The sequence below is a fragment of the Rhinatrema bivittatum genome, chromosome 4, assembly GCF_901001135.1.
Source record: "Rhinatrema bivittatum chromosome 4, aRhiBiv1.1, whole genome shotgun sequence".
Lineage (NCBI taxonomy): Eukaryota > Metazoa > Chordata > Amphibia > Gymnophiona > Rhinatrematidae > Rhinatrema > Rhinatrema bivittatum.
In genome coordinates this window covers 48,215,302-48,287,390 of record NC_042618.1, presented here as the reverse complement: position 1 = coordinate 48,287,390, position 72,089 = coordinate 48,215,302, and positions in this window count along the sequence as shown.

The following is a 72,089-nucleotide window of genomic DNA, read 5'->3' as shown; positions in this document are numbered from 1 at the left end:
CATGCCTCCTGCAAGTTTTTAAGTTTGTGGGTTGCTTCTTTCAGTTTTTGTCATGCAAATTTTCTCATTTTATCATAGTCTCCCCTTTTACAGTACAGTTAAATATTACTGCAGCAATTTTCCCTAGTATTTGCCCTCCCATGATTAAGTCAAATTTATGTGATATAGAAAGACAAATAACCTCTATTTCCCAACAAGAATGTATATGGACTGAATTTTTGTTATTTAAATGGCCTCATATATAGGCTGTTAGTAATGTAATTGCTGTACAATCACTTTAGCCATTATATGCGAGGTTTAAGTATAATCATTGGTCATTCAAAATATTTTTTTGTGTGCATACACCTTTAGTGAATATAAAATGTCTCTTATTTCAATGTTATAATGCATCTATTGCAATATTCCAGCTACTTAGCTTATCGTGAAGAAACACTTGTCATGGTGCCTTGAGGTATTAGTCAGACAGAAACACATCACTGGAGGACGGGGAGAAATACGCTGAATATAGATTAACTGTTAGTATTCCGTTGGTGCAGATTGGTGAGAATTTGAAGATTTGATATTGCTCATATGAATGGCTTGTGTGACTATTTTTTATAGATGGCCCCATGAAGAGATGTTACATCGAAACACGGACCGTGTCAAAGGGCAGTCTGACTAATACCACAAAGCACCATGACAAGTGTTTCTTCACGATAAGCTAAGTAGCTGGAATATTGCAATAGATGCATTAAAACATTGAAATAAGAGACATTTTATATTCACTAAAGGTGTATGCACGCAAAAAAATATTTTGAATGACCAATGATTATATTTAAACCTCACACATAATGGCTAAAGTGATTGTGCAGCAATTGCATTACTAACAGCCTATATATGAGGTCATTTAAAAAACAAAAATTCAGTCCGCATACATTCTTGTTGGGAAATAGAGGTTGTTTGTCTTTCTATATCACATATACTTTTCTGACAAGTACCTCGCCAAAAAACAGAGAGAAGTTTGGCTATTTGGAGTAAGTCAAATTTATTACATTATGATGACTGTTGCCAAGTGGATTCACCACCTTTATCTCTTGCACCAGGTCCAGTGTTTCACTGAAGACTAGATCTAATATAGTTTCTCCTATCTTTGATTCCAAGGTCAACTGCTGCATGAAGCAGTTATTTTTGGCATCTCGGTACTTTACCCCCCTGGCATGTCCTGATGTAATATTTACCCAATCAATATATGGAAATTGAAATCTCCCATTATTATTGTGTTGCCCATTTTGCTAGTCAGTCTAATCTCTGTTAGCATTTTGCAGTCTGTTTCCTCATCCGGGCTGGACAGGTGGTAAAATATCCCCACTACTATACTTTTCTGTTTTATCCTTGGAATTTCTATCCATATGGATTCCAGAGTACAGTTTGTTTCCTGCAAAACTTTTAGCCTGCTTGACTCTATGCCATCCTTAACATATAGTGCCACCCTTCCACCAATTTTATCTTCCCTGTCATGTTGATATAATTTGCACCCTGGTATCACTGTGTCCCATTGGTTATCTTCCTTCCATCAAGTCTCCAAGATGCCTATTATGTCTATGTCTTCCTTTAGCACCATATATTCTAATTCTCCAGTCTTATTTTTCAGACTTTTTATTTTTTTTTTAGGCATTAGCATACATACATATTAATTTGTATTTCTATTTTTATATGTACCCTCAACCTGCATATTATCAAATAATACAGGCCATTTGGAGTCATTTTTATCTGCATTCTTTGTATTTAAATACATGTGGGTTTTTTCAGCTTTTACAACCACCTCTCTTTTGGGACATTCTAACTTACTTGTTTTGCCAGTATCCTTTGAAAATATCTCCCTCTGAATTATGCGCTGCATAGTGACTGTTGGCTTTCCCCCAGGTTCTAGTTTAAAAGCTGCACATTAATCTCACAAGTTTCTCCTTCAATTTCTCATAATTTGAATATGTTTTAATTACTTTGACTAATTTTATGTCATCTGAAAATGTTTTTTACCTTACCCATAGCTGCCTTTTCCAAATCATTTATGAATAGGTTAAAAAAAAATACTGGTCCCAGTATAGAACTCTGGGGCACACTATTAAGCACTTCTCTCCATGGAAAAAACTACTATTTAGACCATACTCTGTTTGCTATCTTTTAAATTCACAATAGGACATTGTCTCCTATCCCAAGACTGAAAATCCAGATAAATTTTATTGAGCAGTTAATCCTATTCCTGGGCGAATTCTGCACAAACTGCGCAGTGCAGAGTTTGTGCAGAATTCCTCCCCTGCAGAGAATTTTAATATTTTGCACAGAATTTTGAAATAGGCCTTGCAGTTTCCAGCAGAGCCCACTGCGCTTGCAGCCGAAGACTGGCGAGAACAAGCAGGCCGCGATTGGAGCCTATCCTGCTCATGGCTGAGTATTTGTGACGCCCAGCTGGCCATGAGCAGAGCCTATCCTGCTTATGGCTGATGGTACAGAATAGTGGTCTGAGATAGCTGCAAACCAAGCTCATCCCATTTGCAGTAGAGTAACAGATCCTGTGAGCCAATGTGAGAGAGAAGGATGTGGGTGTGTATGAGTGAGAGAGAGAGGTAGCCTTATGAGGGCATGTGTATGTAAGTAAGAGAATGGGAGCCTGTGTGTATGAATAAGGGTATGTGTGAGAGAGAAATTGTGTGTGTGTGTGTGTGTGCATGGGAATGAGGGTGCATGTTTGTATGTGAGAGGGGAGCCTATGTTAAGAGATATGTGTGTGTATGTGAGAGAGAGGAGGGGAGCCTGTGTGTAGGGGTGTGTGAGTGTATGTGCCAGACAGAAACGATGTATGTGTGTGTATATGTATGAGAGAGAGGAAGCCTGTGTGCAGGAATATGTAAGAGTGTGTGCAAGAGGGAGAGAGAGCCAGTATGAGGGTTGATGTGTGTGTGGTCCGAGAAGGATCCTGTGTGAGAGGATGTGTATGTAAGTAAGAGATTGAGAGCCTGTGTGCATGAGTGAGGATGTGTGGGTGTGTGTATGCATGGGATATAGGGAGCCTGTGTGTTCATATGTGTGTGCAAGAGAGAGGGAGCCTATGTGCAGTGGTTGTGAGAGTATGTGCCAGAGAGAGAAGGAGTGTGTGTGACAGAAAGAGAGAGGGAGCCTGTGTGCAGGGTTGTGTGAGAGTGTGTGTGAGAGAGGGAGCTTGTGCGAGTGTGTGTGTGTGTGTGTGTGTGTGTGCGTGCGTGAGAGAGAGAGGGAGCCAGTGTGAGGGTATGTGTGTGCATGTGTGTGTGAGAGAAAGAAGGCGATTTTGTGAAGGTGTGTCGATATGCAAGAGAGATAGAGGGAGCCTGTGTAAGGGGTTTGTATGTGTGAGAGAAAAAGGAAGACTCTGTGAAGGAGTTTGAGTGTGAGAGAAACAGAGGGAGCCTGTGTGAGGGGCTAAATGAGAGAGAAATTAAACTCGGGGAGTGGAAGGCTGGGGTTGGAGATAAAGTGGAAGGGATTGGCCCTGGAGGAGAGGGGAGAAATGGAGAACAGAGAAGTTGGGGCCTGAGAGTGCAAAGTGAAAAAGGTCCGGCCAGGGGAGTAGAGAGAGAGTGTATTTCTAAGGGAATTCTGCTCAAAATAATTAAATCTCTGCATCTTTAAGTAATCACTTTTCTGTATTAAATTATATATTATTTATTCAAAGATTATGATGCATATTGTGTTATTTTGATTAATATAAAGTATGCAGAATTTTACATTTATATGCACAGAAGTTTAAAATTTTGTGAGCAGAATTCGCCCAGGAGTAGGTTAACCCTTATCCATACCTTGATTTAAACTTTCAACAAATTCTAATTGATTGGTAAGGCAAAACTTCCTTTTGCTAAAACCATGTTGGCTCCTTCCCATGAAGCCATGTCTATCATTTGCCCAATAATTCTGTTCTTAACAATAGCTTGTACCATGTTTTTTAATTTGTCCATACCACACAAACTGGTTCTACACTGAATCTGGAGTACCTCAAGGTTCGGCCCTATCTGCCATCCTATTTAACACATACTTGCTACCTCTCTGTCATCTCCTATCTGGTCTCAATATAAATTTTAAAATATATGCTGATGACATTCAATTTACCCTACCATACAACACATCTTGGAGCCATACTCTATCTTTAGCTACTCTTTTCTTAAAAACAATAAACACCTGGTTATCACACAACCATCTCACACACAATGCCGCAAAAACTGAAATACTTTACCTATCAACTATTACAGATTCAATTTTTGCTCTATCAGATCTTAATTTGGAAAACGGCTCCATTCCTATATCTAGGCTAGCCCGCAATCCAGGTGTCATTCTAGACTCCAAACTAACCATGACAAACAATATTTCAGCCATTACCAAAACTTCTTTCTACAAAATTCACCTATTAAAAAACCTAAAACCACTTCTTTTCCCACATGATTTCCATTCTGTGCTTCAGGCTCTAATATTATCCAGTCTAGATTATTGTAACTCACTTTACTCAGGCCTCTCAGGCTATACCTTACATCCCCTTCAATTAATTCAAAACTGTGCGGCTCAACTATTCACCAACATGCACCACAAAGAACATATTATCTCCGTTCTGAAACAATTACACTGGTTCCCAATTCATCAATGCATTCAATAAAAAATTGTGACTATTATTCACAATTTAATACATAGTGCATCATCCATTTGGTTGTGCTCTTCTTTGTGTCTCTGTCAACCTCCTCGTCACTTACGCTCAACTGACAAAACTATCTACAAGTGTCAAATACCAAAATTGCCAGAATAGACCTGACATGGAAACATGACTTTTCTGTAGCAGGTCCCACTATGTGGAACTCACTACCAAACTTCATCCTACAACTTACCATAAAAAATGACTTTAAAAAAGCTATCAAAACCTACCTATACTCAATAGTCTTTCCTGACTGCCAGACTTAAACTTCTCCTATTTCCCCATGCAGTGTAAACAACTTTCTTGTCTCAATTTACTTAAGTTAATATGTTTTATTATTATGTTTTAATGTTTTTATTGACTGTGTATGTTTTATTTGTAAACCGTTTAGACCTGCTCTAGCTTGTATAGGCAGTATAGAAAAACGTTTAAATAAATAAATAAATGTTTTTAAATTTACATTTTCTATTAATATTTTACAAGTATAGGGCCAGATTCATTATGGGCTATTTTTCCAATTTTGTGTCTATGGGGAAATCCCTTAGTGAATCAGGTACATAGTGCTGAGAAAAAGTATAATAATGAGAATTACACATACTTAAGATATTACCCTTGTTTAATTGAAACCAGTCTTTTCTTGTGTAATAAAAGAGGTATAAATTAAACAATTCTGTGTTTCATGAGGCACAATAATATACAAAATAAGGACAATAAGACTAATTCAGAATCAGTGGGGCGGATTTTAAGAGCCCTGCTCTCCTAAATCCGCCCAAATCCGGGCGGATTTAGGCGAGCATGGCCCTGCGCGCCGGTGAGCCTATTTTACATAGGCCTACCGGCGCGCGCAGAGCCCCGGGACTCGCGTAAGTCCCGGGGTTTTCTGAGGGGGGGCGTGTCGGGGGCGGGCCCGAACCGCGCGGCGTTTTCGGGGCGTGTCGGGAGCGTTCCGGGGGCAGGCCCGGGGGAGTGGCTACGGCCCGGGGCGGTCCGGGGGCGTGGCCACGGCCTCCGGACCCGCCCCCAGGTCACGTCCCGGCGCGCTAGCGGCCCGCTGGCGCGCGGGGATTTACGTCTCGTAAATCCCCCGACAAAGGTAAGGGGGGATTTAGACAGGGCCGGCGGATGGGTTAGGTAGGGGAAGGGAGGGGAAGGTGAGGGGAGGGCAAAAGAAAGTTCCCTCCGAGGCCGCTCCGGAGCGGCCTCGGAGGGAACGGGGGAAGGCTGCGCGGCTCGGCGCGCGCCGGCTATACGGAATTGATAGCCTTGCGCGTGCTGATCCAGGATTTTAGCGGATACGCGCGGCTACGCGCGTATCTACTAAAATCCCGCATACTTTTGCTTGCGCCTGATGCGCCAGCAAAAGTACGCCTATTCGCGCGGTCTGAAAATCTACCCCAGTGTGTATGAAATAGTCAGTGAACCTCTAGTTTCCTTAGCTCAATTAATTGGCTAATTAGAATCAGGAGCTTAAATAATTGAATAACAAAGAAACCACCTTGCAGAGTAAATCTGCAAGACTGAGTTTGGGCATCCTGTCTAATATAAAGGTCCAAAAGGTTTTAAGTTTGATCTTCACCATAAACGTTAATGGGAATTCATCATGCCAGGATCAAATACAATTTCCAAAGCTCTACAAAAAAAGAGTAGTTGATGCTCATCTGTATGTACAGAGTTACAAGAACATTTCTGAACATATGAAGCTTCATCCATCAGACAGATAGACTGCAAATGAAAAAAGCTGAAGACTACAGTGATTCTACCCAAAATCACCCAAGAACAACCAGAAAATCATCCACGAAATCACAAAAAACACCAGACTAACATCTAAAGATCTGCAGGTGTCTCTCATTATGGCTGATGTTGTAAGTAAGTTTAGGAGTGCAGGACCTGACTGTTACAGGACACTTTCAGTTGCCTTCCCACCTTACTTTACTATCTTAAGTCAGGAAAAAGACAACGTGTTCTCCTCAGAAATAAACTTTTATTTATTAGATTTGACAGGATATAGCATTTAGAAAATAACAACTATTCCTGTCTCTAACATCCTGGCCACTAAGCATCAGTTTTCTCTAAAGAAAGTGCTGTATCATGGGTGGTAACAAACATGCCATAAACCTTAGCTGCTTAATATAGCTAAGTTAGGCCTGCATTTATCAAAATGTGGTAAGTACCGCATGTGATAGCAAAAGGGGTGTGTTTTTATGCTAATATAGCATTTATCACAATTTGCATGATACCCTTTCAGATTCTGTGATAAGTGCTGACCTGTTGTATGAAAGAGAGAGATTGAGAGAGAGAGAGCACCTGGCCATGATGTCATTCCCATAGGTAGGTATTTGTATCCCTATAGTAGGCCCACCTAGTAACTCGAGGTGGGGATTAGGTAAGAGTGTAGGGGGTTAGGGACCACTTTGACATTGTACATGACACCTACGAACAGAACAGTGGTCTCTTGTGAAGATTTGATGGCCTTCGGAGTGAGGAAACTCACTCCAAGGTGAGATTTGGGCAATGTTCTCTCATCCTAGCTTGATGTTACCCAGGTAGAGAGTCCATCAAGCTAGGTTGAGAGAACCTTGCCCAAATCTCACCTTGGAGTGAGTTTCCTCATTCTGAAGGCCATCAAATCTTCACAAGAGACCACTGTTCTGTTCGTAGGTGTCATGTACAATGTCAAAGTGGCCTAACCCCCTACACTCTTACCTAATCCCCACCTCGAGTTACTAGGTGGGCCTACCATAGGGATACAAATACCTACCTATGGGAATGACATCACGGCCAGGTGCTCTCTCTCTCTCTCTCTCTCTCTTTTTCTCTTCTTCACCTGAAATAGGCCTTACGGGAGACATCACAAAGGGTGATGAAACCTTACAGTCACAGCAGCTAACACAATTCAAAGAGGTGTAGTTAAAATTGGCATTATGGCTGTGCGATAGCTCTTCACAGACAGCCTAACTCCTCCTATTTTTGGAATTTTCATCGCACCATACAATATGGTGCGATCGCATGTGGTAAGGGCTTTTCGCATGCAATAAGCCCTTAACGCATGCAAAAACGCCTTATCGCATTTTGATAAATGACCCCCTTACTTATTCCTGGTCCCAGCTTCAAGTGATACCCCTCTGTTCACCTCTGAAGCAGACACTGGCCTGAGGTCTGGAGAATGTATGCAGGGAAGGACTTGCTTCCTGGGTCTGGTACTGGCATAGCTGGCAGTGATCCAGGAAGGAGAATGGCTTCTAGCTCTGGTACTTGCTGGGCTGTCTGGGGCTTGCTCTCGCCTCTCACGTCTCAGACACCATGTCACTCTTTGCACCTGAGCAGGATGTCTCCTCTCTCTGCTCTCCTACCCCAGTCTCTTGGCCACACCTAGTCTTTTTCCTTCTCGATAGCAAGGGGTGCTGGTCTGCTTAGGACTCCCCCTTTCACTCTTCCTTTCTGGGTCACTCTCAGGGTTTGCTCCCCAGCTTCCAGGGGTTCCTTCACTTCCTTCTTATTTGCCCCCTGTCATACTTTCCAGCTGATAAATATGCATAAGCTCATGCATAATCACATGGAGGGTGGGGGTCCTGCCACGTTGCAGGTCTTTCCTCTCTCCTCATTTCTTCGGGGGGGGGGGGGGGGGGGGGGGGTTCTGCCACATCCATATGCCAAGATGTTGTGCCAGAGTGTTTTTCTCTGTCTCAGACTGCCCCCTCTCTTCCAAGGGTGGGGGTCTTTCTGACCTCTGGACTTGCTTTGGCTGATCCTTGATTCTTCCTTAGGGTCTTAGCTGTTGTTTTGTCCTTCTGTCTTCTTTTTTTTTTATTTATCAGGGAAAAGTTTCTTCTTTTTCCACTGAGTCAGTGTCTGGGGCCTGTCAATATACTTGCCTGCATACTTCTTTGGCTATTATGATTCATATTTGATGCTTTCGGTGGTAAAACATAAGATATCTCCCTATAATTTGAGGTTTCATGTGTCAACCATCAGGAGAAAAAAAACTGAATAGGAATGACCACCAATGGCCATCTCTAAGCTATCTATATACTATGCAGCCTCTCGGCATACCTGTGGCATCTCCCAGCTCCCAAATAAACAAGATTAACTTCCACATTATGCAATGAAACACCGTGAACACACACACTAACACACACACACACATACATAAACAAATTAACTCAGATGTCCCCCTGCCCACTGAATATTCCACAAACAACATATCAAGAAAATGAAAAGGGAAGGAGGGAGGTTTGCCTTGTACCTAGAAAACAGGAAACAGAGGGGGTGGCCTATGACCACCTCCCTTTATATCAAGAAGACTCCTCCTCAATTGCTCTGACTCTTTAAGGCTATCAGTCAGTTACCAGTCTCCACCTGCCTATGGCTGTAACCCAATCCTCAAAGAGTAAATGGAAGCCATATTCTCTAAAACCCCCTCCTACCTAATCTTGAGCTGCGAAGAGTAAAGGATGGGCCTAGCTTGGCACCATGTTAACTAGGGGGCATTCCATGAAGTTAGCAAGTAGCACATTTAAGACTAATCTGAGAAAATTCTTTTTCACTCAATGCACAATAAAGCTCTGGAATTTGTTGCCAGAGGATGTGGTTAGTGCAGTTAGTGTAGCTGGGTTCAAAAAAGGTTTGGATGAGTTCTTGGAGGAGAAGTCCATTAACGGCTATTAATCAAATTTACTTAGGGAATAGCCACTGCTATTAATTGCATCAGTGGAATGGGATCTTCTTAGTGTTTGGGTACTTGCCAGGTTCTTGTTGCCTGGTTTGGCCTCTGTTGGAAACAGGATGCTGGACTTGATGGACCCTTGGTCTGACCCAGCATGGCAATTTCTTGTGTTCTTATGCCTCTCGCTTTTGCATTTCTCTGTTGCAATACAGGTCATTGCATCAAAGAAGCAAGGAAAGTAAAATAAAATATGGGATGGTAGAAAAAAAGGAATGTAACAGAAAAGTGAGATTGGGAAAGAGACAAAGAACACCTTAAAAGTTTAGAAATACACATACATTCTGCTTCCCACCTTTAAAAATGAAGAAGTATCCAAGGATATCGGAGAGAGAAGACTTAACCACAAGAAATCAGAAGGCCAATATTTTTCACTTATTGTTTCACTGAATAACATTAAATAACTAGACTATGATAAAAATGTGCAGAAACGGTAATAAAGTTGTCATCAACTTTCCTTCTTAGAGACTGGGTACGGGTATACTTATGAGTGTCAAAGCGGTGACTTAAACAACATGAGCCAGCTTATGTAATGTTCTAAGATACTTAATCATCCCTTTATTTTGGTCTTACATTTTTCTCGCTTCAGGTCTGTTCTAAATCCCCCCCCTTATCTATCTTCTTGATTAATTGCGCTCCAGGCATGCACCTGCAGGTACCAGTAACAGTACTACCAGTCTGTGCACACTCTCTCCTTAGAGAATGAGAGCTTTTTTTTTGAATAATGTCTTTATTTATTTTGAATATTGTGAACACTTCTACAATGATTCCCAGCACTTTTTCAATTTTGAAATAAGAGTTCCAAGATTATCATCCCCTGCACTTGTATCTCCTAGGTGTCGTTCCTCAAGATTGGCTATAGTCAAAATAGGGTTTGTGATAAACACACACACACTTCTAAAATCTGTGCTGCCAATCATGTTTAATATTATTAGCAAGTAATTGAAGAAAATGCTTTTTACAATTTTCATTTCATTTTCATTTAATTTATTAAAATTTATTAATCGCCTAACACAAACAGGCCTAGGCGATGTACAGTAAAAACATACATAATAAAAGTATCATACATGTAATCAACCATACACTTGACACACAAAAACCATTAGTTTCACAGAAACTATGATAACCAATACCTTATATAAGGTAAATTAATTAACCATTAGGACTATGTCCCTTATAATATACCTCACACATAAAATTAAGGATCAATCTCGCTAACATTGCTCTAAAATACATTAAAGGCACGATGGAGCAAATACTCTTTCAATAGCTGTTTACATTTTTTTACATTATCTAAGGACCGGAGTTCAAAAGGAATAAGATTCCACTGAGCTGGTGCAGAAATAGAAAGTGAGGTCTCTCTAGTGAAAAACAAATGTGCTTGCCGCACTGATGGGGATCTTAAACTGAGAGGATCTTAAACTTCTCACAGGTTTATAAATACGCAACAATGCATTTAACCAATACAAAGAATCTGAAGCTAAAAGCTTGAAAACAATCATGACAAGTTTGAAAATAATACACTCTGTAACTGATAACCAGTTAAGTTTACACAAGAGGGGAGAAATATGCTCAGAGCGTTTTGTGTGAGAGACAAGCCGTGCGGCCGAATTAAGCAGTAATTGAATCGGGTGTAGTGTTGCCTTGGGAAGTCCAATATAGAGACTATTACAATAGTCTACATGAGGGAAAATAATCCCTCTTACAACTGTGAGAAGATCATGATCGAACAGTAAATGCCGTAGACCTGCAATAAGCCGAAGTTTAAAGAAACCAGTTTTAATGAGCGATCTAATATGTGATTTGAAAGAAAATGTCGCATCAAGTAACACACCCAAACTCATGATAGGTTTATCAAGAGAAAATGGAAAATTATCAATACGGATCGAATCATAAAGAGGTGTAGAATGCGGACGATGAATAAGAAGAATTTTAGTCTTATTAGTATTTAGTGAAAGTTTGTTTTGTTTTAACTTACGTTTGATAGTATCCATGCACAAATGAAGAGTATCAACTGTTTTCTGCCAAGAATTTTGAACCTTAATATAAAACTGAATGTCATCAGCGTAAATTTTAAATCCATCAGTAATGATGGCCAACAATTTTGCAATGGGGGCAAGATATAGATTAAATAACATTGCCGACAAGGCAGACCCTTGCGGCACCCCAGCTTTCAACAATTGGAGCGAAGAAGATTGTTGATTAAATCTGAAAGATTGATAACAACCAGAAAGATAACTGTACCAGATATACCACATTCACAAACTGTACCAGATATACCACATTCACAAAGACGAAATAAAAGAATCTGAAGATCAACAGAATCGAACGCAGATGTAATATCAAGAGAAACCAAAATAAATTGTTGTCCACCGTCAAGACTACGTTTGATAGAGTCAATAAATGAAATGAGAAGTAATTCAGTACTTAGACCCCAACAAAATCCAAACTGATGAGGACTTAAGACTTCCTTATTCTCAAAATAGTCTGTCAATTGCTTTAAAACAATGCCTTCAATAACCTTCGCAATGAGAGGGAGTAAAGAAATAGGCCTATAATTCGCTAAATTGTTAGCGTCAAGATTTTGCTTTTTTAATAATGGCTTGACTAAAGCAGTTTTCAAAGCAGTAGGCATTACTCTGGTAGATAGAGAAGTATTTACTATGTGTGTAATAGAAGCTTTCAGTAGATCAAATATAGCTCTAAAGGTCACCGTAGAAACATTTAATATAGGACACATCGTATTATTGAGATGTGAAATTATATTTGAAATTTCCAGCGAAGAAACTAACTCAAAATCAGACCAAACAGCTGAAATACACAAAGTATTCTCAGTGAAACAAGGGGTTACATCTTTAAAGAGCAAAAAAAGATTCTCTAACTTCACAGAGAAGTATTTAACAAACATATCTACTGAGAGTGTAGTACAGCTAGTACTTTTTGCCTTCTGAACTTCAGTTAACTTGTGCACTAAATTGAACAGGGCTTTAGGACTATTTCCTAACTCATTTATTTTTTTGGAATAATACTCCTTTTTGGCATTTAATGTATCTGTTTGATATTTTGCTAACGATGTTCTATAAAGAGATGCATTCTCACCAGAAGGATGCTTTAACCATTTGCGCTCATTTTTTCTCAACAATTGTTGGAACATGTTTTGGAAAGCTTACTTAATATGGCTAGGAATAGGTAAAGGTTATTATTTCAAATAACCTTTTACCAGTTCAGTATAAACAGTGGCTGGGAAAGATTTACTCAAACATAAGTACAATACACAAGATATATCTGTTTATTGCTGTAGAGTGGTCACTCCCTTTGTTCTGTGAATTTCTTTTTTTTTTTTTTTATAATTCATACTTTATTAATTTTTCATGATATTTACAAAAGTAAAATCATATTTCTTTTACATAATAGAAGGAAAATAATTATAGCAGCCTTAAGTTCCAAATACAAATAACAAGTTATTCAGCTCTCCATAAACTAACACGCTGCTATAATTTAAACTAATAATATGGAAGCCCTTTAATCATATAATTCTACTATACAATATTTAAATGGAGGGAGTAGATAGTCTAGTATCATTCTTGGGCTAACATTGATGAAACTTCGTTTTCCAATTGAACCTGACTCTTATCTCTAAGGAAATTTTCCAAATGAAACGGTTGGGAAAAAATAATTTTTTTCCCTTGATAATTAATAAAGCATTTACTGGGGTACTTTAAAAAGAAAGTAGCCCCAAGTTCTAATACTCTATTTTTTAGGGCAAGAAATTGTTTCCTCCTGACCTGAGTTGGTCTGGATACGTCAGGAAAGATATAAACCTTATGCCCACAAAACAATATATCTTTAGATTTGAAAAACTTTTCCATAACTATCTCTTTATCTCTCTCTGAAATAAAAGAGACAAACAAAGTTACTCTTTTATTTATCAGATCCACAGATTCCTCGAGAAAAGTGGAAATTCCAGGTGAATTTTCCCCCTCCCTCCCAGGATTATCTCCTGTTTGGGATGGAAAATAATAAATTTTTGACACTGCTGGAACCTCATTCCAAACCAAAATTTCTTTTACATATTTAGAAAACATCTCAAATGGTGACAAAAGCCTCGTCACTGGGAAATTTACAATGCGCAAATTTTTTTTACGCATTAAATTTTCCAGATTTTCCATATTAGAATGTAATACAATATTATCAGATGTATGCATACTTTCCAGCTTTTTTACATTTTCCATTTCCATCTTTACATTTTGAACAGATATTTCTAAATTATTCAAACTTTTCCCTTGTTCCTGTATAAGAATCTTATTTTTATTAACCACTGCTCCTAATGAGATGTTCATCTGTGTTACATTGGAATCCAGTTTTACCATCATCCTCCACAAATCCCCCATTGTCACATTGGCTGCGTCCACAGCCGAAAGCCTGACGCTATCAATGTTAGTTATCAGGGATCCCTCACCTGTTCCTTGCTGTATTGGCTCTGAACAGGGAGCACATGCAATGCTCAGCTGTTGTGAAAGAATTTCACCGTCACTTACTATTGCTGATCTTCTACTGGTTTCACCTGATAATTCCAATGGGGGTTGAGGAGGTGTTGGCCCGATGCCAGGGCTCAGGGAGACTTCCAAGGTGTCCCTCTCTCCGCCCCTTAATGGCGATACTTTATAGACGTGTGCGTCCATAGGCCCTGAAGCAAGGGAAGCTGGAGAGGATGACACAATCTTTGCCTTTCTTTTCCGCCCCATATATTTCAAAATAAATCAATCTCAATCATCCAAGCGATCCAAGTCGATCTAAGTCAATCGCACGCGCCTTTGACGTGCGCGGCTTAGACGATGCGCCGGCGGCTCGATGCACCGCAGTCCCGCGTTCTTTTCAGGACCCGGGCGCAGGAGTGATGTCACCGGCAAGAGGATTCACAGCTGTGCAGGTCTTACTCGTCTCCGCCTCCTTCTCGGGCTGCCTGCGTCGGCTTCTCTCCCACTTCCTACTCGAATCAGGCTCCGGACTCTACTGCAAACCCGCGCTCTTTTCAGGACCCGGGCGCAGGAGTGATGTCACCGGCAAGAGGATTCACAGCTGTGCAGGTCTTACTCGTCTCCGCCTCCTTCTCGGGCTGCCTGCGTCGGCTTCTCTCCCACTTCCTACTCGAATCAGGCTCCGGACTCTACTGCAAACCCGCGCTCTTTTCAGGACCCGGGCGCAGGAGTGATGTCACCGGCAGGAGGATTCACAGCTGTGCAGGTCTTACTCGTCTCCGCCTCCTTCTCGGGCTGCCTGCGTCGGCTTCTCTCCCACTTCCTACTCGAATCAGGCTCCCTGTTCTGTGAATTTCTGTGAATCACTGATTGCATAAATCTGTTTTCCTTTGCCCAGTTAGCAATGAAATGGACTTACATTTATTTCAGTTTCTCTCAGAGATAATCAAGTTAATATTAACATGAGTGTGCTTCCATACATGCTAAATTCATGCATAAGTATTATTTAAAATATGCCAGTCATGCATGCTCCTAATTTTAAGAGATTACTCGAGCAAACCTACTTCGTATATCTTCCATAGGACTTTGCCATCTTTAACGCACATATGTAAGCAGATTTTAAAACATGTTCACATGAGGGATATTCCCAGTTTTTCCAATTAGCCTATCAGTTTGCCCAGTCAATATCGAGGTCTTCCAGACTTGCTTCTCATTAGGAGCAGCAGATAAGTTACGTGACTAATACGCCGCCATGCGCACTGGCCTCCGAGGTTGATTTTAAAACTGTTACTTGCGTAAAAACACCCACACAGGCACATATGTGGTCTGTGCGCGAGCAACACGGATTATAAAAAGCCGCAATTTATGTGTGTATGCCAAAAATAAAGGGGAAAAAGGGGTGGGGCATGGGGGTTCCAAAGGCGGGGTCAACACTTACACTCGGAACTCTGTATTTTAATTACTGCTGCCCCTGATGAGCAGCAAGCCCATAGATCTCATGTTTTAGGGCTTACATGACAGGGTGAGGGGTCCAGGTCAACTGGGAGGCCTGCAGGATGAAGAATAAGAGGGGTCTGGAAGATCTTGATATTGACTGGGCAAACTGGTGGACAAGTTCAAAAAACTCGGAATGTCCCTCAAGTAAGCAATGTATAAAAGCTGCTTACCTAGGCATGTTAAAACCGACAAAGTCCTTTGGAAGATAAACGAAATAAGCTTGCTTCAGTAACATCGTAAAATTAGAAACATACTTGCATGTGGTAGGCATATTTTAAATCAAAGGCACACATGATTTAAAATTCCAGCATATCTTCTATGTTACCGAATCTTATGGCACCTGTGTAAACTGACAAATTTTAGTATCATTAATTTTATGTGCCTTATTGTAAACCGTTGTGACAGTCCCCACGGTATAGAAAAGATTTAAAATAAAATTAAAATAAAATAAAATTTAAAATATATAAATAAATAAATATGGGGTGGGTGGATCTGTGCTCATTTTAAAATTAACCTGACTGACCTTAAAATTCAGAGTTATGCTTGTGAATGTTGACCTCACCCTGGAACGCTCATGCCCTGCCCCTTATTTTTGGCGCACGCCTGGGTATGTATGCATGTAAATTGTGGCTTTTTAAAATCCACGTTTCTCGTGTATGGCCCACAGATGCACATATGTGGGCATTTTTGTGCAAGCAACACTTTTCAAATCGGCCTCAGTGTCTCCAAATGAGTTAGTTTTGCTCAGACCATGACATGAATGACCCTCGCTTGTAAACCAAGGCATGTTGGATACAATCTCAGTCTCTCAAATTTCTCTTATGTAGCACATCAACTGTTTTATCATTGGGATACAGTTATAGAATTATAAACTACAATAGTTTTTGATAAGTAATCATGCTTTCGGGTTTTAGTTATGCATTAAAATCATCTCAATATTTAATTATTAGAAAGGTCTGAACAGATAATATATTATTTGCTTTCATCACCAGTTGATTTAACTAAACATCTATAGTATATTAATCAATGGCCGATAGGATAAGCGAGATCAAAGATTTCCTAGGCAACCTTTGGGCCTTGCTTGTTTCGGTTTCCTTCTGGAGGATGTATACAGTGAAATGGATAGCTTTTATAATCTTCAACCTGTATCCATTAATAAAATTCTTCTATGCTTTTATCTCTGTAAGACAAAGTGTAAAGATAAAAAGCCTTTGTGTGCTTAAACTGTAGTTACCAAGTCAGTACTGTCAAGCAGGGATTATATAAGTCATTCTGACTGTATAGAAATGTGAACACCTTACTGTGCCACTGGTTGAATTCTAGAGAGATTTAAACGTCTTATTGAAAACAGAATAGTCAAATGATACAATTCTTTACATGTTGTGATGGTCTTTTCATGGGGCCAGCTTGAGAATTATCCAGAGTATTCATGACTGCAGAGTTTTCTTAAGGTTGCATGAAAGTTATTTGTTGGAGATACAAAATCTATAGGAATAGGAGCTTGCAGACCTCATTTCATTTAATTAACAGGTCTGATAGTTAGTTCATGGCAGACTAGGTCTTGCTCTTCAATCTCACAACCGTGTCTCCTGATAAAATACAGACCTACCTTGAACATCCTGTCACTGCAACCTTTTAACAAAGTGCACATTTTCTTTCATCTCCAAAATGTCCAGGTTAAAGCATATACCATAGCAAGCAGCTACTGCAGACTTCTAAAAGAAAAACAAAATGCAAAATAACTGAAGCAGAAATTAACCAGTGCCACTGTTCTTCCATATGCCCTTATTATACCTGAGTGGCCCATAATCTTCTCTGTAAAATTATAGAAATCAAATGCTGCTGCTCTTTTTAGAGGCAATACACAGTTTTATGCACTATATTTTTCTTCTCAAGAACTGCTCTTTTCAAGTGTAGAATATACTATTTGGTTTTAAGAGATTATAGGAAGCAAACACGTTGACCTGTTTTCAACTGCATGTGTTTCACACGACTGGAAGTGTTTCTGAGTCAGAAGAAATATTCCTGGAGTTTTTCGTTGGCTTGGTTAAAAGGACTTTAATATACTCTGTTGACCATTATGAATTTTACTTTTGTAGGCTAGCTGCCAACTTTTTGAGGTAAGCATATAAAGTATAACCTGGATCCCATCAAACTCATTCAAGATATTTCTTGATTCTATTGTGTGCCATGGGATGGCCTGCCCAGAGAACCACCTGTCAGTGCGCTCCCGTTATACCCAAATGAACACTACAAGTGGATTTCAATGGGATTCTGAGGTATCAGCTGCAACGCTGGCTCTTTGGCAACCATGCATGCTCATGAACTGGATCCTTCCTCCACAGTGTAAGTATTCTTTATATTGGCAAGGAAAAGCAAATAAATGTGACACAGAGTAAGGACTGAAGAACGTTATGAATAATATCCACAGGCGGGCATGACTTTAGGCAGATAGGAGCTACTGTACAGTCTTTGCAAAATCTGCAACAAATAGGATTGATGAAGGCAAGGTACATATGATAACAGTCTTAACTAAACAGTGCTGTGTTAAACCGGCACGCGGATGTACATTTGCGTGCGTGCGTGCGTCAGCCCGCGCCCAGTGATGTGGCTGTGTTTTATAACTTGTGCGCATATGTGCATGCTTGTTCTAAAATATCCTGGCCATGCGCACGTGTATGCCAAATTTTAGTGGGTGCCTGCATGGACACGCAAATCCCGCATCTACCGTGTAAGTCAAGGGATTTTTAAAAAGGGCGCATGCCAAAGCTATTCGCAGTTTTACCAGTTCCTCCCCAGTCCATCCAGATAAGAGACAGGTACTCCACACCCTCTTAAAACCTGCAGATCTGCCTAGTTTTCTTTATTTTTGAACTTACATGTCATCCATAGCAGAAGTAAAGTTACGTGACATGGGACCTCAGCGTGCGCTGGGTTGTGTAATTATTTACATGCACATCTCGGCTTCACGCCCTAAAACGCCCATGCCCTGCCCACGTTTTTGAAAACTTTTGAGATGTGAGGGCAGTGGGAGATATGCATGTATCCCAGCGGCTTTTAAAATCCGGTCAACACGTGCAAGCCTTACATATAAGCGCATCCCCTAATTAATGCGCACACTGGGCTTTTAAAATTCACCTTTAAATACATAAGAACTGAATTCTCATTACACTGCACAGGTTTTGTGCCATTTTAAATCATTTCCACATAGGTGGGGGAGATCTCATTATAAGGACACCTCTCTCATTTGCGTCTCCTCATTAGGGCCTAGAAAACAGGCCCCATAGTTTCCTTGACTGCTCTAGAATTTCTGTGAATATGTCAGCATTCAGCATCGTGTAGCTGGAAAGATATTTCCTAAGCTAGTATATCTGGAATGGTACCTATTATTTAGGATTTATTTCGGTTTGTAAAACACAGAGACGTGATCAGGCAAAGCAATTATTTGCAGCCCTGATACTTGAATCAGGAGATTGTGATAATATTCAGTCATTGGCCAGATTGCAAAGTTAGCAGGATAAACTTATCTGGCTAACTTTGGAGGGCTATTCAGTAGTGCAGCTGCACTCTTAAAGATTTACAGATAAGTTGCGACAGTTATTGTTCTATGTAAACCGACCTGATTCGATACTTGTATTGAGAATGTCGGTATATAAAAATCCGAAATAAATAAATAAATAAATAAATAAGTTTATCCAGATCTTTAGGACAACTGTACGGCATGACCAGATAAGTTATCTGCCTAACTCTGAATATCTGAGTTAGCTGGATAACTTAGCTGGCTAACTTAACTCCGCCCAGGAACACTTCTGGAATGACCCTATGTAATCTGGCTAAACTTTAGCTGGATAGGTGGGGGAAATATTGAAAAGTTGGCATTTAGCTGGATAACTATATCAGTTCAGGATAAGAATGATCGTATATGATGCCTGATCTAAAACCTTAGGGGAAGATTTTCTAAATCTATGCGTGCGCGAACAAAAGTATGCCGTATTTTATAAGATACGCACGTAGCTGCGCGTATCTTATAAAATCCGGGGTCGGCACGTGCAAGGGGGTGCACATTTGTGCAACTTGCGCGCGCCGAGCCCTGCGCGCGCTGCCCGTTCCCTCCACCTTCCCCCACCTTCCCCTCCCTTCCCCTCCCTAACCCATTCCCCCCATTCCCCCCGGCCCTATCTAAACCCCCCCACCTCTGTTTCACAAGTTATGCCTGCTCGAAGCAGGCGTAACTTTGCGCGCACCGGACCGGCTGCCGCGCGCCATGTTCCAGTCCTGGGGCTGGTCCGGAGGCCGCGGCCATGCCCATGGAATGCCACCGGGCTAAAACCACGCCCATGGCACCGCCCTCGGATGACGCGCCAACCGCGTCAAGTCCCCTGACATGCCCACCCCAAGAAAGCCCCGGGACTTATACGCGTCCCGGGGCTTTGCGTGCGAGCAGGGGTGTTTTAAAAGGGTTACGTGCGTACCTTATGCACGTAACCCTTTTAAAATCTGGCCGTTAGGGTCTGTTTAGAAAAATATAATTTGAAAGCATGCAAATGTTTTACAGGCCAAAAGTCTACCTAAGGGATCTCTACTAAAAAGAATGTTCATTATCCTAGAAAAGGGATGGGGGGAGGGGATAGAAGTAGTAGTATTGTGGGTTTGGTTCCTTCATGTTGGAGACAACTGGACAAAGGTTTGAGAAATCGGACTTTGATGGAAAATATTTAAATTTGATTATTATTCTATATTCTACAATTTTGGAGAAAGTGCTAAACTATTCTATTAATATGCAAAGAAATGGAATACAAGAATCATTTGACTTTAATAAAAGAGCTCATTGATTGGAATTTCAAAGTCATAAATTTATTCAAAATCATTACTGTATATGAAGTGTAGACAATAATAACTTGTAACTGGAATTTTCACCAGCTTTTTCCATATTTAATCAGTAAACATCAAGTTGGAAGCCACTTTAATGTCCAGTGCTGACATCTACTGGCTAAATTCTGGGGGTGCACATGCCGGGTTCCAGAGGGAGCAGAGGTCTTTGCCTCCGAGCCAAGGACTGTCACTGTAATGGCTGGACTAGGTAGGAAGGCAATAAAAAGAAATAGGGTAAAACCCTGGCTAATTACAAAGGAAGACCAATACATGCTTGTTCCAACTAAGGCCTGGATTCTTCCATTCTTATCGCATGCGATAAGCATTACAAAATAACCCACTAAGTTAGAAGCCCAAAAGAGCAGGAGGAAACTGCTAAGCTGAAAAAACAAATTGTAAAAATTGGCTATTTGTATATATATCAAGAGTTCATTTCTGAAAGCTTAGTTGGAAATTACACATGTTAAAATATAAGGTATTACATGTGTAAGTTAGCTACATACATGTACAGTATGTTGATTTTGAAAATACATACATAACATATAAAGAATGGACTATATAACAAGATATGTTGGGGGGTGGGTTACAATGCAGGGGTACGTTATAGTGCATAAGCTGAATTTACATAAGTTATGCACATAAGCATCATGCCATTTACATGCATGACTTTATCCTAGTTTTGTAGCGGGCCACATTCTAGGCTTACATTTAAGCACATGCCAACTCAATATTCTAATTCAATTAACTAATAATGTATCATTATTCAATGTATTTATTGACTTTTTAAGTTAATGTTCTGATTCATTCTCTGTCACACTGTTATGAATTTAAATGTAACTGGTTTGTTATAATGTAAACCGGAGTGAAGGCTATGTCAGCTGTACCTCGGTATATAAACAAATGCTAAATAAATAAATAAATAAATAAATAAATCAATCAATCTGGACTTTTGCCATGTGGGATGCTGGAGCTTTGTTCTTCTGTTCTTTCAGTGCACTTTTACTTCATGTAATTTTATCATGTATGTGCATGTATAACCCATCAAAGAGGTCGTAGCGTGTGGAATATAAATCTTTCAAAATAAATTAATATCTTTATTGAGCTTTAGTCAGAATTACAACAGATTCCTTATAAATACAACAATTTTTCCCCATTTTCACCCCACACATAAGCATTTTGTATAACTTTTTATCCATCTAGGAAGGAAGTAGCATTGCTTGCTGAACTGTAACACCATCCAAAATTATTCTTCCACAAGCTACCCAAATCAAGCATCAACCTATAAACAATACAAATGCTGCAATCATTTTCCTTAAATTGAAACTTTAGTTGAATATCCACTGACAGCGTTTTCCTAGAGGGGCCTCAGATCTCCTTGGAAAGCTCTGTTGATTCAGACTTCTTTTAAAGATATTGTTCTAAATTCCATATATAGTATTATCAATGTTGAGTTTCCACATCATTATATCAGGTGGGTCTCTGTCCAGCCATTTTAGTAAGATACATCTTTTAACAATCACACAGGACTCTATCAACAAATGTTTACGAATCTTCATGTCATTGGTATTTTTTTCTTTGTCACAACTGCAAGTTCCAAAGTCACCTTTATAGCAAACATCATGCCATGCAAAAGTCTCATTCTCATTGGGGGTTTACCAAAACAACTTATAGCTCTAAAAACCTCAGTAATTCCAATCTGCTGTTAGTGTAATAGCGGTATTGACAAAATGCAATGAATTGAACAGTGTACGTTGGTTATTATTTTTTTTTATTATTGAATCAAGTATCTATCATGCCCAAAATATTTTTAGACTCAGCCCAGGATGTATGATGCAGCTTGTCTGTGACTCTCAAGCTCTTCCCAGTCTCAGGAAATAAGCTGACACGCAGTGAGTGCAAGCCAAGATTGAAGCTCATTCACCTCAGTGAGCATTTTGATCATCTTTTTTCTTGTTAAGGTGATAAAGTTTTAAATGTTTATAAATGTGAGTTATGTCGACTTTGAGATGGCTGCATATTTAATTGTTTCTACCTCAGCATTTAAAAAAAATGCAGACAACTAATGCACAATTGAATGTGTTAGAGGTGCATTCAAGGATTTTGGTGCAGTTACATGACACCGTCTGACATACGAGATGGAGTCATTTTTAGATCAAGAAGACTGCAATCCAGGGGATTTAATGTTCTACTCAGATATATTTTGGGGTTGAAAGACACTGATTAAAAATCACTATCCAAAGTGGACACACAGCTGAAAATATCCAAATCTGGGACATGTTTTCCTTCCCCCAAAACCACAGTCTTAAAATAGTCCAATTTTTTAATCTGACATACCAGCACATTACACTTGATTTTCGGGGGACTTGTTTTAATAGTTCGAAACATATTTAGGAGAAGATATCAGTGGAATCCATTCCTTTTCGAACAACCGACACATTTTTCTGTGGTGAGCCAAAAGGCAGCAACACACTCCAGACTTCACATTGGCTTCATGCTTCTGGAAGTCAGAATGCCGGCCAAGACACGAGGGAAGCAGTATTCAGCCGCTGGCTGGCTTGCCAAGTTAGCCAGATAAAATTATCTGACAGACTTTGTCGGGATATTCAGCAGCAAATTTTAGGATTGCTCTACGGCATGGTCAGAGTTAGCTGGATAAGTTATTTGGCTAAGTCTGAATATTGGCATTAGACTGGTTTTAACTTAATGCCGCCCGGAAAACCCCGGATTGTCCCTGTTATACGGTTAAAATTTAGCTCAATAAGTGTTCAAATTATTCAAAAGTAAGCATTTATCCAGATAAACCAATGTGATGTGCAAACGAACGTTGGTATCAAAAAAAAAAAAAAAAGCTATTAAATAAATAAATAAATACCTGATTATGGACCCTCCCTCCCCTCCAAGTCTTGCTAGCATTGATAATAAAAAATAGAATTTCATACCAGCTAGAAGTTTTGTAAAAACTTTCTAGAAGAAAAATTCATTTTAGTTTTATATTTTGGGGTTCTGGTTTGTGGCATCTCCAAATTCTATTATAGGGGTTAGGAACAGAATAACTTTTTATTGGTGTGTTTTTGGGGTGAGCCTGTAAAACTCAGCAAAGGTCATTCCTTTAAACTTCTTTTTTCACCCCATTAACAGGCTATCAAACAGTAATTTGCATGCATTCACTCTGTGGTACAGCCCAGCAAGGAAAGGACAGGATATGGGTTTTAGTGGGGCGTCAGGTACAGTTAGAGTAAATGCTTGTCTAACCTCTGCTACCTCGCTGTGTTTATATTTAGAGCAGGCATCTGTGGTGACAGTCACTTTCTCAGTATTTAGGAAATGCCAGTGCTCTCTTCTGGTTTGCTGCCAGATACTACTGGGAAACATTTGTTAGGATTATTTCGGGAGCTCTCACAAGCTGAGTGCCCATCAATCATTTATCTGGAGCCTGTCCAAGTCTGCCTGGACTGCATCAGCCTGCAAAGTCCTATTACATGTCAAGGGAGTGTAGGGAGAGATGAGAGTTGGTGGGGGTGGGGAGGGAGACGATAGGGTTATGGAGCTTGAATAATAAAGGCATTGGGACACTAGCCCCCTCTGTCTACTCTAAGAACCACTTTCTCCAGTTCCACAGTAATACAATGTCTAGCATTACTGGGAGTTTAACCTTTCTTTTTAAATTGAAATGTTTCCTATCCCCTCCCCCCTTGAAACATACCTGACTGGACCTCTCTAATGTGGTTTCCATGGCTTTCTGGGGGTTGTGCACATAAGCAAGATGGAGCTTCCATAGGTCAGCAAAAACTGGCAGGCTGTGCACGCAGCACCAAAGACCCAGCAACTATTTCAAAGTGGGCAGCTCAGAAGCAGCGGCCTGCTTTAAATAGAAGCTTCTTTGGGGGAATTGGAAGAATTTGAAAAAGAGACGATGAATAGCCTCTAGCAATCTTAGGTATTCCTGCCGGGTTAAAGGGAGGGCATTTTGGATGGGAAGGAGGAGACAGACGATGTCCCTTTAAAAATATTCATTAACATACCAGTGAAGGTAATGTATTTAAGATTCTTGGGAGGCTCTGATACCTTTTAGTGGGCCATCTTCCTACTCCAAAGATGCTGTAGGACATGAGCTTTCATGGCTGCACAGGGTACTGCATCAGATTCTTCAATATTTTTTATTGGTGCAAGAGCAAATCTAATTTAAGCAGATTTATTTCTGATGCTTCATTGCCCTTGTAGCTGATGTAAAATGTTGTTAAATGTAACAAGCACTGAAACAAAAAATAAATAAATAAATAAATAAATATATTTCCCATCCAAAATATATATTTTTTTTTCAACTTTTAACAAGCTAAACAAAAATCTTAGTTATTCACATTTTTGCTAATGAGATTTTCCTGGTTTATGCCCATACTTTGAAAACAGTAGTATCTGAAAGTTGTAAAGTTATAAATTGTACATTTGAATAAATCAAAACTTGCTTACAGTATTTGTTAACCATCCCTTGCTAGCCTTGTCTAGATATTCGTTTAATGATCCAGGCAATAAGACTCTGATGCAGGGAGGGAAATAAAACGGCTGAACCTTGACCTGTGCTCTCTTTACCTCTCATTTTTTCATGCAAGATTTTACCTTTATTATGGTCAACCAAAAAAATCAAGTCTTCTTTGGCAGAGACATGCCAGATATCCATTCTCCCCTTCGTCGTGAAGAGGGGGTATCAAGAAGCCTTTTAGCAAGTAACGCCATCGCCAACCCAGACTAGGGTTGCCAACTGGCTCCAGATATTCAGGACAGATTGAGCCAGTCCTGTTTTTTACCCCGTTGCATGCTGGGACTTATTCTGTTCTTCCCTATTGCCTTCCTTAAAAAAAAGCAAGACTATAAGTACCTGCATGCAGGGGAGTAAAACTAGGACTGGTCAACCTGTCCTGAAAATCTGGAGCCAGTTGGCAACCCTACCCCAGTCGCAGAGGCCCAACCATTCCTATTGATCCGGCTGCAATTTTACAAGGCTGATTATTTTGCAAGGGTTGGCTAGCAAATGACATATCACGATTTGTTCACTGCGGCTGAGAGCCTTGCTGGCGTTTCGAAGAAGGAATTGGTGAGTTAGAATGTTTCTGACTTGCCAACTGCAGCGAGTATGCTCACAGGGGTAGATTTTCAAAAAACGCGAATAGGCGTACTTTTGCTGGCGCATCAGGCGCCAGCAAAAGTACGCTGGATTTTAGTAGATACGCGCGGAGCCGCGCGTATCCACTAAAATCCTGGATCGGCGCGCGCAAGGCTATGAATTCTGTATAGCCGGTGCGCGCCGAGCCGCGCAGCCTACCCCCGTTCCCTCCAAGGCCGCTCCGAAATCGGAGCGGCCTTGGAGGGAATCCTCTAACGCCCTCCCCTCACCGTCCCCTCCCTTCCTCTACCTAACCCGGCCCTGTCTACACCCCCCCCTTACCTTTCTCCGGGGATTTACGCCTCCCGGAGGGAGAAGTAAATCCCCGCGCGCCAGCGGGCCTGTTGCGCGCCGGGACACGACCTGGGGGCGGGTACGGAGGGCGCGGCCACGCCCCCGGACCACCCCGGGCCGTAGCCACGCCCCCGTACCCGCCCCCAAAATGCTGCCAACACGCCCCCTAAACGCCGCGACGACTGGGCCCGCCCCCGACACGCCCCCCTCGGAGAACCCCGGGACTTACGCGAGTCCCGGGGCTCTGCGCGCGCCGGTAGGCCTATGTAAAATAGGCTCACCGGCGCGCAGGGCCCTGCTCGCCTAAATCCGCCCGGATTTGGGCGGATTTAGGCGAGCAGGGCTCTGAAAATCCGCCCCAAAGGGCTTACCATGGTGGTGGCAGAGAAAAAAACAGGTGATATTGGCTGTAGCGGGCCACGATTCTGCTACCTCCTTAGCATCTGGGGGACTGAACTCTCCTACTCAGCCTGGCTTTGTTCGGGCACCTGTTAAGGGAGTAAGGTGGGAAGGAGTGATCAGAAGGGGGTGGCCTGCAATGCGTGAATGACCTGCTGGAGAGGCGGTAACCGTGAATGGAAATTCAACTTTTGAATCAGGCCAGAACAGTAGAAAAAGATATGACTGTGCCAGAACATTTTCAAATTCCATCTGGAAAGAAAACTTTGGTGGTTCAGGTTATAATATGTGGGCCAGGGGTCTCCACTGGACATCATACTCCAAGCTTTTGTTCAATTAGAGGTGAATTTTAAATGCTTGACGTGCGCATTAATTAGGGGATGAGCGAATATGTCAAGCTCGCACGTGCAGAGCATATTTTAAAAGCTACTGAGATACAGGCATCGTGGAAGTTTTCACAGAGGGGCAGGGCGCAGGCATAGTCTGGGCAGGACATGGGCACTTCGGGCCGTGAACCTGAGATGTTCGGCTAAATACTTGTGCTATCTGGCATGCGGTGAGGCTGCCTGCCGCGTAACTTTATATATCCCATGGATGACGTGCAAGTTAAAAAACAGAGAAAAATAGGTAGGATCTGCGGGGTTTTAAAGGTTGAGGATAACTGGGGGGAGTGAAGGCTATCATACCGGGAGGGTTGGAGGACCTCTTTCTTAACTGGGCAAACTGGGAACAAACTGGTAAAACTGGGAATGGCATTGGCACGAGCCCCTTTTAAAATCCCCCTATTTATGCAGTAGATGCTGGATTTGCGTGCACATGCGTGCGCCCACTTAAAATTTGATGCACGTGTGTGTGCAGCCAGGTTATTTTATAGGACGATGCATATGGGCGTGTATGCTATAAAATGACCGTGTACCTGGGAGAGCGGGTCAACACATGTGCGGAAAGGTTTGTGAGCATCCTGGTTTGAAAGTTAGAAAGTTACCCTGTCTGAATCTGTAGTGATTGCCAAAAGTGATTTACAGCACAAAGTTGTGGTAAAGTATGAACAGCATATTGTTTAATATGAAAGTAAAGTGTAGAACTACTGAAAAATTATAAATTAATTAGAGGCCCACATTCAAAGGAATTTGTCCGGATAACTTTTGAGTGACACGGACAAACTCTGAGGTTTCAATATCCGGCCTAGGTAACTAGATAAACTGTATGAGGGTAAGTCATTACCTGGATAAAATGTATCCAAACTTCTGAGACAGCATGAACTTAGCCAGAAAACTTAGCCAGCTAATTCGGAGTTAGTCAAATGAGTGTGTTGGCTAATTCTGGACATGCCTCCGACCAGGGTTAAAGTTAGAGGTGAGGGGAGGGAGAGAGAATTGGGTGTTATGCCTAACATTAGTTTCAGTCATTCATAGGGTGTAGGATTTGTCCTGCAGGCTCACTAGGATTATTAAAACAAAAGGTTTCTGCCAATTAACCAGCTTTTATCTGGATAACTCAGCCACTCCCCAGCTTACTGAACATGGACATCCATAGGGTCCAAGCTTAATTTTGTTCAGGATGCTTGTGCTCCATTCCCAATGTTTTATTACAGCATAAACTGGAAAATATGCTGAAACGTAGGGAAACTCCCCAGAGTATCTAGTCTGACTTAACTTAAAATAGGGGTGTGCACACCAATTAATCTTGTGTTGCTTTGTTTCATTTTAGGGGCTTTAGGCACTTTTGTTTTCTTTTTTTCCATTTTATTTCATTTCATTTGCATTTTTTGAGTGTGCAGTTTGCAAACTGTGCGCATAAAATGCCAATTGTGCACATAAAACTAATTTTGCACACACTATTCGTGTTTTATGCGCACAGTTTGCAAACAGTTTGCAGACAAAGGAAAACAAAAGGAAAATAAAAACCGCATGATGTTGGTAATTTTTAATGACACAAAACACACGGACCTGTTTCTTTGTGTTTTTCATGCCATGTGAAAATGAAGGCACATCCCTAATTTTAAACGTCATTTGAAAGATACCTTAGAAGCAGCTGCAGCAGCAGCAGTGCCTCCATTAATTTCTGCTCATTATTATTTACCATCCAAGACAAAAGAACAACCTGGTCGCGATAAATTTCACTCAAATCTGAACATAGGAATCAATCTGGACAGTCCAGTTCTATGGGTAATGCACTGTTTTATCTGTGGAAATGCCTTTGAAAATTGCCCTCTTTCTCCTTGCTTTAGTTTTTAAGGGTTTTTCTCCACCCCCTCTGATACAGGCTACTACTGGATGTAACTGAGGCTTGTTTTCTACAAATATTTAAAATAAATGAGCTGATAATAACACTAATAGGCACTGGGAAACATAAAACCCCCAAATCTTTCTTGTGTATTCTTGGTCACTTTGAAGACGGCTGAGCTTGATGGACAACTGTCTTTTTTTTCAGTCTAACAGATATCAGGCCAATATTCACATTATCTTGGTTCCTAACTTAAGGAGTTAAATTCCTAGATCCACTTTAAAAAAAAAAAAAATCCTCCCCCCCCCCCCCCCTCTCTGAATCCCTAAATTTAGATTCCTAAAAGTGAGCAGAGCCAGAGGTGGGGTCAGGTCAGGAAAAGTACGTTAGGCACTCAGTGCAGATTTCCGGCGCTAGGGACCTAAATTTAAGTGAAGAAATGGCAGGCCTTATTTAGGACCCAAAGTTATGTGCTGAGAATAGGTGCCTAATTTAAGTATCTCAATTTTGTCACTCAGCTGTTTTTTTTGTTTGTTTGTTTGTTTTTTAATATTGGCTTCTTTGTGATGCTGTGTATAACCTTAGTGGAGTGGTTTCCAAACCTATCCTGGAGCCAACCAGCCACTCGGGTTTTCAGGATATCCACAATGAATATTCATGAGATTAATTTGATGCACTACTCCATAGTGTGCACATTTCTATCTCATGCTTATTCATTGTGGATATCCTGAAAACCCAACTGCATGGGGGTCCTCCAAGACAGGCTTGGGAACCTCTGCCCTATGGTAAATTGGAAGGAATTCATTGGTACAAAAGGGCTAATGTTTGCTAAGTGTCATAGAGATTGCAGTGTTCCTGCACTCACAGGAATGAAAGGCGGTTGTAATCTTCAGAGATTATACATAAATATTTCTACAAACTATTGCAAATCCTGTTGGCTTCATAATGAATGTTAGACCAAGTACTGCTTGCAAACAGTGCTTTCTAAATTTCTCAGAATGTCAGCTTCCTGTCATACCTCTAGGATAGCTTTCCTTTGTTCAAATATATCTTATTCCTTTTATTTTTGGAATAAAAGGGCCGGATTTTAATAGCTACGCACGGGCGTAGATTTCTGCGCGCAACCCGGCGCGCACAAATCTACACCCGATTTTATAACATGCGCGCGCAGCCGCGCGCATGTTATAAAATCCAAGGCCGGCGCGCGCAAGGGGGTGCACACTTGTGCACCTTGCGCGTGCCGAGCTCTAGGGGAGCCCCGATGGCTTTCCCTGTTCCCTCCGAGGCCGCTCCGAAATCGGAGCGGCCTCGGAGGGAACTTTCCTTCTGCACTCCCCCACTTCCCCCCCCTTCCCCTATCTAACCCGCCCCCCAGCCCTACCTAAACCCTCCCCCTGACCTTTATTTAATAAGTTGCACCTGCCTCAGGGCAGGCGTAGGTTGCGCGCGCCGGCCGAGTGGCAGTGGAGAGGCCTCTGGACATGCCCACGCCCCACCCCGCCCATGCCCTGTCCATTTTTTCAAGTCCCGGGACTTACACGCGTCCCGGGGCTTGCGCGCGTCGCCGGGCCTATGCAAAATAGGTTTGGCGCACATAACCCCCCCTATGCGTGTAAATCCACCTGGATTTACGCGCATAGCCTTTGAAAATCCTCCCCAAAGATCATATCCCCCTTTTCTTTCCTTTTCTGTCTTTCTGTGCGTTTCACGGCCATCCTTGCATTAGTTTCTGACAATAGTTAACACATCTGCGCTCTCCAACTAACCCTGGGTCATAGTGGTGAGACTGGCGCAAGGTGGAGGCGGGTTTGACGCTTGTAAACGCTGATTCCTCTGCAGAAACAACATACAATCCAGGATGAAAAGGTGTAGCTCAGTTTTGCTTAACTGCTAATTGCCGTGTTTAAAACATGAATATTACTTTCAAAAGATTTTAATAATGGAAGTAGAAAATGTGCGTTTTTTTGATACACGTAGTGATGGAACTGGTTGTGATTTTAGTTATATTCCGCTTTTCAGGCACTTCAAGCTTGTTGTTACCAATTTTCTGAGCTAGAGCTAGATAACGTCTGTAAATAATATCGTATAGACGTCCTGAGACAGATAGGAGGACATGAATTAGAAGCATTAAAAACGAGCAGCATCATTAAGGATAAAGAGAACAGGGGGATGGTGTTGCCACGATCAGAAACCCTTCCATTGGGCAGAAGGAAGACAATACATAGAGGCAGGCCAGCCCAAGGGATGAGAGGAAAATTACTTCTAAAGCGGGTTATAGGCATTTGTAATTGGATTTTTATGTTACAGTTCTTCATTGTTTCTCTCTTTTTTTTTTTTTTTTTTTACCTATTCAATGTGTGGTCAAAGGATGTGAACTGAGTTTGCATTAGATAAGGAAGCAGGTTTCCCCGTCAGCATAGTAGCACATAAAGGTTTGCATTATAGAAGTAAACCCCAGCCGTTTGCAGGTTTAGTTTACACAGACCCCAACCTGACTGATATGTAAAGTCAAACTGATTTAAAGCAGTACTGGCTCTTCTGAAAAGTATCTTACAAGGTGAAGCCGAGACCGATCTACTTTTTGGTCCTGAATCAGTGTTAGATGGTCTGTGATTAAAAAAACCTAGAGAGATCGATATTCAGCCGGTGGGTGAGCCGGCAAGTTAACTGGGCACCTTTACCCACAGATTCAGCGGTGCCGGGCCAGCAGAGTTTCCCACAGCATGCTCTTGGTTAAGGTTAGCCAGCTTGCTTAAGGAGAGTTGTTTTTCTGCACAGACTTACCCAGATAACTTAATAGCGGCATTAACTGGCCAAAAGCTTAGCCCTGCTGCCCCCCAGCACTGCCTCTTTTTATTCAGCTGAATTCTGAGCGGGTAACGAGTTACCTGGATAAAATTTAGCCAAGGAGTTGGGGAGATTTTTAGTTTTTGTACTCATAATTGCAAAGGTTTACCCGGTCAAAGCCCTCGAGTATTGACCTCTAAAGATCTGCCTGTAAAGAGTCGTCCTGGAACATTTGCTTTCTTCATCTCGGACATGATGATAGGTGGTTATAGAAACAGAGGATATGATGGCAGATTCGTCTGTCCAATTTACTTTCTGATAGGGATGTGCAACCTTCGTATTTTTATTTTAATTTACTGCTTCTTTCAGTTTGCTTCATTTGCCAAACTGAAAAAAAACCCCTCCAAAACATTGAAGAATTAAAAACAAACCGATAAAAAGGAACAGGCCTCTGGTAGCCATGACTGGACCTTCATGGACCAAAATACTTCCCATGCGCAGTGGAGGAAGGCGCCAGAGTGACGTCACTTCACCACTCTCTTCCGGCGAGACGATGCCATTTTTAAAGTACTGGGACCCGGCCAGGAGTGAATTTTCATCCCCCCCTAACCCTTTTACAAGCGAGATTTGGGAAGGGGGTTAAGTGGAAGCTCCCTGGTCCCAGCAGTTTTACACAGAGGGAGGGCCTCAGCACCAGTGCTGGGCCCAGCTCAGGACTAGGGAACCAGGTGGAGGCTAGGGCAGTTTTTTGGCCAGGAAGACTCAGCCAGGGCAGCCGGAGGCGCAGTTTTTTTTTTTTTTTTAAATGCCACAAATATAAAAATATCCGAAGGTTGTGGGCTATTTTCATAGGAGACTATTTTTAGTTCATGCCATTGGGAACAAACCAAAAAAGGCCTGATTTGTTGCATTTTTTCGCATTTGTTATCACCGAATGCACATCTCTACCTTGTGGCACTTGTCATAAACCCCACTCGATGCTTGGCATTCCATGTTACTTCTTCACAGCTGCGGATCCTCTGCGCTTATCCGAGGTTGTCCTGAATTCTGTTACTATTCTTGCCTCTTCCTGAAAGCCCATTCCATGCATCCACTAACCTTTCTATCTTATACGTGATTCCCACAGTAGCCATTTTAATGGGGCGATTTTGAAACTTCCAGTATTGCTGCATAGTCCCTGGGTTCTTTGCACCAGTTTTGAAAGTGAAAGTGGGCCCACCTTTTCACTTTTGTAAATTGCCACAGGTACAAAGTACCCACTGACGTTTGTACCTGCTTTCCTTGTGGCAAATAATGCACATAGATTTCAAATTGCAACTAACCGATGCCCATTCATTTCCTCCTTTGAACTAAACACCACTCCCCCAGGAATGAAAATGAAAAGCGAGCAACATTTAATTTTCATTTGATTTTATTTTTAGTGCAGGTTATTTGCAAATAGTTTGTGCCAAATCAAAAACCACAATGAAACAAAAAAACAAAGGAAAGACATGACTCACCCCCCACCCCCCAATATAATCCTTGAAGAGACATGAAATAACATTTTTGGGGTTCCATATCCCTACTGGATAAATAAAATATTGGCTTACGCTGGACAGAGATGGGATGGTTACATAACACAAATGTATCTTGTGTGCTATGCTTGGCCGACCACGGGCCCTACCCGGCGGCCGGCCGCACTCCCCTAAAAACTCGGGGCAGTGGCAGGAACGCCGACGCTGCCATGCTCTCCCCGATTCAGACCGCGGCAGGCCACCGTGCTCGAGAGACCATGCCACACTGGAGGCACTGCTATACTGTGCGGCGGGCCATGACACCCATCAATGATATCGCTGCAGCCTCCCTATTTAATGCCCGACCTGGCCTGCAGTAAATGCCTCAGCAACAGGTCGAGCTCCTAGGAGTAGCTGGTTGCGTCTCTCCGTGTTCCCGACTCCTGCCTTTTGTCCTGCCTTCCTCCTGGTTTGCTTCTCTGGCTTTTGACCCCGGCTCTTTTCCTGGACTTCGCTTGATCGCCGCCTGCCCTGATTCTTGGCACATGTTGACTCTGCTATCACTTGCTGCCGTCATGGGATTCTTCATCATCGGAGACCTGCACCTACGTCCAGCTGGCCCCGGCACCCAAGGGCTCAATCTGTGGGGAACGAGGGCTGGTATTGGTGTTGGGTCTCCGCACCGGTCAGTTCTGCCAGTTGACGGCAAGGACTTGCAGGGCTCCTCCCTGTAGGTAGGTAGGTAGGTAGTGTCAACCTTGCCTCAGTCCAAGGGTCCACCCTGCTACTGTGGAACCTGTTTCATATCTCTGATACAGGCAATTCTAGAATATAATGCTGAAAACCAAATACACAAACTGCTAAGTTCACAATATATCCATATTTCCTGCCCCATTATTCATATGGACTGCTGAAGGAACTATTCACTGCCTTTGCAGACAGAACAAATAGGTAAAAAGCATTCAAGTGCTCAAGTGAATAAGCAGGTTTTAAAAGAGTCTGTTTGTTTTGTAGCCTCATAGCCTGACATTATAAAACTTTAAGACTGACCACATATGGAACTTGGAACAGCTTTGTTATGCAAGACTACAAAGTCACAAGAGATGAGAAAGAGATACCGTACTTCTATCTGTATCTGGTACAAATATGTGATTCAACAAAATGAAATGAGTTTTACAATTGTGTTTTACTGTTTATAGTTTATACTTTGTTGATTTGTTTTACAACTATAGCTTCAAATCTACAAATATCAGTGATGAAATTCTTCTAAAGTTCTCATGGTTAATATTTTTGTATGTATATTGGTAACCTCACTGCTACCAAATTCTAGCAGGGCATAATGCAGACAGTAGTGTTTCTTTCCCCTTAGCATGAGATGAAATGATTATCTCATGTCTCCTGGGGGTGAGTTGGGTGTCCTAATGAGTGTTTTTCAAACAGGCTGTTGGTAGTTTACTCTCATAATGTACTTTCGCTTTGGATTTCTCAGTAATGTTTCTTTAAATTATATTTCTAGTACAATGGGCATTTGAGCTCTATTTATTAGAAAAGGGCCGACACAAATATAGTGCTGGGTAGCTTTCCCAAATTAAGAAAAATAAATCAAGCTTCAGACCCAGGGAATCTTAAGACTGGACACGATGGCGTGTGGTATTGTAGGTGTCTGAACAAAATGTAGCGTGCAGGTAGCCACATTTGTCTGGAGAAAACCCAAATCTATGTAGGTTGTGATATCTTTTAGAGCTCCAATAAGACCGGTGAGGTTTGGAAAGCTATTGCAGGAAATCTGCGGTGCCTGTGCACCCAGCAGGGGTGAGGGGTAAAGAGACAGCATTCTGCTCACCTCTGCTATTAGAGGGTATGGCAGGCGGTGTAGGAGGGATATCCTCCTTCCTCGCCATGGCATGGAGAGCTGGCCTGGGTCCGTACGGTTGGTGGAAGGCGCCACTGCTTTCCGTGCCTTTGGATCGCTCAGCCTCTTCATATTCGGTTTAGTTTATTTTGTTTCTTCACTGACCATGTAGATTGCTGCAGGTATTCTACGGCTTGACTCAGAACAGCAGGTTGGACGACACAGCCATCCACAAAACTTTGCAGGAACTGAAAGGCTCATTACTGAGAGCTCTGAAACCCTCCAGGCTCTGTCCTGCTTTCCCTTTCTCATCTCCAATGGACTCAGCCAAAACTGCAAGTGGGATAGCTCCCTTCCACCAAGTAACTTCAGACTGCCTGCAGAGGGTACCACTGGGGTTATGACTGATCCTGGCCCAGCACTGCAGGGTGTTTATTATCTATAATCATTGTCTTTTTTATTTATATTCTGCCTTTTGTAACACTGCAAAGCAGATTACATTCAGATACTGTAGGTATTTCCCATCCCTAAAGGGCTTAAAATCTGAGAGCTGAATTTTCAAAAGTATTTACATGCAGAAATGGGCTTTTGAAACTTGCCAGGAGGGGCATATGCATGACTCTGCACTTCTTGGCATTGAATTTCAGCTGCCATATCTTCGACCACTCTTCCAGCTTCCTTAAATCCCGTTTCATTCTCTCCACTCCTTCCGGCGTGTCCACTCTGTTGCAGGTCTTAGTGTCATCCGCAAAAAGACAAACCTTACCTTCTATCCCGTCCGCAATGTCGCTCACAAAGATATTGAACAGGACCGGTCCCAACGCCGATCCTTGCGGTACACCGCTTACAATCGCTCTCTCTTCAGAGAGAGTTCCATTTACCATCACACATTGTCTTCTGTCCGTCAACCAGTTTGCAATCCAGGCCACTACCTCGGCACTCACTCCTAAGCTTCTCATTTTATTCACCAGTCTCCTATGCGGGACCATATCAAAAGCTTTGCTGAAATCCAAGTAGATGACATCGAGTGCTCTTCCTCAATCCAATTCCTTGCTTACCCAGTCAAAAAAGTCAATTAGATTTGTCTGACAGGATCTTCCCGTGGTGAATCCATGCTGCCTCTGATCCAGCAATTCTCCCGACTGTGGATAGTTCACTATTCTCGCTTTCAACAATGACTCCATTACTTTTCCCACCACGGAAGTGAGGCTAACCGGTCTGTAGTTACCAGCCTCTTCTCTGTTCCCACTCTTGTGAAGCGGGACCACCACCACTCTTCTCCAATCACTCGGCACCATTCCCGTTTCTAGGGATCTATTGAACAGGTCACACAGCAGACCCGCCAGCACATCTCTGAGCTCCCTCAGTATCCTGGGATGAACCTCATCAGGTCGCATGGCTTTGTCCACTTTCAGTTTCCCCAGCTCTTCCCATACATTCTCTACTGTAAATGGAGTTACATCTACTCCACTCCCCTCCAGTTTCTTGTTAACTAGCGACGGTCCTTCTCCAGGGTCCTCTTTAGTGAACACAGAACTGAAGTATTCATTTAACATTTCTGCCATTTCTTCGTCTCTCTCCACACATTGGTCCTTTCCACCTTTCAATTTCACTATACCACTTTGAACTTTTCTCTGATATATCTGAAAAATGTTTTGTCAACTCTCTTCACGTCCTTGGCAATCCTCTCTTCCGCTTGACTTTTTGCTGTCTTGATTAATTTCTTTGTCTCCCTCAGTTCTACCAGATATTCTTCTTTGTGCTCCTCCCTTTGGGATCTTTTATATTTCTTGAACGCTGTTCTTTTGGCCTTTATTTTGTCAGCCACCTCCTTTGAGAACCAGATAGGTTTCATTTTTCTTTTGCTTTTCTTTAGTTTTCTAACATATAGATTAGTTGCCTTGGTAACTGCTCCTTTTAGATTGGTCCACTGTTGATCCACATCTCTCTCGTTCTCCCAGCCTTTTAGTTCTTCCTCCAGGTACTTCCCCATTTCATCAAAGTCTGTGTTTCTGAACTGTAAAACTTGGGTCTTTGTGCTTCTTTTCCGTATCCTTTTTGTGATATTAAACCATACCGTTTGATGATCACTGCTGCTGAGGTGGGCGCCCACCTGGACATCAGAGACATTATCTCCATTAGTGAACACTAAGTCGAGTATAGCTCCTTCTCTCGTGGGTTCCATTACCATTTGTTTGAACAAAGCTACTTGCAGGGCATCCACTATTACTCTACTATTATTAGATTCTGCAGATGGGATTCTCCAGTCTACATCTGGCATATTAAAGTCTCCAACGATCACCACTTCTCCCTTATTTCCTATCTTTTGGATGTCTTCAATCAGATCTCTGTCCAGTTCTTCCTTTTGGTTTGGAGGTCTGTAAACCACTCCAATAAAAATGGATGCCCCATCTTTTTTTAGGTTGGCCCATAGTGCTTCTTCATTGCCCCATCTTCCTTGCAGCTCAGATGCTTGGATATTGTTTCTGACATAAAGAGCCACTCCTCCCCCTTTTCTATCCTCTCTGTCCTTCCTTAACAAGTTATAGCCTGGTATTGCCGTATCCCAGTCATGAGATTCCGTAAACCACGTTTCTGTGACAGCAACAACGTCCAAGTCCGCCTCCACCATTAGGGCTTGCAAATCTGGAATTTTATTGCCCAAACTATGAGCATTTGTGCTCATAGCTTTCTTGGTTCAGTTTACTGCTGTTCCTGGACTCCTTTTGTGACCTCTTTAGTTGAGTTTTGTTATCCAATTTTCCCTTTGCATTTGTGCAAGGGGAAAGATTAGTGCCTCTGATGACAGTAGAGATGTGAATCGGAACCAGAATCTGATCGGTTCCGGTGCAGATCCAAATCTTAAAATTTTTATCGCCCAGCCCGATTTGAGTTTTGATTATCGGCTGCGCCCGATAATCAAAAAACCCTCCCCCACCCTCCCGAACCCCCAAAAAAGGTTTTAAAATTAACTGGTGGTCCAGCAGGAGCGTGGGGAGCGATCTCCCGCTCTCAGGCCATCGGCTGCGTTAATAAAAATGGCGCCGATGGCCCTTTGCCCTTACCATGTGACAGGGCAAAGTTAGCACCGGCACCATTTTGAATACTGGCAATACGGCCCGAGTGCAGGAGGTCACTCCCGGACCCCCGCTGGACCCCCAGGGACTTTTGGCCAGCTTGGGGGGGCCTCCTGACCCCCACAAGACTTGCCAAAAGTCCAGCGGGGGTCTGGGAGCGACCTCCTGCACTCGGGCCATATTGCCAGTATTCAAAATGGTGCTGGTGCTACCTTTGCCCTCATTATGTCATAGTGAGGGCAAAGGCTAGCGCTGGTGCCATTTTCAGTACTGGCAGCTGCTAGCCTTTGTCCTCACTATGTCACAGGGGCCAGCCATTGGCTCCTGTGACATAGTGAGGACAAAGGTAGCGTGGGCACCATTTTGAATACTGGCAATACGGCCCGAGTGCAGGAGGTCGCTCCCGGACCCCCTCTGGACTTTTGGCAAGTCTTGTGGGGGTCAGGAGGCCCCCCAAGCTGGCCAAAAGTCCCTGGGGGTCCAGCGCCGGCCATCCAGTGCTCCTACCATGTGACAGGGGCTGGCCAATAGCACAGATACCCTGTCACATGGTAAGGGCAAAGGGCCATCGGCGCCATTTTTATTAGTGGCAGCTGATGGCCCGAGAGCAGGAGATCACTCCCCGCGCCCCCGCTGGACCACCAGGTAATTTTAAAAGGTTTTGGAGGGGGGGTCGGGAGAGTGGGAGAGGCTAAGGGGGTCATTTTAAAGGGTCGGGTGGGTTTTTTTTTTATCGGGCCATCAGCGCCATTTATATTAGTGGCAGCCAAAATGGCGCCGATGGACTGAGAGCAGGAGATTGCGCTGGGACCCCCCCCCCACTGGACCACCAGGTAATTTAAAACATTTTGGGGGGAGGGTTCGGGAGGGTGGGGGATTTGTTTTAAAGGGTCGGGGTGGGTTTAGGGGTTGTTTTGGTGTGCCGGTTTTCCTGCCCTCCCCCCTCCCTCGATTTACGATTTTTCACGATAAATCGGGGGAATTTCTATTGTATCGCGACTCTAACGATTTTTGACGATTTAAAAAATATCTGACGATTTTTTTAAATCGTCAAAAAACGATTCACATCCCTAGATGACAGAGTCATCCATCACAGTGAGCTTTTTTCTTTGATTTCTGATCTGGAATTTCTGTATGCATTGGGTTTCTTCTCTCTTTTCAGATAACACTTCAATCTTTTTCTCAAGAAGATCTTCAGTATTTAGTACAGAGAAGGAATTTTGTACTTGTTGCACTTGATACAGTGTGTGTCTCTGGATCACAGGTCTAATTCTTCCAGAACCCACTGTTTTTTGAGTTCCTCTGGCCTCTCCCTGCCTAAGGTTTTCTATCAATTTGGTTGGTGCCTTTTGCCTTTCATCTGGAGCCTTGGGGTTTACTTGTCATTCTGGGTGACTACTTTGTACCTCTCATGATTTTGGGTGTCGTCTTCATGCCACTCTTTCAGCTTCTTTGAGTCTCTATCATTGTCTTGGAGAATTTTCTGACTTTGAGCTCTTTATGCTATCTTGGTGCTGCTTTGCCCCTCTCATCGGCCTTGATGGGTTATACCATTGTTGTTGATGCTCCTTGCCCCATGTTTGCAACCTTGGGATGTTCTGACCACTCTTGATGCTGCTTTGCACCTCTGATGGTGCCTTGAATAACTCCTGCCACTGCTGGTATTGGTTTGAGTCTTTGCAAATCCTTTGGTTCTTCAGATCATCTTTGGTGCCATATTAGCATAGTCTTGATGCTTTGGCATGCCTTCATCCTTCTGATGATGTCTACACAACAGTTTTATTAGAAGTGATTAGAAAAGCCCAATTTGGGAGCCCAAATTAAGCTTCATTGCATCCCTCATTGACTATAATGGTAAATGAATGAACAAATAAACATAATTTTTTTTTGCATTTACTGAACAGAATGCATGACTGTGACTTGTGAAATGAATGAACTAACAAATGTTTTGATTCTGCACATGCCTACCAGTACCTTTCAGTATCAGGACTGGCAGATTTGTTATTATAGCATCAATGGGAGGGATGTCTTAGGGGTTAAAGAGGGAAGAAATGTAGAGTACAGGATAGGGAAGAGACAGAAGAGAGGTAGAGATTGACAGAGTGAAGAAATGGTGACAGGAGATTCACCAAAACATATAAGCTCTTCAAGAACAAATCTTCATTTACTGTATATACATAATATAAATGAATGGACAATGTTTTTCTAACATTGTTGTACATTTTAAAATGTTTTATTTTAATACATTGCTTTTTATTATTTTAACTGTTTTCTATTAATATTGCATTTGTATTATTGATTTTTATTGTATTTTCTGCATTGGATTTATATTTTACTGTTTATAAATTGTGAATTGCTGTCAGTATAATTTGAAGGCATTATATAAATTTAACATAGAACTGAAATTAAAGGTCCAGTCGACAAATTCTTTGCTATTGCCATGATTGGGCACCTATGTTTTACTCCATGTATTCTATGTCCTAATTGGTCTCAGATAGTTTCCACAGTATGTAAGACAAATGTTTGTGGAGACAAAGCAGCTGAAGGTGAGGGATAAGGACTTCAGCGAAGGCATTGAGGGAGAAATATGAGGGATTGTCAGGAGTCAGCTTCTTTTCACTAAGCCTTTCTTCCTTTGGTGTGAGATCCTCTGAGATGACTGCTTCTGTGTGGTGTGGATGGAGTGGATGTCATGGAAGTGAGGATAAGTAGCTGTGGGGCATAGTAGTTTAGTGTTGTTAGTTGGCTGATTTGTCTTTGCTGGTGCATGGCAATGACTTTTGTCATTACTGTGATTAGTCTGTACAAAGGCAACGGCAGGCATTCAGAAACTTCAGCATGAACAGCTGTCAGCGTGCTATTGCTGCCTCAACACCACAGGGTGCTCATAGAGGAGGAATGGTCAGGTGCCAATGTCCTTCGGATTCAGGGCTGGCAGATTGCCCTCCTTGGTGTCACTGGGAGCGATGCAACAGGGTTGGACAAGGCGCCTTCTGATGCCAGTCACTCTCCTCCTTGGCAGATATCAGCAGTGTGTGATTTTGGTCTGGTTTTTCTCTCCTGGAGTCTCTTCTCTTTTCACAGCTCCTCTCTTGAAGTACTTATGTCCTTCCACTTTTGCACTCAGCACTGCCAACCAGCCAGTTGCCAAGATTACTTTTATACAGGTTTTCAACAAGGGGGATGGAGCCATAAGGGACTGCAAATGCACAGTTATTATGCTGCAGATACTATTTTTCTCATGACCTTGCTATTTAGTGTAAATAAACTACCTTTTTGTGAGTCAGTATGTATGCTAATAGTATTCACACACTATTGAGTCTATTATTGAGACCATGAAGCAACACAGAGGCATTATGACATCCACCGTTCTTTTTGCCATTCCCTTCCTAATAATTCCTAACACTCTGTTTGCTTTTTTGACTGCCGCAGCACACTGAACCGATGATTTCAATGTGCTATCCACTATGATGCCTAGATCTCTTTCCTGGGTGGTAGCAACTAATTTGGAACCTAACATTGTGATGAAAAGTGTATAGGTAGAAGAACTAGAATCTGTATTTGCTGTTCTGTTGACTTTGAAAATGTATGAATATGAAGTAGTCTATATCTCTGCTGTCGTGTTGACCAAGAATATGTACGAACATGAACTAGAACATATATCTGCTGTAGTTGACCTAGATTATGAATGCTGGCACAGAATATGATTGTTGACCAAGAATATGAACGCTGATTTTATAAACCGTTGTGATCTTATCCTGGAACGATGGCATATAAAACACCTAAATAAATAAATACATATATATATATATATATTTATTTTTTTTTAGTGCATGCACTAAAATATTAAGGGGTGAATTTTAAAAGAGTTGTTTGCTTTAAAAGGCCCATATATGCGAGTGTCTAGGCTGAACGCAAACAATGTATTTTAAAACGGCCCAATTATGCGCCGTCTATATGCGCATGCACAAGCAACCCATCGTGTGGGAAAAAAAGGGGCAGAGTTAGGGTGCCTCGGGGCGTCCTAAGGTGGGGCTGACATTTATGAGCGTCAACGAGGATTTTAAATCTCAGGCCCGCAGCACACATCGGGTTGTTGCCCGCACTTAATTACTTCTGCTCTTGATGAGGTATAAGTCTGAAGAAAACTTGATTTAGGCCTGAGAAGACTGGGTGAGAGGTCTGGGTAAACTGAGGGGAGTACAGGCTGAAGAACCGGAGGGGTCTTGATGACCTGGAGAAGGACTGGGCGAACTGGTGGACTAAGTGGGCAAACTGTTTTTTTTTTCATTCACACGCGCATGTTTTAAAAATTGGCTCACTTGCGCATGTTAAAGCTGTGTTTTAGTGCATATGACCCTTTATGGATTGATAGAGATAAATCTAGTACAATCTCATTCCCACTATGCACTTTTCAGGTGATGTACATACTGGGTCTTTTTAACTATGCTTCTATAATGTCTCAGGCATTTTCTACCCCCTCTTCTATCTTAGAGGCCTATATACAAATTTGAGGTTAATATTCAATGCCAGATAAGTGAAACTTATGGGGCAGATCTTTAAACCTGCGCGCGGGTGTAGATTTGTTCGCACAACCCGGCGTGAACAAATCTATGCCCGATTTTATAACATGCGTGCGCTGCCGCGTGCATGTTATAAAATCCAGGGTCGGCGTGTGCAAGGGGGTGCACAACTGTGCAACTTGCACGCACCGAGCTGCGCAGCCTTCCTCCGTTCCCTCCAAGGCCGATCTGAAATCGGAGCAGCCTCGGAGGGAACTTTCCTTCTGCCCCCCAGCCCTATCTAAAACCCCCTCCTAACCTTTATTGTAGAAGTTCCGCCTGCCTCTGGGCAGGCGTAACTTGCGCGTGCCGGCTCTCCAGCCCCCGGCAGAGGCCGCTGTGCCGGAGTACTCAGGACCGCCCCCGGACCACCCCCAAACCTCTACCATGCCCCTGGACCCGCCCCCAGACCACACCACGCCCCAGACCCGCCCCCTACCCACCCTTTTTTCGAAGCCCTGGGACATACGCACATCCCAGGGCTTGGGCACGCCACCGAGCCTATGCAAGATAGGCTCGGTGCATGCAGGGGCAGCTTTTCGGGGGTTACATGCGTATCCATTTGAAAATCTGCCCCTATGCGGCTAAGTACAGGTTGCTGAATATGCGCATACATTTAGCAGCCGCCACTTGGCTGCATAAGTCACTTATGCAGCTAAAACACTAGCCGCATAACTTGTGGATGTGTAGTGGGCAGATTGGGACAGAGCGAGTTAGCTGTATAAGTTATACGGCTAACTACCGATATTCAGTCTTAGTCGCATAAGTTATGCAGCTAACAGGGCCATTCATCAAAATGTGTTATGGCGTTAACGCATGAGATAACACATTAACACGTGTTAATGCCATAGTGTATGCAATAATATGATTATCACATGGCGCGAATGCAAAGTTTTAGAAGGGGCGGGATTGGGGAGGGATTACTGAAAATGAGGAGCAATATCGCACTCTGCAATAGCATAATGCATGCTATCTCATGGTTTTAACGCTGGAAATAACTGCACCTTTTTTCCTGTCATTAAGCTGTGGGATATGCCCGTAACACAATTCGCAATAAATTTTGCAAATTACATTTCGGCCATTTCTGGGCTTGGGAGGGGAGAGAGGAGAAGGAGAGAGAGCCTTTGGGAAGGCCTTCACAGTATTCAACTATTTATATGACTATAGGAGGGCCAGCTAATAGCTCAACCTAGCTACATGGTATCCTGTTATAGAGTCCATCAAGCTAGGGTGAGAGAACATTGTAGAAATCTCATCTTTGTGAGACTTTCCTCACTCTAAAGGGCATCAAATCTTCACCAAGGTGTACTGTGCAGTTGATACGTCTCACTCTGCATGTAAAACTGGCCTCTATACCCTAAACCACCACCAATACCTCACCTCAAGCTATTAGTTGGCCCTCCTATAGAGATATAAATAGTTGATTACTATGAGGGCCTGATAAATAGGTTTTCTATCTCTCTTCTCTCTCTCTCTCTCTCTCTGCCTGTCTGGTCACTTTGTGAGCTGTGAAATAGAAGTATTGCAGCAGTAAGTTAGATGTGCCATAAAGCAGGTCTAAACTTAGCTGATTAAGTGAGGATATGTATATTCAGTAACTTAGTCAGACCACTGAATATACTATGTAACTTACCTGGATAAGTTACATTCTGCTAAGTTACTTAAATGGCTAACTTTGAATATTGACCTGCAAGATTTCTCCCATTTTATGTCTATGAGGAAAATTCCTTAGTACAACCCTACTACATCTTAATCTTTATACCTGTTATATAGGCACATATAAATGCTTCTTATTTATATGGGTTTGCACAGACATTTTTATTGTTTTGTTTTTCATTTGTTTGTTTCTTTTTGTTTATTTAAAATAAAAAAACAAATAAAAATATAACAGCATAAAAAGGAAAAGAAAAAAACCCAAAAACAAAATGATGGTGCCTGTCAAAGAGGGACAATTAAACCTCTCAAGCCTCCCCTCCAATCTCTCTACCCCTTTAAACCATCTTACTCTGTTTTTCTTTATTCATGGAGCAGGATCAATCCCAGTCATTTCTTCCCCATCAGTGTAAAGATTAAAATTGGTCCCAGCAGATTGAGATCATAGCTACTGTTAATTTCTTCCATAATGAATTAACAATGGTACTGGCTTTGTTCTGCCAATGCTATTTCTAAGCATAAAACCAGCCAGAAATGATCAGAGTTCACTCCTGCCCCATAAAAATAAAGAAAAATATGGTAAGAGGGTTTGAGTGGGACACCGTGTGGAATCGATGTGGTCTAGAAGTTGTGAGCAGTACGGTGGTGAAATATTGTTAAAAAATGAAACAAATGGAACAAAAAAAATTGACCTGGGGCACATGCTGCAGATCATTGGATTTTATAGTCCTGGCACTTCAGGATGATGTCACAGCAGGCCGCCTCCTCCTTGAGGGCCCTCCGATCCCCTGCTGGTACAAATGGCTCTGTTGGGATAGCTGGTATGCCTCTTACAACCTCCCAGAACCTACCTAAGGGAAGAAGATTAAAGCAACGCCTGCAGGACTCGCGAGTGCATCGACACTGGTAAGAGGTCCCATGGATTCATTACAACATCCTGGTGTCTCAGGCAGGGGATTCCCCAGCCCAGAGACATTAGATGTTTCTCTACGTTTTGATCCAGATCTCCTACTCCTACCCCTCAGCCTGCTTTACTGGCAGCCACTAATTCTGCATTTGTTTGTAATGGAACTATTGATGCCCCATTATCAGCCAACACTAACAAGGGGTTGGTGTTGGCTGGATCTCCTGGGTCTCCAAAAATGTGCTTAAGATGTCTCTGATAAGATCTTGGCTATCCTAGTGGGAAACCAAGCTGCAGAAATGTCTCCTGTTAATGCAATAGAGCTGGAAGGCCTTAACTCTTCTCCACCTATGATGGATATTGGGTTCTCTGGAAGAAGATTAGCCAAGATCCCGGCACCCACAGCAGTTTCACCCATGCAAAATTTGGGAGGAACTATGATAGGGGAGAATTTATCTGAGCATGTTAATATCACCGTAAGAGACATCTGGAAAGTTGTCTCGTGAACGGAGTCATCTTTGGCTCAGACCATATCTCAGTTTTGTCTTTTTAACTCTGGGTCCTCATCTAAATTGTCTGAATTAGAGAAAAGATTGGATTCTGTTGAGTCTCAAATGTTTGCCAGAAGGAATACTGTGACTACTTTACCGTCTACTGCAGTTGTTAACATCAAAGATAATTTAATATTACATAATAAATGTGAATTGTTGGAAAATTTGATTAGGGCTAGAAATTTAAGGTTGTTAAACTTTCCTAAAACAAAATTATTAGCACCTAGAGAGTTATTTAAGAAGTGAGGTATTACAATTTGCACCAGATAAGGAATTGATACTCTCTAAATGCTATTATTTACCAATTATGAAGAAGGATGTTGCTAATAATGAGGGACTTATGGTCTTTAGCATAACTGTGTAAATCCAGCAACCATCATACTGCACAGGGTTCCTGGATAGGAGCCGGGTAACCCGTAAGAGCTTAAAAGCTTCTGTGTGCTTTGGGCTTAATCACCGGTTGCTTTGGAATGAAAAGTCTCTTGTTAAGCTAGAAATATGTTTAGCTTGAAAGCTAGAAAGATACTTAACTTGTGAACAGAGTTGTAAATTTCTCTTATGTTGAATGTCGCGTTGTATTGCTGCCGGGAGAAAGGTTCCTTTCAGGTACGTTGTCGAATACCTGTACGGGGTTTTTAAATGGACATCCTGCAGCAGGACGGCCATTTAGTGAGAAATGTGTGTACTTTTTTTGTAATTTAGTTTTTCTCACATTTCTAGGTTCTTTTTTGAGCTAGTAACCAGGGAGCATACGATATCCTAACCTCGTTTGAGAGTGTAGATGTCTCTGACTTTCTCCAAAGCTCCAACGATAATATATCAACACGATCCACTCTTATTGTATCTTTTGCCTTGGATGTTGACAAGGATTTGGTCCGTAAACAATACTTTTATAGAAATGAGAAATTCTGTGGCCAGAAAATTCAAATACTCCCTGATTTTGCTAGAGACACCCAGATGAGGAGGAAAACTTTCCTGCTCTATAAACAGCAGGTGTTAGCCCTGGAAGCATCTTTTTTCTTAAAGTTCCCATGCAAATGCATTATCACATTTCAAAGGAATACATTTATTTTCACTGACCCAGTTCATTTAGATGCATTCCTTATAGGTAAAGCTGTTGATACTAATAGTTAAGGCCTCTGGGGTCCTGGGAATAAATGATGTTTTACTGGCATGTTCTCTCAGTTTTATTTATTTTTCCTATTTTTCATGTTATCTTGATTTTGTAGTCCCCCCCCCCCCTTGATTTTGTATTCCAACCCCCCCCCCCCCCTCCACGTTGAGGACTGTATTTTGATATCATATTGTGGTTTTTTTGCGATTTTCTTTTTCTTCTGCATTTGCATTATGATTCAACATTTCATTGTTATTTCATGGAAAAAACGATTACATTTTCAATAAAATATAAATAAAAAAAAAAAAGAAACAAATGGTTTTGTTTTTCTTTCGGTTCATTTTAAAACTAAATTGAAACAAAACAGGAAACTTCATTTAGAATTTCCCATTTCATTTCAGACACATGCGCATCCTTCCTGATGTAAGAGTTTCGAGCAGAATCTGAGCTTCACCTAGGACCACTGCTGGGCTATATGATACCCCTGGCATGTGGGGAGGGGTGATCCCATTCAATGTTGTGGGACCACCCCTCCAAAAACATGGCTGATTGGGAGCGGCTGCGCAGGAACCTCTGCCAACGTTGCACTGACGCCAGCCATGGTGGCTGCAGGACCACCTCCTGGTCTAGCTTGCGCCGGGTGGCCACCTGTTTTGGCCACTGGCATCATTTTTCACAAGACACACATTTAGGGTAAGGACAAAGCAATGAGATCATTTTTGTTGTTGTTGTTGTTTATTCTATTTATCTAATATCTTAAACTGCTTCACAACAGGAGACTTACCAGAATTACAGTTCTTGCGCAATGTAGGAATGCAAACCTTTTTAGTTTTTATTTCTTCATACTTTGTACAATTTCCAGTAATCCACTTGATAAGGAAACAGGATGACAGCTTTGAAAGCCTGGTACTACAGACTTGACTGTCGTCGATGGGGAGAGTTTTATTTTTGGCTGGGACCACCAACAAGGCGAAAATGAGTTTTCTGTGGAACATAAAGCGGATATGTTCCGTAGCAGGAAAGATACGTTATCACAAAGACCGTGTTAGCTTCAGTGATAACATGAGAACCTGTCAGATGGATCGCACACACTTACTATCCAGGGTCTTTGAAAAAGAGTCTGTTACATAAATGCAAGACAGCTAGACCAGCTTAGACACTCCAGTCTTAATTGCAGGCGGTCAGGAAGAAACAAAGAAAATGCCATAGATGGAAAAATAAAGCCCAATATCACCACCCTTCTATTCTCCAACTTGTACACCAGAACTCACTGCACAGGAAGTTTTTTTGTTTCTTTTCAACAACCCCCCACCCCCCAGAACAAAGAACCAAACAAAATTAAAAGCAAATAAAAAAAAATCGACAAACCAAAATGAAATTTAAAAAACATTGTATCTGGGGGTGCCCCCCTCCTTTGCATAAACAACAGGTTTTCTCCTCATCTCCCCTCCACCTCCCATCCTCCCAAGACCTCTTATCCTGTCTGTAGCATGAAAGCGTGAGCAGCAGCGATCCCCAGTCACTCCTGCCCCACCGGTGTTTATCTCAGAATGGTGCGGCACCATTTTTAATATTTTCTATGCAAGAAAACGGTGCTAGCCAGTCATGTGTAAAGGGCCTGGCTCCTCCAGTCTGGGTTTTCCACCAGTGAAGGCAAGTGCATTTGATAAAGTTTAATCTGGAGTGGAACTAATGGCCCTTTGGGATGTGGAGCTGAATGTGTTGCCTGCACTCTTACTTTATTTTCAATGTCATGTTTTGTGCTGTGAAAGAAAGCAGTCGCAAATGATTTCTCAATTACTTTTATTCCTTTTCACCCTGCACCAAGACCCATGGGTTCTCTGAGAAGAGAACCTGAAGAAAGTCATGCCAAAAGGCGACAGAGAGAGACCCATTAGCTCCCACCATTGAACTACACCCTCCAGAAAAAGCCAAAAATGAAAACTTAATTTTAAAGAATTTTAAATAAACTTTGAGGAAACGTTTTGCTTTTTGCATGGATTGCACTATGTCAGTGTTTCTCAAGCTAGTTCTGAAGTACCACCTAGGCAGTCTTGTTTTTAGGATATCCACAATGAATGTGCATGAGATAGATGCATGCATTGCCTCCATTGCTCTACAGCAAATGGCGTCCTATGCAAAAGCTGTCTATAGCACCTTCCTCTTCCCTCCAGATACTCTCCTTCTTCCTCCTCCATTCAGGCATTACCCCTTCTCCCTCCCTCCCTCCATCTATCTATTTTTTCCCATCTTCCTTTCTCTTCCTCCTGGCATTCATTGTCTATTCCAGACATTCTCTCATCCCCCCTCCATCCATTCTTTCCCCTCTTTTCAGGAACTCTCCCCCATCTCTTCCTCTCTCCAATCACTCCTTCTGTACCCCACCTGACCTCCCTTCACGCATTCTCTCCTCCCTCACTCCAGGAACTCTCTCTCCTTCCAGGTATTCCACTCTCCCCACTTCCTCTTCTTCCCTCTAGGCACGCTTTCTCCATCCCCTCACCTTCCCATCTTCTCTATAGGCATTCTCTACTCATTCACCTACCTCCCCTCCCCTCTAATAATTCTGTCAATGTACTTAATCTGCAAATTCTATAATCACTTCAGTATAAGCAACTCAAATTAACCACTACACAGCACAGTGGAAATAACACAAGCCCCAATAAAAACACATTTGTAACCTATATAGCAAACTTGCCACACCAAACAGCAAAAGTCCTACCTATGAGGGGCACTCCAAATATTATATTGAACCCTAGGACACCAATACATTTCCTACTAGGGAAACAGAATAAATCAGACTGCCTAGATCCTGACACAGAAACTAAACATTAGTAACATTCCTTACCTCCGTCACACATGCAGAACACAGACAGACCTTCACCTAACACAGAACAAGGGACCATAAATTAGAAATAGAAAACTATAGACAAAAACTGAACTGGAAACAAGAAGCCAGACTGAATGCAGTGAAACACTGGAGAAACAAACATGCATTTCCTCCTGTACTGTGCAAATTACAAAGACAGAGATGCACATTTCCCAAAACTGATATATTTCAGTCATTAAACTTAAAATAAAATGTTGTCTGAACATTTTCTAATTGTGCTGGTTCTGGACCTTTTTTCTGCTTTTAGTGTCTCTCTCTTCCCCATTTTCTTTTTCCAAGGACTCATTTCCATTTTCTGTCTCTTCACTCTCCTTCTGTTTGTTGCACTTCCCTCTCCTACATCAGTCCCTGACATTGATGTTTTCATTTCATCTCATTTCTCTGCCACTCTGTTCACTCAGAGCGAGATTTCATCCTATCCTTCCCCTCCAGTTCTCATTTTTCCAGCTTTACAACGTCCTAACTCTCCCTTCCATTGCCTCTTCTCTGCCCTCCAACCCCCTCAGTGCTTTCCAGATATCTAGCTTCATTCTCCTTGACCCCTAACTGCAGCCTCATTAATGACTCTCACCTCACCATCCCCAATCTAACTTTCTTTCAAGCTCTCCCATTGCCTTTTCTGTACCTCTCTTCTTGCCATTTCTCCACCCTTCTTCACCTCTCCTCATACTATCTCTAGATCTTACTCCCATTGTCCTTCCCAGTTCTCGTGCCCTATTTTCATCTCTCACCTACTTATCTGTGTTCTGTCTCCCAATATCACCCCTTCCTAGCCCTTCTTTCCCTCTCATCATTACCCTATTCTCACTGCTTCCCCAATCTCCTGTTTTCCCCTTTCACCTACTCTTTAGTTCCCATTTCCTCTCATTACTCACCTGATCCCCATCCCTCGTCTACTTTCTTCTGCCTCTCAACCCCTTTCCAGCTCAAGCCCCTTTCTCTGTCACTCACCCTATCCCTGGCTTCAGTCCCTGTGTTCTGCCATCTTGAATCTGTCTCCCTCTTCATCATTCCATCCCTAATCACCTCTCGAACTCCCTCCATCCCCATGTCCTCTCTCTGCCCTCCTCCCTCCCCAGATTTGGTCCATTCTACTCCCCCAATTCCCTATACACTTTCAGTCTTCCCATCACCCAAATGTAGTCCTCTCTCTCACTCTTTGTGTGCCTCAAAGACTGGCTGAGAAGCATTGGTCTATGGGAGTGATTTTATCGCTTTTCTGTTCCACACATGGCAAAAATAGGAAACTAGTTCAAATAATCTTTGTCATTTCATTCAGTCATATCTCTGACAGAGATATGAAAAAAAAAATCTCTGTAAAAACCGGGTGTACCCTGAAGACTGGGTTAAGAAGTACTGCCATAAACTATAGTAGAAGCTATATAGCTGATGTAAGAGACTTCCACATATATTTTAGGCACTATTTGCAATTTGTATATAAGGCCCCTTTGCTTTATTATATACAGACCTCCTTTGTAGGCAGGATAGAAGTTTGTTGAAGACATTCACAAATTCCTATGGCAAGAGAGATGCTATTCCTAGGAGATTTCAACTTGCCCAATATTGATTGCAATATCCCAGCTGAGATGTCATCTAGAAGTAGAGAGAGCCTGGATTCTCTGCAGGGAGACTGGGACCCATACACAAGGGGACCCACACATAAGGGGATAATACTGAGCCTGGTGCTTACAAATGGGAAGAGTGATTCTGATGTCACAGTGAGTGATCACCCAGGATCCAATATGGTATGGTTCAGTATTAGGGCACAGTCAGTGGTGGTTCATTCGAAGATATGAGGGTCCTAGGCTTCAGGAAGACTAACTTTGTTAAGAGGATTAAGAGGAAGAAGTACCTCAAGGAGGCGTTATCTGGATGGGGAAAAGCTAGGGAATGTAGACGAGCAGTGCGCAAAACTAAAAGGAGATACTGTAAGGGTAACAAACCATTTTGTTAGAAAAATAAACAAAGGTAAGCGGAAAGAAAAAGAGGCTGTTGTGGATTTCTAAGGAAGTGGCTGAAAAAGCAAAGGGGAAAAAAGTTAGACTGTAAGAGATTACAAAAAAGAGGGAGACCGGAAACAATATCTGGATAAAACTAAGAGAGGCTGGGAAAGTAGTCAGGAGAGTAAAGGCTCAAATGGAAGAAAAAATAGCTAATATGATAAAGCAGAGGGACAAGACATTTTTTTTAGCTATGTTAGTGATAGTTGGAAGCATAAAAGTGTGACTGTAAAACATACAGACAACAACCAACAAGGACTGAATTACATAGTCTGGGTAAACAAATAAGCATGGGTGTAGCTTGCTTATTGCGGCAGTTACTACCCCTAACTAATTAAGCTAGATATTTCACTTAGATGCAGTTCCAACACTGCTCTCTACATTAATGGTGGGGGTGGAAGGGAAACAGAACCAAAAGGTTACTAAGAGCCAAGAGTAACAGATAAGTATGAGAAAAAAAAACTTGCTGGGCAGACTGGATGGGCCGTTTGGTCTTCTTCTGCTGTCATTTCTATGTTTCTATGTTTCAAAGGTAAAGGTGGAAATTGGTAGAGCCTGATAACGGAGAAAACAGAATTGCTTAACAAGTGGAGGAAAGGCTTTTAGGAGGACCAAAGAAAACTGCCACGAATAGGAATAGAAGTGAGGTAGACTTCAACTTTCAGAAGAATGGGTTTGCAAAGAGCTTGCACAACTAAACATAGACAGAGCAATGAGACTGGAAGGGATACATTTGAGGGTATTAGGGGAGTTCTGTCAGTCTGCTGACTGGTCTTTTCAATGCTTCTTTAGAGTTGGGAGTGGTTTCAAAGGACTAGAGACAGGCAGATGTAAACATACTGCGGAAGATCTGTCGGCTAAGCTTTGCCTTTTCGTGGCTGATTCCAAAATCTATGGAAAGGGTTGACATCTTGGGAAATCTATGTAACTCTTAGCAGGGCTCTAACCCCAAGTGCACACAAACGTATTTGTTTCTCTTCAGGGGCTGCTCCGGCTAGCAAATGCCATCCCATGTTTGACTCTTAATCCCCCTTTTTATGGGGGTAAGCTCTCGCTTGCGGCCCAGATGAGGTTGCGCTGCTCCCAGTGTGTTTGTATATTGTAGGTGCTTCTCATGAGGTGAGAGGCTGTAATAAAGTAGACAGGACCAGGATCCGGGTGGGAAAATAAGTTTACTGATTTATAATCATTAAATGAAGTCCATTGTCTAGAAGTGTGAATTTACATCTGACTGATATTAGATCATCTTCTCCTCGGAAACCCCAGCCCATCCTGGTCCCATATGTGTGTGTTGAGATCTGGTTGGAGTTTCCCTGTCTTATTGTTCCATTCTTACTTGTTTCTGGGGGGAATTCTCATGGGGAAAAGTCAAGTGGGATCAGGCTAATTCTTCGCACTGCAATCCCAAGGGGGAAAGGGGATCCAAAACAAACCTCCCCACACTGTTCAGATCCAAAACAATACTTATTAAAGTTAACAATGGATACAGATTCTTCCGCTCTCACTGTCTCTCACAGCAGTATCCATCACTGGGCTTTGCCCACCTAGGATTTAGAGTACGACTTTGCTTCCCAGTGAGAGCCCTTTTGCCCCCCAAAAAGTATCAGGCTTAACAATCTCTCTCTCTCTGTAAATTAGAAGGAGAAGGACCCTCTGGCAGGGAGTGCACGATGAGGAGTCACTTCTAACAGAAACTTCTTCTGGGTGAAGCTGGGAAGGGGTAGGGATGATATGATAGATGAAAGGAGGCTCTAGAATGAGGGGGGTCATGTAATGGACTCAGAATTAGTCTAGGGAAATATTTTCTTTTCAACAGGGATAGTAGACAAATGGAACGGCCTCCCAGCGGAGACAAAGACAGTGTCAGAGTTCAAGAAAACATAGGACAAGCACAGATAATCTCTGAGGGAGAGTGTGAGGGATTATATAGGAAGCTCTCTCAGAACACCTTAAAAGACCGACCACGATTATCTGCCCCTGGTCCTTCTTAAGAGCTAACCCAGCAAGGGATTCTGAGTGCAGGGAGGTTCCTTTCAGCGAAGGATAAGAAGGTATGGCTCAGGAGGGTTGGAGAGGGCTCAGGGAGAAGATAGAAAGCGGTTGTACAGACATATCACTTATGGTTAAGGACTCTGAACTGGTAAGGTCTGCAAAGGTATCACATATGGTGGCAGCAGTGGGACCATCCTGATCTAAATGGGGAACACAGACAGGAGCCCTCAGACAGAGAGAAAAAAAACACACAGGATTTTTTCCCTTCCTGGGACCTGGCTGCAGAGACAGCTTGGGAGTCCGTTATAGCAGGCCAAGGGGGCTAGCCTCATATGAAGCAACTTGGGTATATTTAGTCAGTAAGGGCCGAACAGGCCAGAAAGATTTTTTGTTTTCTTTCTCTCATTCCACAGACAGTCACCAAGTTTGGCTGGCTTGCTTGCTTTGAGAAGCAGAAAGGACAAGTTTTTTTGAAGAGACAAAATGGATTGGAGGTTACAGGCCCTTGTAGATTGCTGTATGGACTACCTACTTTGGAAACCTGTTGACCAGCAAAAGCCACGCAACATATCAGGCTGCAAACCCAAATGGTCGGGCTAGCTATGCTGATGTTAAGGCAGCCATACTGCTTGATATAACCTGGAGACCTCTCAGCTATGGTTCCATAAAGGGACCCTTTGCTCTGGAGAAAACCGCAGGAACCTTTTCCATCGACTCAAAGATCTTGATTGGAAGTGGCTACAGCCAGGGCTGAAAGAACCACTAGGCGAGCTAAGCCTGTGCCTAGGGCGCCGAGATTTAGGGGGTGCCGCCGCCGCTCGCGGCCACTTCAGGTGGCAGAATTTTGAAAGGGCAAAAAGTGCCCCTTCAAAATTCTGCCCCGCCCCTGCCTCACCCTGCTTCCCCCCCCCCCCCCCCCCCATCGTGCCACCCTCCTAACGCCCCCCTGGTGGTCCAGCAGAGGGTCCGTGAGTGATCTGCTGCTCCCGGGGCCTCAGCTGCCACTAACCAAAATGGCGCCGATGGCCTTTAGCCCCTACCATGTGACAGAGGCCAACCAATGGCACCGGTAGCCCCGTCACATGGTAGAGGCTGAAGGCCACCAGCGCCATTTTGCCCCGCTGGACCAGGTGTATTTTGAGGTTTTTTTGGGGGGTTGAGGGGGAGGGTGGGGGAGTGGTGGCATGTGATCCCTGCCCCTGGAGTCGGAGCTGCGACTGGGGGCAGGGCTGGGGGTGGCGCAAGGCTGAAGGTGCCTAGGGCACCCAATCCCATTGCACCGGCCCTGGCTACAGCCAACTGGAAAGTCAGGCCAGGAAGTGGCTGAGATCATCTTGCTTGAACAATTCATAGAAGGCTTACACCCAGCTATGTGGTGATGGCTATGCTAACACACCAAGCTTACCTTGGAATCTTCCATACAGATGGCCAATGCCTTCTATCGAGCCCAGATTGTCACTGAATATCCTGGGGTACAGAGGCGAATAGGAGCAGAGCCTGTCCAGGAACCTGTTCATCACAGAGAGATTAGAGGGGTCCAGCAAGCATCTGCAGGACAGGGAGGTCCTTGCACACTGTTTAAGGGACAGATAACAAGTTCCTCAGTTTGTTTTAGTTGTGGCAGGCGAAACCATTTCACCAAAGACTGTGGACATATAGGCAATGAGTCCATAGAGGTGGGTGGGCCTATAGAGATGCTCCAGGGAGAAGACAGGAAGCAGTTGTACAGACATACCACTTATGATTAAGGATTTTGAACTGCTAAGGTCTGCAAAGGTAGGCAGCCTTTTGTTCTGTATTTTTTCTATTGTAAATTTAGTTGTGTGTAAAAACAGCCAGAGTCTGCTTCACTCTTTCCTCCTGGCTGTTTTCCCATGCCTTGGCTGCTCCCAGTTAGCACAAGAAGAAATGATTGTCAAGCTAAGTAGGAAGTGTGGATGAGCTGTATGGTTTTTATCTACTGTCATGTTCTATGTTTCTATTATCAAATCTATCCCATAAAACAGAGCTGGTAATGGTATAGTCTTGTGCACCCCTCTAATTTGGGTACATGTGAGATATTCCAGAGGAAAACACATGAGAACTACTAGAGGAGAGAGGGGTTGTTGTGTTGGAGAGAGAGAGATGCCCCCTGGAAGGTGAAAAGAGAAGAACATGACTGGAGAAGTTGGGGGTGCTGAAATTTGCTTGAGGATGAACTGAATAAAATCCAAAGTCATTCCCACACAGGACCAATGAGTAAACTCTGTGTGGGGAAAGTATGTGCAGTAGATCGCATTCTAATATTTTAATGGATGTTAATGATGCATTAACCTCAACACACTTTAGTTCATTGACCTTAGATAATTAGTCAGTCCTTTAATCTCCTGGAAGGCATAAAAGCTGCACAGCAAAAAAAAAAAAAAAAAATACAAGTGTAACAAGCTACTATAAACCAGGTTCCTTCCTCCACAAGTTTATCATGCGTTGGAGGCTTACAATATGACCTGAACTGCATCTGGATCTGAATGATGTGTTTTGGACCTGTAAGAAAGGGGTTTTCAACTCTGCACAAACTGCAAAATGCTGCAGCCAAGGTGAAAGAATGTAAAAATATGTCAATAACCTCTGAGTGCTCTTCTGTGAATGACAAATATTCTGCAAGAACAAGCATCCAGCACTCACAGTGTTAACAAGTTCAGAAAAGGGCTGTACTGTTTAGCCTGCCCAGAGAACAGCACTACATAGCCAGCAAAGGAGGAAGCCAAAGGAATGCTGGGAGACCATTTAAGGTAGAAAAGGCACAATTTGGCTGGCTCTGTGTGAGCGGGGCAGGGACAGCCAGGAGTTGGAGCCAGGAGCCATGAAAAGAGGAGTGCAAATGGCAGCCCTGTAATCAATTCTTCTCCTGAAGAGTTAATTATTGAGAGAGTGAAACATAAGTCTGTGCTCTGAGGAAATAGAGAGACAGACAGCCGAGCTACATGTAAAATCCTAACAAGAGCCAGGAGCTGAGAGAGTGAGAGACTTCCTTTCCAGCGATATCCAGGCCCAGGAGCACATGACTGGATCACCCTCCTAAGACTGAGTTAAGTAATCTAAACTTTGCACAGAGAGTATCTTAGCAGAGGAGGAAGAAGGTTTATTTCCTTGCCTTTTGTACCCAAATTCAGTATCTCATCTTAATTGCTTCAGCTTTTCAACCAAGGACAAGCATAAACCTTTGCTGGGAAAGAAAAACCGGTGGACCATAGTCTTTCTGTAAGAGACTGAAACCAGGCCAGCTTTCTGTTTAGTTCCAAGTAAACCTTTTGGGGAAGATCTCCAGGAGAGAAAGTACTCATCTTGATTGTTTTTTTTTTCCACACAATTTTGTTTGGGACATGGTACATCCTTTGTAAATTGGTGACATTGGGGTGGATCTGTCCCCCCCTCCCTTATTGAGTACTCAGGGGTAAACACAATTTATGAAAGTTGTGTACTTCACTAGTTCCCCCCCCCCCACACACACACACACACACACTTTTCTCTATCAGCATTCCCTATTTTTTTTTACTATCCATATGAGTACGTTGATTGCCCTGGTTAAAAAAGGCCATACTCAATATTATTTTTGCGTTGCTTGATATAAAATAAGAAAGCTGCAAGTTTATATTATACTTCACTTCTGTACTTTTCCCATTTTATGTTCTGGTTGGGTTTACTGTCTGCTTACACAATACTAGTAAAAGGGTTCATTACTGTTTTATCCTGGTGTGATGATTTTATCTGGTCTGTGGTACCACATGTGAGAGGTTGTTTGAGAAGGGCCCAGAATTGTGGGTATTGAGGTGACCGGGACCCTGTCTCATGCACCACTCAGGCTACGAGCCCGAAGATAAATCTTATTAGTAAATATAATTTCTCATATGGTACCCCCCACCCCGAGCATAGGGGTAATTCATAGTCCGGACCGGGGGGGGGGGGGGGCACACAAGCAAATCTTACGCAAACAATATTGGAAAACGTTTGGGTAATAATTTGTTCATAAACTGGTTCCAATTTGTATCCACTAGTTCATTCCTTGGAATCTATCCTAAACAGCCCCTGAGCTAAAGCCTTATAAGCTTCTGTCAAGCACAGGTATATCTTCTTTTCCTTCCTTTGTTTGATTGTAAATATTTTTTAATCATAATCTGAAAGGCGCAGTCAGTTTCATCGAGATGTTTGCTCATGGAGATTACTTTCACCAGCTAAAACGTCTGTGATCTCTGTGTTTAAATAAGCTTGCTAAACACTGCAGATTAGTTCTCGAACATGTTGTACTGATGAGAACTTTCAGTTTTGGCTCAGTTGAGACCTTGGAAACCCACTGGCATACCTGAAGTGCCAGTTTGGGCCAAGAGAAGCAGCCCCAGAGTGTTAGCATGGTAGCCACACATTAGTAGATATTTTTTTATTGCAGCTATGTGGGCTGGGCCCAGATGGAATCTTTTTGGGTCCTAAATGTAATTTATTTCCTCTGTGCCCTTGAAGGCTGGATTGAGAACTGTCATAAAGAGAGGGCCCGTGCCTTACTTCTGGAAAGAGGAGACATCTATTTCGCAAGAACATAAATGGGGACTGCAACTAGACTGTGTTTTCTTTCTGTTGTAAATATCGGCAACTGTTCTAGCTCAACAATAAATACAAGCGATTAAGATCACCAGTGTGGATTGCTTTTGTACAGCAACAATGTTCCCTACCATTGAGGGTTCATTTCAATGTCTAAAAGATCCCTTAAATGGAACCCATGCAACCTCTGTCCCTGTAAATGAGACAGGGACAGAGTTGCATTATTAATTTTTTTTAAAACAGGAGTACCTCAGGGTTCAGCGCTGTCTGCTACCCTCTTTAACATATATATGCTACCCTTATGTCATCTGCTGGCAGACCTAGGGATAATACATTACATTTACGTAGACGACATTCAATTAATTCTACCAATAGATGACACAATTGAAAAAACATTAAGTTTAGCCAACATGTACCTAGACATAATTAAACAACTACTAAACCAAATGGAACTGGCCATCAACATTGACAAAACTGAATTCCTTTACCTAGAGAGAAAACATACTGAAATCATTCAAACACCAATAACCCTAAGAAATAACCAAAAAATTGAGCTAGCCAAAAAAGTAAGGAATCTGGGAGTAATAATGGACCCAGAAATCAACCTGAAGCAACACATATCTATAAAAGTAAGAGAAGGCTACGCAAAACTTATGGTCCTCAGAAGATTGAAACCATTACTCACACCCGCCCACTTCAGAACAGTATTGCAAACACTTATCTTTTCCAGCACTGACTACTGCAATGCACTCTTACTAGGACTCCCAAGCACATCGATAAGACCACTCCAGATACTTCAAAATACTGCAGCCAGAATACTGACGGGAAAAAAGAGGAGGGACCATATAATCGAAACTCTAGCAGACTTACATTGGTTACCCATCGAATACAGGATAAAATACAAGGCCTTATGTACCAAACACAAACTAATATATGATAAAGAAGCAGACTGGTTAAACACAGCCTTACGAGTACACGTTCCACAAAGAAACCTCCGCTCAGCAAACAAAGCATTACTAACAATCCCTTCAGTAAAGTCAGCAAAATTAACCCACGTGAGAGAAAGGGCTTTATCATTGGCTGGGCCCATACTATGGAACACAATGCCCCCTGAACTCAGATTACAGAATAATCTCAAAACTTTTAAGAAAAATTTAAAAACATGGCTCTTTAAAAAAGCCTTCACTAAAGAGTGTGGAGGGTAGAGAATGAAAGTACAGAGTAATGCAGATGAGAATGAATTTACTCAATCCTACATTTAAGAAGTAATATCTCAAAGAGATAGTAACTCAATAATATACCTGGACTTGACCAACATTACTCAAATAATGATTTTATTTATGAAATTGTAACCAAACATTATTGGCACCTGTTAGAATGTACGATATCCTAGATTTACTAACCTTAGTCTATGTGCCTATTTGTAAACCGTTGCGATGGTATATAACTTAGCGACGGTATAGAAAATTTTTTAAATAAATAAATTTAAATAAATAAATATCAAATAAGAAGCACTTCCAACACGCTCTGCCTGTTTTATGATAAGGATGGGACCAAGACCCAGACACCATAGATACATATGTGACTTTATAATTGTACCCCACCTCTATATCATACAAAAACATAGTGAATGAAAGCAAAATAACAAAACAACCAAAGTCTCTCAATGAACTGGCAGTCTCTCCCGCTCAGGCCTCTTTCTATAGCTTCCCTTTCTGGGTACACGTCAGTCTTTAGCTCCATATATAATACTTGCAGGCTTTACCTCCATATATAATACTTGCAGGCTTTCAGGTTTAAAGAGGTTGCCTTTGATCTTCTCTTTTGCAGGATGTACACTAGCCTTTATGTTCTCCTTTGTCTTCTTAGTTCCAGCCTCCTCTGTCTTAAGAACATAAGAATATAAGAATTGCCATTCTGGGTCAGACCAAGGGTCCATCAAGCCCACTATACTGTTTCCAACAGTAGCCTATCCAAGTCACAAGTACCTGGCAAGTACCCAAGCATTAAATAGATCTCAAGCTACTTTCCTTATTGATTAGTAGCAGATTATGGATTTTTCCTCTAGGAACTTATCCAAACCTTTTTTAAACCCAGTTACACTAACTGCCATAACCACATCCTCTGACAATGATTTCCAGAGCTTAACTATGCGCTGAGTGAAAAAGAACTTTCTTCAATTTGTTTTAAATGAGCCTCTTGCTAACTTCATGGATGCTCTCTAGTTCTTCTATTATCTGAGAGAATAAATAACCGATTTACATTAACCTGTTCAAGTCCTTTCATGATTTTGTAGACTTCCATGATATTCCCTCCTCACTTGTCTCTTCTCCAAACTAAATATCCCTAAGTTCTTAGGGATAGGGGAGCCGTTCTATGCCCCTTATCATTTTGGTTGCCTTTGTCGTTCCTTTCTCCAGTGCAACTATATCTTTTTTAGATGTGTCAACCAGAATTGCGCACAGTATTCAAAGTACAGTCTCACCATGGAGTGATACAGAAGCATTATGACATTCACCGTTTATATGCCATTCCCTTCCTAGTAATTCCTAACATTCTGTTTGCTTTTTTGACCACCACATCACACTGAGCGGACAATTTCAATGTATTATCCACTATTAAGCCTAGATCTCTTTCCTCGGTGGTAACTCATAAGATAGAACCTAACATTGTGTAACTTCAGCAAGGGCTATTTTTCCCTATGGCATCACCTTGCACTTATCCATGTTACATTTCATCTGCCATTTGGAAGCCCAATCTTCCAGTCTTACAAGGTCCTCCTGCAACTTATCACAATCTGCCTGAGATCTAACTACTCTGCATAATTTTGTGTCATCCGCAAATTTGATCACCTCACTTGTCGTACCCCATTCCAGATCATTTATAAATATTTTAAAAAGCACCAGTCCACGTACAGATCATCTGAAGTACTCCACTGTTTGCATTTTTCCAATGTAAAAACAGACCATTTAATCCTACTCTCTGTTTCCTGTCTTTTAACCAATTTGCAATCCATAAAAGGGCATCACCTCCTATCCCATGACTTTTTAGTTTTCTTAGAAACTTCTCATGATGGACTTTTATTTATTTATTTTTTATATACTGACATTTGATCTGAGATATCACATTGGTTTACATTCAGGGACTTTTGGCAAGTCTTGGGGGACCCTCCTGACCCCCACAAGACTTGCCAAAAGTCCAGCGGGGGTCCGGGAGTGACCTCCTGCACTCCGGCTGTCGGATGCCAGTATTCAAAATGGCGCCAATCGCCTTTGCCCTCACTATGTCACAGGGGCAGAAGGTGTGAGTGCAGGGGATGGCTTCCGGACCCCCCGCTGGACCACCAGGGAGTTTTGGTAAGTCTTGGGGGAGTCAGGAGGGTGGGGGGTTTGTTTAAATTGGGTCCTTTAGACGGCCAAATAATTTGGCGGATTCGGTGTATTCGTGGGGAATCGCGATACGTTTCGCTTCCCCACGAATACAACGAATAGGGCCCTATACGTTGCGGATGAGAAATATGTTAGAAATGTTACCAGGTGATCCTCACACCCACCAGCCACCCAGCTATCTACATTCCTAATAATCGCATCACCAACTATGAAGGCCAACCTAAACCTTCCCTCCTGGGCAGTAGCCCTGGGAGAGACATCCTCAGTGTGAGAGGCAATGCATCACCTGGAAAGAAGGTCCTTCCTACAGGATCATTTCCTGCTGTACTAGGTTGATGCTCTTCAACCAGGAGATTTTTCACCTCCAAGGCAGCACCAGGTCTGCCAGACTGGAATTGGGACTTGGCTACTATGTCCCTGAAGGTCTCATCTTCTGTATACCTCTCTGTCTGTCTCAGCTTCTCCAGGTCTGCTACTCTAGCCTCCAAACACACAAACTCCTGGTTTTTGCCTGCCCTCTGACTAACTATTTAATACAAATCCACAAACTCCTTTTTTTTGCCTGCCCTCTGACAAGCTATTTAATAAAGACACACTAAATTCCTGGTTATTTTGCTTGACTTCTCACTAGCTATTTAATAAAGATACACACACACACACACACTAAAGAATGTACCCCAATAGTTTACTGCTCCCAAAACTTTTAAGTTCTAACATTTCCCCAAGCAGTACATACCGATTCTTTTTAGCTACCAGCAAGGCGATCCTCTCCTCTCAGTGCTCCCAGTGGATTGAGCACTGAGAGGCCACTAGATTCGTAAGTTCCATTCTGGGCTTCCAGAATCACAGACTCCTTCTGGTTTCACTTCAGCCTCCACCCCTTCTCTGTTTTCTTCAGAGATTTGTATCTTTCTAAGAAAGTGTCCACTTAGTGAGTCAGCAAAACCCTCTAGCTGCACTTAAGATGGATTGTCAGGATTTGTCTCTAAAGTTGGGCTGACTGCTTGTGATGTATTCTTTTGTCCTCTTACTCAGTGAACCCCAGAGTCGCACATCAATGCCTGTCCTCTTCTGAGGACTGCAATCACTGCCTCTAAAGTGTTTCTAGCCTTGACTGGTTTGAAAAGAAAAAGGCATAGGGAGGTACCAAACCAATAAACCAGACATCTCTCTTAGTAGCTTGCTTGGTCTAACTGTTCTTCACTGTAACAGTTTTAACTGAAATTTCAAACACTATTATACAAATTTTATAAACATACCTATTTTAACATTTCCATTCCATTATTAGTGTATAGAAATCTATATAGTTATTATAGATGTTCTCTAGTTTGGAGAAATCAAGAAGAATTCTAGATTATTTTTATTTAAAAAACTTACTGCAAAGACAGCTTATACACATAGGGGCAGATCTTCAAACCTGCGCGCGAGCGTAGATTTGTTCGCGCAACCCGGCGCGAACAAATCTACGCCTGATTTTATAACATGTGCGTGCTGCCGTGCACATGTTATAAAATCCAGGGTCGGTGTGTGCAAGGGGGTGCACAATTGTGCAACTTGCGCACACCGAGCCGCACAGGGAACCTCTGAGACGCGCCGAAATCAGAGCGGCCTCGGAGGGAACTTTCCTTCCACCCCCCCCCCCCACCTTACCCTCCCTTCCCCTAACTAACTCGCCCCCAGCCCTATCTAAACCCCCCCCTACTATTATCAATGAAGTTACGCTTGCCTCTGGGCAGGTGTAACTTGCGCGCGCCAGCAGCTGGCCGGCGCACCATCCCCCGGCATGGCGGTTATTCCGGAGGCCTCGGTCCCGCTTCCGGAACACCCCCGGGCTGGCGCCTCGCCCATGGTACCGCCCTCGGAACGCCCCTTTTTTGGAGCCCCGGGACATACGCGCGTCCTGGGGCTTGCGCGCGCCACAAGCCTATGCAAAATAGGCTCGGCGCGAGCAGGAGCAGATTTTCTTGAGTTACGCGCATAGCCTTTGAAAATCTGCCCCATAATACTTAAATTCTATGTAAACCAGTGAGTTTGGGTCCAGATAACTGGAGTCTTGTAGGGACACACTGCAAATTGACTGAAGTAGATTCAAATATTCACACAGATAAGAACATAAGAATTGCCATAATGAGTCAAAGTGAGGGTCTAGCAAGCACAGTATCCTGTTTCCGACAGTGGTCAATCCAGATCACAAGTACCTGGCAGGATCCCAAACAGTAGATAGATCCCATGCTGCTACACCCAGGGATAAGCAGTGGCTTTCCCCAAGTCTATCTGGTTAATAACAGTTTATGGACTTTTCCTCCAGGAACTTGTCCAAAATTTTAAATCGCACCTACGCTAACTGCCTTTCCACATCTTCCAACAATGAATTCCAGACTCTAAAGAAGCATTAAAAATGTTAGCCAGCGGAGCTGCCAAGATATGTCTAAGTTCCCATAGCATCATCCTCTTTTTTGAGATGCTGCAACCAGAGATGCACACAGTACTCTAGGTGCAGTCTCACCATGGTGCAATACAGAGAGGCATTATGACATTCTCCATTTTATTATTCTCCGTTCCATCCTAATAATTCCTAACATTCTGTTTACTTATTTGGCCACCTCCACACATTGAGCTGAGGATTTCAAATTATTGTCCACAATGACGCCCAGATCCTTTTCCTGGATGGTAACTCCTAACATGTAACTAAGCCGCAGAGGTTCTTACTATCTTTGAATATTTTAATATTCAAGCAGTCTGAGATTTGGATTCCCAAATATTAGCGGTTGTCAGGTTTAAACAGTGGAAAGACTGACTCTGATTCCAAAAACCTAGATCTGCATCAGGATTTCATCCAGGTCAAAGCAGGCTCACCCAACCTGGTAGGAATTCATAGGGAGGACAATTTTCAAAGCCATTTACCTGGGTAAATTGGCCTCTCTAAAATTTGTCCCCCTCGGTGTGGCAGGGACTTTCTTTGCTAGTGTTTCTATCTTACCTAGGCTCATAGCCTATTTATTGCTCAGCGATTCTCTAAATCCATGGTCTGCTAACCAGCTTTTACAAACTAGAAGCAGCCCTTCCCATCTCAGCCACAAGGTTAAGACCCAGACAAGCCATGAGAACAGAAAATACGCCTACGCCTACTCCTACTCCCCACTCCCCATCATGCCTGGCCTTTCCTTTCTGCTCAAATTGTTTGACCACCCCTTTTTATTTGGGATGAGGGTCCATCTGCTTGGTACAATTGTCTTTTAATACATTCCCAACCAGGGCCGGTGCAAGGGTATTAGGCGCCCTAGGCGAAACGTCAGCTATGCCGCCCCCCCCCCCCCCCCGCCTCCACACACAATTAACTTACATTGTGCATTAATGAAAATAACGAAGTCTGTATTTATAACAGAACACTTATTTGACATTTTTATGCCATGTAAACCATTGAGATGATTTGTCTTATCGACGGTATAGAAACTCTTTTATAAATAAATAAATAAAAATAAATAAAATAAACATAAACCAAAGCTATACTTGTTGCTCAAACAAAAAAAGCAGACACATCACATAATATTAAATAATTAAAATGGCAGTCAATCAAGAAAAATAAACTTAAAAAGCCATCTTTACTTACCCCCTCCAGCAGCTCTCTTACTCCTCTTCCATGCAGGCTGTAGTACACTCCAGAAGCAGCAGTAGTGGCTAAGCTCTATACTCATGGTCCTCTTCCTTAATGCCCATGTCTCTCACACACCACACCATACCAGTCATGCCCCCATGACCAGTTTCTGTCTCTCACACACCAATCATCTCCCAAACAGTCTTTGACAAACACACCAGTCACCTTCCTGAACAGTTTCTCTCATGCCATACTCACACAGGCTTCCCATTCCCGTGTTCCACTTACATATATGGGCTTCTCACTCTCATAATCACTTTCTCTTTCTCACACACACTCACCAGTCTCTCACTCCCATGCTTGTTCTCTCCACATGCACAGGCTTCTCATTCCCATAATCACTTTCTTTCTCTCACACACATACACAAACACACACACCAGTCACCTGATCTCTCTCATGCATACACACACACAGGCTTCCCACTCCCATGTTCTCTTTCAGATATACAGGCTTCTCCCTCCCATGCTGTGTCTCACACACACCCAGGTTCTCACTCCCATGCTCACTCTTCACATGCACAGGCTTCTCATTCCTATAATCACTTTCTTTCTCTCTCTCACATACACACAAACACACACCAGTCACCTGTTCTGTCTTACATATACAGGCTTCTCCCTCCCATGCTGTGTCTCACACACACCCAGGTTCTCACTCCCATGCTCACTCTCTTCACATGCACAGACTTCTCATTCCCATAATCACTTTCTCTCTGTTACACACACACACATACACCAGTCTCTCTCTCATTTCCATGCTCGCTCTCCAGGTGCACAGGCTTCTCATTCCCTGAATCACATTCTCTCTCTCTCACATTCACATACACACCAGTCACACCGTCACCTTACCAACCAGTCTCTCTCTCATACGTGCAAACACACACAGGCTTCCCACTCCCATGCTCTCTCTCACATAATCAGGCTTCTCACTCCAATGCTTTCTTTCACACACACCCCCACCACACCAGGCTTCTTACTCCCATGCTTTCTCACATACCCAGAGTTCTCACTTCCATGCTTTTTCTCTCTTTCTCACACACACATACACACACATCAGTCACATCCCTGACTGTCTCACACATCAGTCATCTCCTTGAGCAGTCACTTTCATTGTCTCTCACATATACACATACATCAGCTCTCGATCAAATACATTCTCTCACTTACACACAGGCTCTCAATCACACACACATTCTCTCAATCACACACAGGCAGGCTGGCTGCTTCTCTCTCTTTCTCTCACTCACTTCCTCTCCCCCCCCAGCACAAATGGTAGCTGCAGCAGCCTCCTCCTCCAGCCCCCGCAGGCCAAAAAGGAAGAATCCTATCGGCCGCGGGAGGCTCATGCTGCTGACTCCTTTCCCGATTCCCGGCTGCTTCAATTGCTCGGGGGCCGATGCTGCTGTCGCAGCTATTTTTTTCATGCGGCACCGCTCTTTCTCCTTCCCGCGCATCACTTCCTGTTCCGGGTCAGGGGGGGCGGGAGGAAGAAAAGGGCAGCCGCGGATGCCACAGCTTTTTTTTTTTGCACCGCTGCCGTTCCCGCTGGGCTTGAACGTGCTGATAGCCTGGCGGCAACGGCAGCAGGGAAGAAAGAGCAGCGGGAGAGACCGGGAGCACGCGAACCGCTGGGGAAGGTCAGATGGGTCTTTTGGGGCGGGCTGCCGGCAGCGGCTTTGGGGGGGGCGGCGGCGGCTTAATGCAGCTCTTTTAATTTTACCGGGGCAGCGGCTGAGCGCGGCTCTCTTAATTTTACCGGGGCAGTGCCGCCCCCGGGAAGCTGCCGCCTAGTTCGCCTAGTGCTTCCGCCGGCCCTGTTCCCAACACAAATTCTTCTTTTTGTTAACATTATACAATGTAGGACTTTGCTATTATTTGTTTGTGACGTGATATTTGATTGTAATTCAGCAGTTAGGCTCAAGAGATTAGTTCTATGTAAATCCCCAGCCTGAAATTTTGACTTATAACTCTACAATAGAGATCTGATCACCTTTTCAGCCTGACGGCTCCTTTTACAATGCTGGTTCCTATTGCAATTCATTCCAGTGGCAGCGTGCTCTTCTCCCTCCTTCCCTTCCCCACCTCCCTCTCCCCTCTGTTCAGGTGAGGGGGTTTCACAAAGACACAAGCAAGTTGTTAAGCTTTGGCTTTTGTCAAACAGGCAAAAAACCCCAACATATTCTCCAACAAAGCATCAGAATAATGCATACAGTTATCTGAATTACAGAAAATGTTTGCTGGAGGAAACAGGGAGACCTAAGCCTTTGCTTACAGATATAGGGTTTCAAACAATTAGTTAACTGTAAATTTCTGCCTCTTTTTGCAGATAGTTTTCTGTTAAATGGGCCTCCTTGATTATTAAATATGTAAAAAGAAGCAAAAATGACATATACCAAATAATATCCAAGAAAACAAATTCATACAATAATTAATGAGGCTACTTAAAATAGTAGTAATAATAATAATAATAATAATGATTTTTTTAAATACTAATGGTATCATACTATCTCCAACCTTCTCTTGGGGAACCACATTACTAACTCAGTAGAACTCATGAGCTTAAGATCAAAACGTTGCAATCATCCTCATTAGTAAATATGTCCTTGATTATTGCATTACCTAGAAAACAATTGTGTTTATTTATTAAAAGGCTTCATTTCATAAGCTGTCAGCATTTTAATGAAGGCAACGTATTCCTGAAATATAAGTACCTGCCTCATTCTGTCTCTTAGTGAAACTTTCTCATTACTTATCTGCTCAATCTTATATATTCCCATAAGCAATTTTCCTTATTTCTTTCTTCCACCCTGCCTGCATTGCTTTCTCCTTTGGTGCACTTACATCTTATGACCCTGGCATGTTTTGACACTATTCTGTCTTGTTCCCATGTTAATGCTGGCTTCTTTTCCAGATATGTGTTGATTTGGATTGTAGTCAGATTAGGACCTGCCCTGATCCTAGATCTTTATTGTTGTGTATTTTTGGCTGGAAGTGTTGCACAAACCTCAATAAGAAGATAAATAAAGACAGCGATGGGTCAGGCTTAGGCCTGGCTTTGTTAATAGGCAGGCTATCCCTGTCCTGTCTCTTCAGGTGCTTTCCTATTTATTCGCTATTGTCCTGTTTCCACAGCAGCCTATCTGTTTTTGTTAATAATGATGTTGTTTATGTTTTACTCTAGGGCAGGGATGGCGAACTCCAGTCCTCGAGGGCTGCAAACAGGCCAGGATGTCAGGATATCCACAATGAATATGCATGAGAAAGATCTGCATGCACTGCCTCCACTGGATGCAAATCTTTCTCCTGCGTGCTCATTGTGGATATCCTGAAAACCTGGCCTGTTTGCGGCCCTGTTCGCCTTCTAGGGGGTTCCCAGCCATCTAGGGGGTTCCCAGCCTTTTGTGGAGTGTGGACCCCTTTTCAACCTCATTGTGGATATCCTGAAAACCTGGCCTGTTTGCGGCCCTGTTCGCCATCTAGGGGGTTCCCAGCCATCTAGGGGGTTCCCAGCCTTTTGTGGAGTGTGGACCCCTTTTCAACCTCCCAAAATTTTGTGGCCGCCCCCCCCCCCCCCCCCCCCAACATGTGTCTTTTTAATTTTTACATGCACTTAAATGCCCTTTGGAAAACAAATTAATGTAATAACATGGATTCTCGAACCATTTGTGACAAGGGGAAATTGGAAAAAAAAAAGAGAACAGGACCAACTGATTACAAAAATAAGACAACAAAGGTAAAAAAAAATTATTTTGAGATTTTAGCAATTGGAATATGCCATCTTTGGGTATGTGCATTTCTTATAATTTTGTATTTTGCTCTTTAGCGTTCCACTGTTCAGAATCTGGTTTCTCAGGCTTTCTATTCCAGTTTTGTTTGCATGTTTCTATTTCTAAATTGTAGTCCCTTATTTCCGTATTAGGTAAGGTTCGGTCTGTGTTCTGTCCGTATGTGACTGAGGTGCAATATTGCTGCTAGCATGTAGTTTCTCTGAAGGAATTTGTAGCAGTCTGGCTTATTCTGTTATCCCAGAAGGTGGTGTATTAATGTTCTAGGGCCTGGTGTAGTATTTACTTTGCATCTTTTTCATAAGGTTGCTGTTATTTGAGTCCTGAGAGTCAGTGGCAAGATTCTAGATGCTTTTTTTTTTTCTTTTGCAGTGGTTTGTGTTATTTCACAAAGTGTTTAGCAGTGGAGGGAGTCATTTTTATTTGGCTTAGGGTGACTCAAAAATTTGCATATAGTTTTTTTTTAATGTTGGGTTGTAATGTGAACTGTTGTAGTTTTGCTCTGCACCTACTCTTCTGATTATTGCTATATTATTGTAGTTATGGTGATCTCTGCCTCTCTGGAAAGATGATTCATGAAAGAATACATTGATATTTGTTTTATGACTTAATTGATTGGATCTGATGTTTATGTGTTCTTTGCTTTTTACCTGATATTCTTGTGTATTTATAAATTGCAATAAATATAAAATAAAATAATATAGATTAATAAGAAATGTTTAATGTTGGTAAGTGCTTGAAATAAGAGTTAAAATATTCTAAAAAGTTTCACTCATGATGCATGAAGGCTGTTGTGGACTACTTGGAGTACAACCAGTAGAGTTTAGACCTGCATGCCTACAGCCCACCTTTGTTAACCTTGGGCCTACCCGAAAATCATTTCTGGCTATGCCACTGATTCCAGAGGGGGCAACCTAAGGGAACAACTCACCCTAAAATTCCTTAACCTAGAAGGCATTAAGATACCCCAGCCACTGCACCAAATGCTATCTTGTGGACACTCAGCAGTACTTCAGGTTCAAACCTTCAAGCATGTTTTAGAAAACTTTGAATAATGAAAATCTTGGGGTCTTCCGCACCCAAAATGTGTTGTTTATTTAAAAAGAATTTGTTATCCACACTTATACAAAATGTTTGAAATGGAGTACAATAAAAAAACATACAAATCTTTGATCTTAAAAAGTATACAGAAAAAAAACAAAAGAATAACAGGTACTATTATACCAGAATGTTCTTATATCAAGATCACCTCATTAATCGTCTCCATACAATCAGTACTTGAAATGCTCCTCCCAAAATATTCCGTTTTTAAATGTTTATTGAACCCTGAACTCATTCTCTGGCTCACTCAGCATCTTGGGGTCCTTTCCTTCAATGAGCATTGATATCTCCCCATCTCTGGTCTTCTCACCCTCTCCTTCTCCTCTGTCCATTCCTAAAATCACCTCCATGTGCTGAAACTTAAGAGCCCTTTAACTCACCTAGTAAAAACAAATTATACAGACACAAGCAAAGCTGGAAACGTTTTCTATAATAAAGGCGGAAATGTATGCCAATGTGCTTCGAATATTCTAATTCTTTCTGCAGCATTTACCCCTGTGCTTATTCAAGTAACTGTGGGTCTGTGCCTTAGACCTCTGCTCTCTGTTGTCCAATCTTCCTGGAGGAGCAGGGGAGAGGGTGGCGGGAGGGGCACCAAAAGAACTTAGGGTGACAAAAACCTAAATATGTTACTGGTTAGGCTTCCTTCAGCATGTGTGCTGTTAGGGATTTTATAAAACCAAAAACTAAAGAACTGAATTTTTCAAAACTGAAAGTATTTTATTTCAAGAGATTCATGGAATGTCCATCTCTCCAACTATGACTAAGTGCAGTACTAAAGCAAGTTAGCCTTGCAGCTCCATTCTTACCACTTACTAAATAGCATATTGTACTTTCCTGTGCAAAGAGAGCACGTTTATGTATTGTAATGAATCTGAACACATTTCCTACAGTGGGACATGCACTGCAGATTTACTTGCGTATTTTCAAGCATGCACAAAAGAGCCTGGATTTTCAAACACCAGGTAAACCAGCGGACTTTGAGAACTGGATGATCATACAGCAAAAATTCTATGTGTGTATAAGCTTACCCATTTCAATTGGTTGGCATAAAGCTACATGTGAACAGCATGCCATTTGCATGTCAAACCCCCGCTAAGGGCAGATAAAGAAGAAAAGAGTCCTGATGCCGGGAGGGGGGAGTGGGGGGGCCCTGACCTTGCAGCAGCTCTGTGGGTTCACAAAATTGGTCGAGTAGGATGTTGAATTTGCCCAGGTCAGTGCAATACGGTGCACTCAGCAGAACGTACAGTTTTACCCACACTTGAATGCACATTTTGGTGAGCATAAATCTTAATGCCAGTGCAGGAAGGAGTTTTACATGCACAAAATGTGCATTTAAAACTGTGCATCCTGCTTAGTGCCTTCATGTGCAAATGAGTGCATTAAGCAGTTCTCCCCGACGCAGAGAGGTGCACTGTCCTAATCAAGATTTACTGAGCGCTAGAAACTTTATTCGTGCTCACAGATGGAGTAAAGCTTCCAGCGCTGCTGGCTGACACTGAAGGGCTTCTTGGCTTGGTTGCAGGACATGGAGCAGGACTGATGACTATCAGAAGGGCAGGAAAGGAAGTGGGCTGAACCATAGAAGAACATTTGCTGTCAACCCGAAAGGTGAAGGACTTCTCAGCAGTACTTTTTTTTTACAGTTCTGTGCAAGGCACTCTGCTGGTTTTAAGTGTCAGTGAAAGTGATTTTTTTTGGTTTGGAGAATTGTTGCTGTCCCTTTCCACAGGAATAACTTGGTTTCTTCAATCATGATCGCAGGCAAGAAAGGATGCAGTTGTCAGCCTGAGTCCCCCCTCCAGCGATATACCTAGTCCTCCCCCTCCGAGTTAAAATGTACATTCAGCCTGTGCTGAATGCAGACTTTAACTCAGTACTATGCACTATTTATAACTCCTGTTGCATTAGTACGGCATTAGCTTACTACACTGGGCCTTAAGAAAAATAAAGAAGCTTGTGTGTAAGGGAACTGTGAGGCTGATGAAATAAGATACGCATTGTCCTAATGCGCACGCAGCCACATCTCCTGTGCGCCCGATGCAGTATTTAAATGAGAGGAAAATTGTGGCTGCGTAACAAAGGGCGCACTAAGGGAGAATTGTGTGTCTCTGGCACTCAAATGTTTATTGCATCGGGTGCCCAGAACTGCAACGGGCTTGGTTATTTTGCTGAGGTGCTGATTTCAGTGCTGAAGTTTATTATATCCGGCTCCCACTGCTACCGGCGTCTACATTGCACAGTCATAAGAAAGGTGCGCTTCCTTTTGATCAAATCAATAAACATTTCTTTTTCTCCACCACAAGCAGTAAATTTAAGAGGCAGAATGATACTGAGGAGGACACATTTATCGCGAGATATTTTTTTAATGTTTCTTA